Source organism: Arvicola amphibius, chromosome 7, assembly GCF_903992535.2.
Source record: "Arvicola amphibius chromosome 7, mArvAmp1.2, whole genome shotgun sequence".
In the NCBI taxonomy this organism is placed as follows: domain Eukaryota; kingdom Metazoa; phylum Chordata; class Mammalia; order Rodentia; family Cricetidae; genus Arvicola; species Arvicola amphibius.
In genome coordinates this window covers 94,113,069-94,183,908 of record NC_052053.1, presented here as the reverse complement: position 1 = coordinate 94,183,908, position 70,840 = coordinate 94,113,069, and the positions used below count along the sequence as shown (strand labels likewise).

Here is a 70,840-nt window from a genome sequence, read left to right as displayed (position 1 = left end):
AAAACTTCCCATAACTGATCGAACTTTCTAAGTCTGTAGAAGCAAAGCAACCCTTCCTTAAAAGCAAAAGCAACATTTATTTATTTATTTATTTATTATTTATTTATTTATTTATTTATTTGAGATAGGGTGTGTTCATCCCAAACTGGTCTCATATTCCCTGTTTGTAGTTTGAGGAGGGACTCTGATCAGATGATCTTGAGTTTCTGATCCTTCGAATCCTGGGATTATAGGTTTGTGCGGGCACATCCTGTTGTACGGTGCTGGGGGATAAAACCTGGGACTTTGTGCATTTCAGGCAAGCACTCTGCCATTCAAGCTATAGCCCTGTCCCACTGCTTTCTTTCTCTTCTTCTTTTTTGGGGGGGCGGGGGTGAGATAGGGGTGGGGAGTGTTTTCCGTGTAGCCATGGCTGTCTTGGAACTCACTCTGTAGATCAGGCTAGTCTCAAACTCACAGAGACCTGCCTAACTCGGCCTCCCAGGGGCTGGGACTAAAGGTGTTTTGCCACCACAAGTTGGCCCAAACAACAACTTTCTAAGCTCGTAGATACCCTGGTTAGGAGTCGGAGGCAGAGGATGGGTGAGATGAACTAAACCAGGCAAAAGCAGCTTGGACCATCTAGTCCTCACGCTGCCCCACCCCCAACACACACTTCAAGAGCCACAGACTAATTTCCCATAAGACAAATAGTAGCTGGAGATCCTGGAAGCTTCGCAAGTGGTACACAGATTAAAAAGAAAAGGCCATTTATCCTCCTCCCTTCTACCTACAAGCCTAACAGCCCCCTTGTCTCTGGGTAAACTCAAGTCTCTCATTATGCACGTGTGAGCACAGCTGGAATTACCGTGATGGGGGAAGGAATGCTTTCTTCTGAGTACACAGAATCAGACTGACTGGACAGCACCTGCTCTGCAAGACTCAGATGGCCTGAGCTCTCCTTAGGTATTCCTGCTAGGTGGTGTGGGCCCGTTTCATACCTGAGAGACTGAGGGTCAGAGAGGGAAAAGGAAGCTGGTACATGGCAGAAGCAGGAAGTGGAACCCTGATTAAACTGCCTTATGCTCCCCTTGCATTGCCTTTGGTCAGTAAGGGCACTGACTTGAACATGGGTTGGGGGATTGAGTCACTACTTAATCTTGGGCAGTCATTTTGCTCACAGTGACTTTTGAGTTGGTGACACTATAAAGTCATAACATTTTTACACTAAATGCAAGGGGGAGTGTGGCTTGGCATTTAGCATCCTTAATGTCCCAGTTAGCACTCCAGCATTAAAGAAACGAAACAGTGCCCATCTCAACAGCGGTTTCTATTATTTTGTATCCATTCATCTATACATGGTCATTGAGTACTCAGAGTACATAGAGTGCACAGAGCCAGACACTGTGCTGGGCGCTCCGCTGCATCATGAGGGACACTGACGAGAAACAGAGAAAAATGTGCTGAATTCGAACAATCCTACTAACAACGAAGATGTTGTTGGCAAGAGCTACTAAGAATGACAGCAAGGTGTCATCGAACCAGAACCTGCAGCAGAAGAGGTTCTGAGGCAGTTTCAGGTCACACATCAAGACTAAAAGGGGTGGGGAGGATGGCTCAGCAGATGAGGGCAGTCGGTATCAAGTCTGAGGACCTGAGTTCAATCCCTGGAACCCATATGGGGGAAGTAAGAACAGATTCCTTCTGCAAGTTTGTCCTCTGAGCTCCACTTGTGTACTAAGGCTTGTATGCACACTCACACACACACTCACATGCACACAGACCACAACACACACACACACACAACACACACAAAGATGAAAAGAATAAAGATGGCAAACCAAGAGTCTGGTGTGTGTCTTTAGTCTCAACACATGGAGACTGAGGCTGGAGGGCCCGAAGTTTAAGACAAGCTTATGTTCTATGTTCAGAATATGTCTTAACCACGAAACAAAAACAAGGAAGTGTGACGAGACCTAGCTAACTAAACCAGAAGTGCAAAAAGTCCCGTAGTGGAAAAGAAACCCAGTGGGCAGATAGAAAGAAAACCGAAGCAAGCAAGGAGTTGAGCGCTGGGAGGAGGGTAAACAGGAGCCAGGCCACATTTTGTTTTTTAATCTTAAAACCACTAGGAAGTCATGAAAGTTTAACAAGCAGAGATCTGGTGTGGTCCGATGCACCCTTAGATCTCCTAGCTGACAACAGGTTTGGGGTAGTAGTTGACTTGAGGCACATCAGCTAGGCCGCTACGGTAGCACAGATGAGGAACTGCGGCAGCCTAGGATGAGGCAGGAAAGGAGGCTGTCAGAGGGAAGCAGTTTCCAGGGCTATTTAGGGGAGAAAGGGGGAGAGGAGTTGGCAGTAGTTTGATAGACCAAGATGGGATAGTGGAGAGAGGCCTATCAGATAGGCTTGGTTCTGGTTGGGTCAGCATCAGTGAAGGAGGCCAGCACGCCCATGTCACCTGCAGCTGCCTGAGATCTTTCTAAGACCTCTGCTACAGGTGAAGTGAGGAGTCTTGATTCACTACAGAAAAGGATTCAGGATGAGGTAGTGTGAAGCAGATTTAGAGTTTACTGGAGGAAAGATTTGAGAGTTAGAAAGACAGCATGAGGCTAAAAGCACTGGCTGCCCTTCCAGAGGACCCAGGTTCATTTTGAGCACCAGACATGTGCGTGGTATACAAACAGACATGCAGGCAAAACACCAATATACATACAATAATAATTTTAAAAGATTTGGATTGGGGAAGATACTTCAACAGTAAAGCCCTTGCAACCACAAAGATCAGGGCCAGGATCCCTGGAATCCATGTAAAAGCTGGGTGGATGTGGCAGCCCCCCTGGCAACCCCAGCACAGGAGGTGAGACAGGATCCTTGGAGCAAGCTGGCCTGCCAGCCGGGCTGAAACAGAGTGGCTTCAGTTGAGAGCTCCTGTCTCAGTCTATAAGGTGGAGGAGGGAAGACACTGAATATCAGCCTAGAACCTCCACACAGATGTGCATACACATGCACCCATACCCACACTCGTGTGCACACACGTGCACACACCACAGGGAAAGAGAAAGGAAGGAAGGAAGAAAAGAAAAGTTTTGCTGGCCTGCACACCTGTCAACCTGTCACCCCAGCACTTGGGAGGTGAAGACAGAAGGACCAGGAATTCAGTGTCCTCCTTGGCTGCACAGAACCACAAGCCCTGTCTCAAAAGAAGTTGGGGGGGTTAGCATATATATATATATCTATATATCTATATCTATATATATATATATATATATATATATATGCACACACATTCCCCTGAGACAGCGTTTCTCTGTGTAACAGCTCTGGCTGTCCTAGAACTCTCTCTGTAGACCAGGCTGGCCTCGAACTCATAGAGATCCGCCTGCCTCTGCCTCCCTAGTGCTGGGATTAAAGGTATGGGCTACCACTGCCCAGTTGTTTTTTTAACATTTTTAAAGCAGTATGCTACTAGAAAGAGTCATTTAGGAAAGGAGTAATGCCCAAGTGTGGGCATGGGCTTCTGGAGAAAAATCACCTAATGCTGCTTAGAAGTAGCCATTTATACAGTTTTGGCAGCTTCTAAAGTTAAATGCAGATGGTTGCTAAGGAACTTTCCTTCCTTTGGGGGTAAATGCGATAACAGGGAGTTTCCCCAGGTGCCTTAGAACAACATTACAGTCTGGTGAGGTAAAGCATACATATCACAGGGGCACCAGGGGGCTAAGGCTTGCCTTTTACTGTAGCTAGTTTATAGTCTTCCTTACAAAGTTCCTAAAAAATTGCAGGTTTATAGCTGGCAAAAATAAAGAAAGGCCATTCTTGGTCTTATATGATTGAGACTTCAGCGTGGCTCATTGCTACTTTCACATATTTCTGCATTAAAGGAATATATAAAGGAATATATAAGGAATATGTAAGGTTTGCATATGGCAAACCTTACAGCAAAGTTTGTTGATTGTGCTGGGATGCTTAGCTGGTAAGAGATTCTACCCAGACTCAGGGCAAAGGTCTTGTCTTTCTCATGCCCGCTTGGTTCTCCTTGTCTTTCTAGCCCACCTCAGTCTGAGTAAATGGGTGGCAGATAGTGCCATTTGTGAGGCGGACTCCCAGGAAACCAGCAGGAATGGCGGGCATGAGCCAGAGTGACTTTGGGCCTGTTGGCACGTGGTGACTTTGAGCTGTACAAGTCGCTTGTGTAACAGGCAGCTGGGTCTTACATAGGAATACAACCCTGGGGGGAAATTAGCAGAGACAGGCTGCAAAGCTATGCATATGGATGCGAGGTCTGGGTGTAGGTCTAGTTAGAGAGGAGAGGTCCCAGCCTCAGGGACCCCAGCCTGCAACTGTTGGGTAAAAGATTGGAAAGGAAGTAGAGGCAAAACCAACCTAAGTTCAAATTGTGGGTGCAGACGGAAAGAGAAGAGAGATTCATGCAGAGGGAACGTTCAGATGTGGAAATGGGAGGCAAGGTTAAGGACTAAAAAGGACCAGGGGCGGAGAGATGGCTCAGAGGTTAAAGACACTTATTGATCTTGTGGATGATCTGCGTTCAGTCCTCGTGATTCTCTGCGCTCACGAGCACTCACGTGCGCACACACCCATACCCACACTACTAAAAGGTGCACATTGCATTTAACAACACAGAAACCCCTGGTGACCGAAGGGAGAGCGGCATCTGTGGAGTGATGGAAAGAGAGGAAGGTGCAGGGCTGTCCCTGCACGGGAGGCGAGGACCCGGCAGTCAGCAGAGAGAGCTATGCATGACAGGGTATATAGATGTAGATTGTGCAGGATAGGAGGGGAAGGACTTTAGCTTAGCGGCAGAGTGCTTGCTGAGCTTGAATGAGGCCTTGGATTTAATATCCAGTGCTGCAAACAAACAAACAAACAAAAAAAGCTTAGGGCAACATGTCTCCCAACAAACAAACAAAAAGCTTAGGACAACATGTCCCCCAGAATAAACTGAACTGAAGGTGTTTGCCAAAGACCCAGTTACTCACCCAGACCCCGTGCAAATAAGAACTTGCAAGCAAAAAGTTTTACTGCGCAGCTGGAGATGATTCTCTTTTTATTTGTCTCTGTAGGTAGTGTGTCTGTGGGAGTCAGAGGACAACCTGTGGGAATTGCTTCTCTGCTTGCACCACGTGAGCCCTGAGGGTTGAACTCAGGCTTGGCTGCCAGCGCCTTGACCCACTGAGCCACCTAGGTTGCCCAGGGTCCTTTTTCTCTAGAGTGAAAGAAACTGGATGCTCGGAGGGATTAGGTCGACCTCTATTTTTGGAAACATCAACGTCTGGTGTGAAAGTTGACAGAATCAACTCGGTGTCACTTGTGTCTAATCTGAAACAAAAACAAACAAACAAAAAAAGCCAAGCTTAGCCTGGGAGTTAAGGAGGCCCCGCGTGCACGTGCCTGTGAGAAGAACTATTAGAAAGACTCTCGGAAAGTCTCGGACCCGTTCGTCCGGAACAGGAACTTTCGTCAAGGACTTTCCAAATTGCAGTTTGCTGTGTGAGTCACGAGGATGGCTATCCGGAGGCAGGAGAACGCACGTGCCTGACACACTGTCTTCACTAATGAACTGATGTCAACTCCCGAGATAAGACCTTGTGACTAATTTTCTCCTTGTTGCTAAGGTTTTCTCTTTTGCCTCTATTTACTCTTTTTTTTTTTTTTTTTTTTTAATCACTGGCCTCATGTGCTCAGCACATGCTGGGCCACAGAGCAGTCAGCCTTCTGGGAGAATCTCTCTGTTATTTAGGCTGGAGCTAAAACATGGAGTAACCCTTCACTGTATTTTCATTGAGAGAGCTGGCTTAGGCATGGTGTTGCATGCCTGTGATCTCAGCATTTGGGAGGGTGAGGAGGGTTGCTATCCTGAGTTCAAGTCCAGACTGAGCTACAGAGTGAGTTTGAGATCACCCTGTCTCAAACACCCAAAACAAATAAACAAATAAATGAAAAAGGAAGAGAGAGAGAGACTTAGTCAATGAAAAACAGAACAGAAGAAAAGATGAGAGAGGGGCTGGAGAGATGGCCCCGTGGTTAAGGGTGAGTACTGCTTTTGCAGAGGACAGGAGTTTGATTCCCAGCACCCACACCAGTAGCTCCCAACCTGTCATTCCAGTTCCAAGGGCATCCAATGCCTCTGGGCTCATTGGGCACTGTCCTTGTGTGCGTAAAACCACACTCAGAAACATACATGCAGATCATTCTTAAAAAAAAAAAAAATTGAGCCGGGCAGTGGTGGGGCACACCACCCAGCACTCGGGAGGCAGAGACAGACGGATCTCTGTGAGTTTGAGGTCAGCCTGCTCTACAGGAGCTAGTTCCAGGACAGGAACCAAAAGCTACAGAGAAACCCTGTCTCAAATATCTTTAGAACAAAACAACAAATGGGATATGGAATGTGCCAGGCACAAGGCAGAAATGATTCCGTGTGCTATTGATTGCAATTATATTCAGTGTAACTAGATGACTACACTGAAAGATTCTCAAGTTACATTAAGGAAACAAGAAATGTAGTTCAGTTGGTAGAAGGCATACGTGAAGCCCCAGGGCTGTATAAACCAGGTGTGACAGTGCACACCTACAATCCCAGCACCCTAAAAAGGTGGAACCACAAAGTCAACCTTATCCTCAGACAGGAAGTTGGGGCCAGCCTGGACCAGAGAGCCTGTTTTAAAAAAAGAGAAAGAAAAAATGTCTAATTAAATAAGCAGCAAAGAAAAATTTACCAACTTCTTAATACCATAGCCTCAGAGTAACAATTATAAGATTAAAAGGGAAAACCCACACAAGTCCACTGTTGTAGTAGCAGATTTGAACATTTCCTTCAGCGACTGATAAAGTAGGCAAAAAAAAAAAAAAAAAAAAAAAAGGAAGAAAGAGAAAAAGTGGGAATGCATAGAAGATTGCATAGAAGATTTGGAAAACACAAGTCACAAGTCTGGTCTAAATTTAGATCGCTCCATCTAAAAGTAGTGCCCTGGTGAGTTCGTACTAACTTGGTCCAACCCAGAGTTCCCTGGGAAGAGAAAGCTCGACTGCAGAGCTGCCTGTATCTGACTGGCCTGTGGCCATGTCTGCGGGCGTTGTCTCCATCAATAATTGATGTGAGAGGGCTCAGCCCAGCCTAGCCCACTGGAGAGATGTTTCAGCAGTTGCTAGCACTCGATGTTCTTGTGGAGACCCTCGTTCAATTCCCAGCACCACAAGGTGGCTCAAGCCACCTGTAACTAGCTCCAGGGGATATGATACATTCTTTTTTTTTAAATTTATATTTACTTTACAAGCCTTGGTGTTTTTCCTGCATGTGTATCTGTGTGAGGGTGTCAGGTCCCCTAGAACTGGAGTTACAGACATCTTTGAGCTGCCATGTGGGTGCTGGGAATTGAATCCAGGTCCTTTGGAAGAACAGTCAGTGCTCTTAATTACGGAGCCATCTCTCCAGCCTCCTGACACCTTCTTCTGATTTCTGCAGGCACCAGGCATGAATGTGGTACACATTACAATTCTAATAAAAAAAAAATCCTACACCTAATCACATAATCATATTAAAGATAAATATTCTAAACGTTCCTAATAAAAACACAGATTATCAGATTAGATTTATAACAAAACAAAATCCATGACCCAAATATATACTGTGGACAAGAAATAAACTCTAACCGGTTAGTGGTGGCACACGCCTTTAATCCTAGTCCTCGGGTGGTAGAGGCAGGCAGATCTCTGAGTTCGAGGCCAGCCTGGTCTACAAAGTGAGTTCCAGGACAGTCAGGGCTATGCTGAGAGACCCTGTCTCAAAAATACCCTAAACCCAAACCAAACAAACCAAACAAACAAAACCAAACTAGCAAGCAAAAAAGAAATATACTAAATATACTCTGAGCTGGACCAGGTGACACAGACCTGTAATATCACAGATTCTCAGGAGTCTGAGGCAGGAGGATTGCAATTTAATGCCTGGTCTACATAGCAAGGCCCGGGTCAGCCGAGACCACATCATGAGACTCGGCTCTAAAAGGAGAGGACTGTTGCAGGAGCCTTTCTGGATAAGCGTTCTGTCACCAGACAGAGTGAAATGAAGGAGATATCCCTGGTGGGCTGAAGCCAGAACAGCTCCTGAAAGGCCTCAGTATCAGGTCCAGTTTGTATTCTCATTGTATATTCTAAAACCACAAGGTTGATGAGAAAGCAAGCAAGGTCAGTCAGGTTGTTAAGGGCAACGGCCTGTTGTTTCAGCTGTTTCTCTGGGTCATTCTGTTCCAGATAGCAAGTGAAGCCGTGCTTAGAAATAAGCACCACAGGCAGGGCTTTAAGTAAGTCACTAAATAAATTAACAAATTGGTTTCTAATAATTGGTCTAATTATTCTACTCGAAAGAAGAGCAGGAGGAAGAAGAAGAGATTGTCACCATCCAACATGAGCAATTTAGTGAGAACCTGTCTCAAAATAAGAATTAGGAAGAAGACTGGATCGTAAAGTACTTGTGTAGTACGTGTGAGATCCTAGGTGCAATTTCCAATCCTGCAAGAAAAGAAAGGAAGGAAGGGGGGAAAAGGGGGACACAGAATGTAAATGTGCCCGTAGGGTAAAATTAAAAGATGAACCTGGAGAGGCAGGAGGATCATGAGTTTGAGGGTAGCCTGGGCAACATTACAAGTTTAGGATTAGCCTCTGATGCACAGGGGAGACCCTGTCTCAGAATAACAACATTGTCAAGCATGGTACCTTAGGCTTGTAATCTCAGCTGAGGCATCTTGATAAGAAACTTTTTTAAAAATCTCATTTTATTTTTATCATGCTTATTTATCTGTGTGTTTATCATGTGTATCTCTGTGTGTAGATGCCTGTGGTTGCATGTGCTGTGGAGGACTTATGGGAGCCAGAGGACAATCTATGGGACATTCTCTCCTGCTACGTGGTTCCCGGGGACAGAACTTAAATCATCAGGTTTGGTGACACATGTTTTTACCCACTGAACCATCTTACTAGTGCCCCAAATTTTTAAAGTTTTATTTTGAAACAGGGTCTTGCTAAGTTGCCCAGGGTGACTTTGAACTCACTCTGTAGTCCAGGCAGGCCCTGAACTTTCCATCCTTCTGTACCATTCCCTTGAGTAGTAGTTGGGATCGCAGGCCCACTGCCTTACCCGGTTAGAGAGAATATATGTGTAAAAGTTTCAATCCAAGAGCTGGGAGTGATGCCTTTCCTTATTTGCTTGGTTCATAGTTCAAGGGAATGTAGCCCATCAGGGCCCGGCAAGAGGAACGGTCCATGAAGCCAAACAGAAACGAGAAAGATGGAATACCAATTCAAGATTTTTTTTCCTGTTTCTCTTTTTGTTCAGCCCAGGACTCCAGCCCGCATTCAGGAAGGGTCTTTCCATCCCAGTTAAATCTCACTGAAGAAATTCTCACAGATTCGCCCAAAGCCATGTTTTATCAATGGTCTAATCAAGCTGGCACATCTAATCATCACAATTGGGGAAACCGAGGCAGGAGGATTAAAGACTCGAAGGCTGGAGCTGTTTAGTGAGACTATTTCTTTTCTTTCTTTCTTTCTTTCTTTCTTTCTTTCTTTCTTTCTTTTTTCCTTTCTTTTTGTCTTTTTTCTTTTTCTTTTTTTTTGTTTTGTTTTTGTTTTGTTTTTCGAGACAGGGTTTCTCTGATGCCTGTCCTGGAACTAGCTCTTTTTTTTTTTTTTTTTTTTTTTTTTTTTTTTTTTTTTTTTTTTGAGACAGGGTTTCTCTGCAGCTTTTTTTTTTTTTTTTTTTTTTTTTTAGAGCCTGGCCTGGAACTAGCTCTTGTAGACCAGGCTGGCCTCGAACTCACAGAGATCCGCCTGCCTCTGCCTCCCGAGTGCTGGGATTAAAGGCGTGCGCCACCACCACCCGGCTGAGAATCTTTCTTAATGAAAGATTCTTTCTTTCTTAAAAGAAGCCAATAAGCAAACTAGCAAACAAAATTAATTAATTGTGGAAAGTGATTTAACATAATTTAAAGTGCTCAAGCTATCTGAATACAGTGGTCAAAGCATGGTCAAGCTGGTGTACTGGCTGGTTTTGTGCTAGAGTGGTCAGAGAGGAAGTGGCTCAGCTGAGGAAATGCCTCCATGAAATCCAGCTGCAAGGTGTTTTCTCATTTAGTGATCAATGGGGGAGGGCCCAGCCCATGGTGGGTGGTGCCATCCCTGGGCTGCTGGTCCTAGGTTCTATAAGAAGAAGGTGGGTTGAGCAAGCTCCCCTCCATGGCCTCTGCATCAGCTCCTGTTTCTGGGACCCTGCCTTGTTTGAGTTCCTGTCCTGACTTCTTTCAGTGATGAACGGCAATGCTGAAGTGTACGCCAAATAAACCCTTTTCTCCACAACTTGCTTTTGGTCATGGTGCTTCGTCACAGCAATTGAAACTCTAATTAAGACGGTTGGGTTTCACGTTTTCTTCAAGATAAAAAGATAATTCACTTTCAATCCATACCTTGTAACTAATAGAAAAATCCCCTCAAAATGGGTAGGTAACATAAGGGTTTGGAGAGATGGCTCGGCAGTTAAAAACATGTATGTGCTGCTCTTGAAAAGGAGCCAAGTTTTGGTTTCTAGCACCATGTAAGGTGTCACCGATCATCAGTCTGTAACTGCAGCTCCAAGGGGACCCAGCACCCTCTTCTGGCCTCTGAGGGCACTCTGCATGGAAGTGGTGCACACGCATGTACGCAGGCAGTGGTGCACACGCATGGACACAGGCAGTGGTGCACACGCATGTACGCAGGCAAAACACATATGAATGAAATAGAAATGAATAAATCTAAAAATAAAAAATAAAACAAAAAATAGAAAGAATGGCTAGAAATTTATAAAGGTTGAGCTTACAAAGACTGACCATGAATGGATTGGCTGGGACGCCACACACCGCAGAGCAGAAAGCAGCACACTCACTGTGGCCGGGAATGCAGCTTGGTTGGTGGAATGCTCCCCTGGCAGGTATGAAGTCCTGAGTTTGATCACTGGCATCAGCTGACCATGGTGGTGCACATTTGTAATTCCTGCACTGGGGGCTAGAGAGGGGTGGGCGTAGCTCAAGATCAACCTTCTGTACACAGGGAGTTCAGTGCTAGGCTGGGCTCCAGGAGACCTTGTCTCAAACAAAAACAACAAATCCAGGAAAATTGCCTTTTCTTTTTTTTCTTTTTTTCTCTCTCTCTCTCTCTCTCTCTCTCTCTCTCTCTCTCTCTCTCTCTCTCTCTCTCTCTCCTCTCTTTTGTTTTTGGTTTTTTCAAGACAGGGTTTCCCTGTAGTTTCTAGAGCCTGTCCTGGAACTAGCTCTTGTAGACCAGGCTGGCCTCGAACTCAGAGATCCGCCTGCCTCTGCCTCCTGAGTGCTGGGATTAAAGGCGTGCGCCACCACCGCCCGGCCTTTTTTTCTCTTTTGTATGTATGTATCTCTGTATCTATATATTTATTTATATAATTTATTTATTTATATAATATAAATAAGGTTTCACTATGTAGCTAAGGGTGTCCTGGAACTGACTATATGGTACAGGCTGGCCTCAAACTCGCAGAGCTCCACCTGTTTCTGCCTCCTGGCGGCTGGGATTAAAGCCGTGAGCCACAGTTACAATGACTATTTCTTCAAAGTTCAATACGTACCTGCAAATAACCTAGGCTTACACTTTTATATATTTGCTTCAGAGAGAGAGAGAGAGAGAGAGAGAGAGAATTAAAAACATGCAGAAGTCGGTCCAAAGGCTAGCTCTCACCTAGACACACCCTAGACGTCTATCAGCCCATGAGTAGGTGGAGAAGTCATGGTTCATCCACAGGAGGAACTACCAGCTAACATTAAAGTGGAATGAAGAACTAGTTATATAACATGGGTGAATTTAAAAATTCACAAGTGGAAGAGACAGAAACCCTCCCCCAAACGACCATACATACCATTACTCCATATTCAAAATGCTAGAAACTGCCAGCTCATCTACAGTGACAGAAAGCAGATCCGTCATCTGGGTAGACACTGGCATGGGAGAGGAACAGGAAGGGGATATGACAAAGGAACATGAACTCAGTTTTGAGAGTGACGGGTATGTTCATTGCCGAGATGAGGTTTTCATGATTGTGCAGATTGACATACGCCAGATCACTCAATTTATATGCACGAAACATATGGGGTGGCAGCTGGGGCAGAATAAAGTCATTTTAGAGAAAAGTTAGGGCCTGGGAGATATATCAGTAGGTAAAGTGTTTGCCATACAAGGGTAAAGACTGGGGTTTGGGTCCCTGGAAGCCATGTGGAAGCTGGGTGGATACAGCAGCCCACCTGTAAACTCCACTCAAGGAGAGTGGAAACGGGATCCCCAGAGCAGGCTGGAGAGCCAGACTAGATGAACCTGAGATCACTGGATTCAGTGAGAGGTCCCACTTCAGACAGTGATGGAAGAAACACCCAGTGCACATGCGTGTGCACTCACACACATGCAAACACACATGGACCCAATGTACATACATGTGTGCTCAAACACATACAAACAGGCATATACTTACATGCATACACATTCAACACCAAGAAGAAGAAAAGTCAAAAGAATAACTGAATAGAAACACAAAGAAAGAAAGAAAAGTAAGCTGCAGAAGTAATAAAGTAAGTAAAGACTGTCCAGGGTCACAGTTACTGAATAGCAGAGCTGGCCCACACCCTACGCTGTCTGACTCCCAGTACCTGTGAGTCACACCTTAAAGTGAAACACCGTAACTTTCTCAGTTCTAGGAATAAGGTACAACCTTCATGATTTTTGTATGGCCTACTACTGCTTGTTTATTTTGGGTTTCTTTTGTGTTTGTTTGTTTTTTGGCTTTATTTTTTCAGGGAAGGGGGATAGGTTCTTGCGATGCATGTAGTACTACTGACCAGGCAGGCTTCAAACTTGCAGTAATCCCCTACCTCGGCCTCCTGAGTGCTGGAATTACAGGCGTGAGCTACTAGGCCTGCCTTTGATAGTTAATTTTATATATCAGTTTGGTCAGGTTACAGTACTCAGTCATTCACTGGGGTGTTAGCATGATGCTATTTTAAAGAGGAGATTAACATCTATACTCCCTTGAGTTGAAGTAAAAGATTGGCCTTGGCAGTATGGGTGGGTTTCATCCAGCAAACTGGAAAATCTCAGAGAAACAAATCCTGCCTCAAGACTGCAACATGGGTTCCTGCCTGAGGGATCCCAGCCTGCTGGGTATGTTCTACAGACTGCCAGTTCCTGCAGCTGTGTGAGCCAACTCCATGGAGCCAATCTTTTAACATGTTCGTATTTTATGGCTCTGCTCCTTGGGCGAACCCTGACTGGCATGCCTACGCGGTGTCGACTTCTTCCGTTCTTTTTGAAGTAGGGTAAGAAGGAGTGTATCTCTGTAATTGAGTACTTAGAGCACTGCCCTAGCATGGGGGAGGCCCTGGAGTCCATCTTCAGCAGCACCACACACACACACATACACACATACACACATACACACACACACACACACACACATACACACTCTCAGTGGAAACTAACAGGAGGTAAGAGGAGGCTCAAAGGCCCCTCCCTCTCTGACATCAGCAATGGAAATCAAGAAGCAGCAAAGCAGGCCTCTCCCCTCTGAAATGAGCCCATCAGCTTGGAGGTGGAAACAAGAGAGAGGAGCAAAGCAGTCCCCAGAAGGTAGATAGTCCCGGCACCACAATCCAAGAGCCAATGGCTTGAGATCACATCCCAGGACACCACCTCCTTACAAAGAGGAACCCTCAGTGGAAAAACACTCACCTCAGAACCCACAAGCAAGCAGGGGGCAGAGCTGAGTCAGGGAGTCTCCCATGGTGGTGGTGCATCCTAGGGATGCACATAGACTCTGCAGGATGGAACCGGATTCACTATTATCTATCTATCTATCTATCTATCTATCTATCTATCTATCTATCTATCTATCTATCTATCTATCTATCTATGATGTGTGTGTGTGTGGGGGGGTCAGAAGACAACCTGAAGGACTTAATTCTGTCCGTCCACCTCGTGGATCCTGGGGAGAGAAAACTCAGGTCATCAAACTCGGCAGAGGGTGCCTTTCCTCTGTGAGCGATCTCACAGGCCCAAGGGTCAGTACCTTTGCGACTCTTCTCAAGTGGCTTTCCCTTGTGGTTGTCAGGGTGACAGAGTGGCCTGGGGTTGTCTTCACACCCCTCACTCTTATACAACTCTTCATTTTCTTTCTTCCCAGCCTGTGCCTCAGCAGGGTGGAAAAGACCAGCAAGAAGGCAGCCTGGTTAAGAACACTTATCTCCCTCCACTGCCCAGGAATCTGGTGCCTCACCATCCCCATTAGGGATACTTCCCAGTGGGATGCCAAAATGCCAGGACCTGGGCCTAGAGAGATAGCTCAATTGATAAAATGCTTGCCAGGCAAGCATGAGCCTCTGAGTCCATCCCTAGATCCCACATAAAAATCCAGGTGTGGTGGCAAGTGCTTATAATCCCAGCACTGGGAAGGCAGAGACAGGATAATCCCTAGACCTCAACAGGTGAGGCCCAGGTCCCAGGGAGAGACATTGTCTTAAAACTCAAGGTGAATGGCACTCGAGAAACAACAGCTGAGGTGGACCTCTGTCCTCTACACTCATGGGCACACACACACACACACACACACACACACACACACAGATCCAAGGACCCCTCTCCCTTCTCAACCTAGCCAGATTCTCTCCCTTCTTTTTCCCCCCTCAGGTCTTTAGTGGAAGCTCTGAGCTCCCTCCCAGATAGCCTTTCCTCTGGCTCTACTAATTTCCCTCCTGTCTGTGGCTAAATGGAGCCCTCTGTGGACCTGTTCTCTCTGAAAAATATTATGACAATGGGACTCCGCTCAGCAGAGCCTCAGGGACAGCTCCCTAGGAGTGCATCTCCTGCTGGGGCTCTGTCCATCATGTAGTGCCACGACCTCCAGACTGTAACCCGGGGACAGCCTCATGCCCTACAGTATAGGTGATGCTCCCTTCTTTCCCCTCTGCACTGTGAGAAAATCCCTCATGAGTGGACTGCAGCAACAACCATGCGGACAGAGAATTGCTCAGCGATGTTTCCTAGTACTTTGGAATTTCCTATTAAAAGGCTCACCATGTGCCTGCAGAGTAGCTGAGATGGGAAGACAAAGATGGAGTGAGGGAAAATCCCCCTCATATTGCTAGCACCACTGTGTGCCAGGTCAAGATGCCATCTCCCCAAAGATGATTTGAGATGAAGATCAAACTCCACGTGAAAAGTACTATTCCCCACCCACCGTTATGCAGATGAAAATGAGACAAACAAGGTTTAATCACTTGCTGAAGATCCCACAATGGAGGAGTGAGAAACCCAGGACTTGCCGGGAAGTGGTGGTGAGCGCCTTTAATCCCAGAAGTTGGGAGGCAGAGGCAGGAGGATGGATCTCTCTGAGTTTGATGCCAGCCTGGTCTACAGAGTGAGTTCCAGGACAGCTAGGGTAGTTACACAGAGAAACCCTGTCTCCAAAAAAAAAAAGAAAAAAGGAAAGAAATATAGAAGGAAGGAAGGAAGGAAGGAAAGAAGGAAGGAAGGAAGGAAGGAAAGAAAGAAAGAGAGAGAGGAGGAGGGAGGGAGGGAGGAAGGGAGGGAGGAAGAGAGGAAGGGAGGAAGGAAGGAAGGAAGGAAGGAAGGAAGGAAGGAAGGAAGGAAGGAAGGAAGGGAGGGAGGAAGAAAGGGAGAAACAAACCAACCAGGACTTGAGGCCAGGTTGTCTTAGGCTTTCTATTGCTACTATAAAACACAGAACCAAAAGCAAGTTGGGGAGGAAAGAGTTTATTAGGCTTTTACTTCAGCATTGCTGTTCATTACTGAAGGAAGTCAGGACAGGATCTCAAACAGGACAGGATCCTGGAGGCAGGGGCTGATGCAGAGGCCCTGGGCAGGGGGTGCAGCTTACTGGCTTGCTCCTCAAGGCTTGCTCAGCCTGCTTTCTTATAGAACCCAGGACCACCAGCCCAGGGATGGCACCAACCCTCCCCTATTGTTCACTAAATGAGAACAAGGAGGCATTTCCTCAGCTGAGGCTGCTTGCTTCCTTTGGTGACTCTAACCTGTGTCAAGATGACACACAAAACCACCCAGTACACAGGTCTTCGGTTTCTTTATAATTCCAGTTTCTTCACAGGAGTCTGATATGCCATCTCATCTAGCTCAGGCTGGTCTTGAACTCACTACATAGTGGAGGACAGCCTTGGACTCTTAATCCTCCTGCCTCCAATACCCCAAGTTCTAGGATTTCTGTGCAGCACATACCTAGAACAATTTTTAAAAACTCCATTTTCCCCATCAGTTATACATTCCCCCCCCCCCCCCCCCGCCAATCTTATAAGAAGGGCCCCGGAGCTTAGAGGAGGCGGTCATAAAGGTCATTTCCTGCCAAGTGGAAGCTGGAGGGTACAGTCCTGCAGCCTGGCACATTGTGGCTCCTGGCACATCAGTCAGGGCTGACGGAGAGTAATGGGTTTCTGTGGGTCTGGACAATAGGATTCCGGGAAGCAGAGCTGTGCTCCTGCAGGCGGCCCTTGAGAGAAGCCACTCAGTCTGTGCCATGAGAGACAGACTGAAGGAGAGGACAGCACAGAACCACTCACCGTGAAGCCTCCCGCAGTGGTTAGCAGTTGTGAAAATGGCCCTGAGAGAGATGCTATCTGGAGGCGTATTTAATGGGTTTGGAAATTGCCTAATTTTGTCGCAACTGTCTGAGTGTTGTCCAATGCATGTTAAGTATCTAGGGCTTGAGTAGTCTTGTGAGTAAGGCCAGGATGCCCAGGGCCTTTCAGACATTAGGAGGGCAGGACAGAGTGCCAAAGAGACTCTCGGTACCCTCAGGCAGGTAGGTCAGGGGCTGGGTCAGTGTCCTGACCTGTTTTTCAAAGAGCCACCCCTCACTATCTTTCCACCTGCTTCCTTAGCATTCATCCTGCCTTGACTATGTGGGTCCTTCTACCCACTCTGACCCACAGCCCTTCCTCCAGCTCTCAGCTGAGGTCCCTGTGCCAAGTTCCCATGTCTCAGGTCAATAAAGCACCAATATCCTGCCCTGAGAAGCCACTGAGGCTCCTTGCATGCCTGACTCCCCAAGAGCTGCTCTCCCACCCTCCCTGGGCCGCCTGTGAGCTCTCCATTCCCCCAGCCGCCTTTCCTCCTCCAGAGACACCCGCCATCCATCAGCTCTCTGCCTCGCTGCTCACATCCGCTCTCCCTGGCTGTCTTCTTCGCCTTGTTGTTTATTTTCTCCCTGCTTCCTATTGCCTTCCTCCACTTGCTCTGGGACTCGAGTTCTTGCAGACTGTTTACCAAGGCTGTCCTGCAGAAGAAGGCAGGAAAGAGCCCCCAAGCAGAATAACCCCCACCCCTACCATAGTCTCTCAGGGGCAGCTGAGGTCATTTCAAGGGTCCATGGTGTTGTAATTGATTCTGTGGGAACCTTGAAAACGCCCGTTAATCTCTCTATGTCACACGTTTCTCAGTTATAAGATTGAGCTGTGGCTGGGTGGTGGCGGTGCATGCCTTTAGTACCAGCACTCGGGAGGCAGAGACAGGCGGATCTCTGTGAGTTTGAGGCCAGCCTCGTCTACAGAGTGAGTTTCAGGACAGACTCCATTGCTACAGAGAAACCCTGTCTTGAAAAACCAAAATAAAATAAATAAAATAAAATGGAGCTGGGAAGGCTGAGGGAGGAAGGACCGGCCACTGTCTACTGAGGGTAGGCTGTATATCGGGGTCCTTCCCTAGCGCTTTCAGATATGATTCCATTTAAGCAAGTTAACATGCTCTGTGCTAGGCAAATGCTAGCGGTACAGATAAGCCCAGACAGCTACAACTACATCTCCTTGGCTCTCCTCCGAGCTCAGAAAATAATTAAAAATGGGCACTTTTGAACTGTTTTGTCAACAAACGTTTTCCACATATGTTTTTGCTTGTCTTTTGAGGCAGGGTCCTCTTATTGAGAAGCTCCAGCTGGCCAGCACCCTCAATTCTCCTGCCTCAGCTTCTTGAGTGCCGAGATTATGGGTGTGCATCATACATGGGTGCATTTTATTGTTTTTAAAGATTTTATTTTAGATCATGTGTACACGTGTGTGTCTGTGTATGTAGAGACCAGCAGGGGGTGCCAGGTCTCCTGGAGCTACAGCTATGGGTGGGTTCATTCACCAGTTATACTGCTGGGTACCAAACACTCAGGTCCTCCGCCAAAACCGTAAGCACACTTGCTGCTGAGCCGTCTTTCCAGCCCACTGGCTGATCTGCTGTTGTTGCAGACAGGATCCAATATGTAACTCAGGTCAGCCTTGAACTTGTTATGTGGCCCACACTGACCTTAGCATCACAATCCTCCTGTCTATGCCTCCAGAATGCTAGGATTACAGTATCACCCACCAAGCCCAACTTCATCTCATGCATCTACACGGTTTTCTAGGAAGCAAGCCAGGCTCTGGGGAGCTCTGCCTACTTTGTCCACCCTTCAGTCTTCTGCCATGGACTGGACAGCGTGCCTGTCTTGATGGTCATCAGGGCGTGGACAGCGTGTGTGATTGCTGTTGGATAGCATGCGTGGTCCGTGTCTTGAGGACAGGATGGAGTCAGGTGGAGAAGTTACCTGCAGCTTCTGGGTAGTTCTTGGGTGGCCCTTGGAATGGTAGAATTAGTCCTTCCTAGAGGGAAGAGGACTTGGTAGCAACAGCTCCCAGGCTCTCTGCTTGCCAAATCAAAGTCATCCTGCGTGAGCTAGGTGTGGTGGTACAAGCCTGTGATCTCGGCACTGGAGAAGTGGATCCACTGGGATCACAGGTGTGTGTATGTCGCCACTGCCAGCTACACTGAGCTTCTAAATACGAGGCTCTGAGCTAAAAGACTCATGACTGGCCACTGACCTCAGACCCAATAAATTACCTGTCAAGCCACGTTTCACACTTCATTCGGGACATAGTGTCGCACTGCAGTCCAGGAACCTGAGCAGGCTCCTTCAACCTCTTCCGGGAGCAACGGTTTAGGCCTCAGGTAACTAACTCTTCATGCTGTCTCTTCTTGGAAAAGAATATTCTTGGTGTTACTCAAAGAAACAACCAAAGTAAAAGAACCCGGCAAGGCAATTTCTTTTGGTAAAAGGAGTATGTCCTGACTCAAACCCGGATAGTGAGTACGCCCGGGAAGGAAGTTCACTTGGTTTTTATTCTTGAGCAGGTGGTGACTGTGTCTCCCATTGGCTGCAATTTTATCTCATAATCTGACGTCATTGGCTAATTCATAACCAGCACCATGAAGAAAGGAAGGGAGAGGTCTTCGGGTTCCAGGGAATACAGCAGAATTTTCCATATACAAACTTTATACCAGGTGGGGGAGATTAAAAGATTTGCATCAGAGTTTTACAAGGTTGTGCAGCTTTATAGCACATCTTTCCTAGCTACCATTGACAGAAAAAAAAAATCAAAGTGTTTCCCAGGCTCTTCTCTCCCCTGCTCTGGTTCCGCCAACCCCACGGCATTTGCCTTGTCCCTGTTGCCATGAACTAAAGTCAGCCCTTGAGGCTCTTTTTCTGACTTTGTGTCCCTCAACTAAAGATGGGGGAGGCTGATCATGGAGGTACATCCTTGGTAATCATAGCTCTTGGGAGGCTGAGGCAGGAGGATGGCAGAGAGTTCAAAGTCTGCTTGGGTTTCATAGTGAGTTTCAGGCTGGCATGGATTATAGTGTGAGACCATGTCTCAAAAAACCCAGCCAAATAACACAGAGGAGAAAGGGAAAGGCCCTAAGAGGAAGAGGGCTGAGGTGGTGTGGTGAGTTAATTGGGGAAACTTATCAGCCTCAGATAGAGAAGCTGAGGGTTTTCGGATCCCACATTTCAAGTCTAGGAAACCGCTTGTTTGGAAAACTATGACCAAAAGACCAATTCCTCCAAAGACCAAGAAGAGGTTTCAATTTAGCAGTGACAGATCCAGGTTAAACAGAGAAGCGTTAAATGCCAGGAATTAGCTACAGCACCATGAACTCTGATCAGCAGACTTTAAAAGTAGGATAGCTTAGTGCACACAGGAGAAGGTTCCTGGGTGAAAGGGGTAACCCGTGATGCTCTAGGGTCTCCATAGGCCATTGCTTGTTAGGGCAAATCCATGGTGATCTGGACTCAGAACCTCGCCTCTTATACAAACCCAGCAGTGGGATCTGACTCTGGCGGCCCCTGGAATGCGTTCGTTATGGCTACTGCTCCCTAATTGCTCCAGACCCGATAGAAACCAGAGCGGGGTGATGTTAGAAGAGACGCATGGAAGGGCACAGGTGGGTGCTGGAAAGAGGCACAGAGTCAGGGAGAACCATCTTGGTAAAGGTCCTTCCCGTGCACTGCCTCCTTCGGGAAGTCCCCTCTGCTGTCAGCGCTTCACTCTGTGTTTCCATGACAGCCTGTGCTATCTTACTCCCTAAGCGAATTTAAGATGATCTAAGGGTTTCCCATCTGTCTTCACTGTGAGTCCTCTGATGGTGGGAAATGTTCTACTGCACATCTTTGGTCTTAGCTACTGCTCAGGGGCTGAGGCAGAGGGACCGTTTGAGCACTAGGGTTTGAGGTCAGCCTGAGCAACAGTCCCCTCCCCTCCCCTCCCCTTCTCTCCTCTCCTCTCCCCTCCCCTCCCCTCCTCCCCTCTCCCCTCCCTTCCTCTTCCATTCCCTCCCTTCCCCTCCCCTCCTCCTCTGCTTTCCTCTCCTCCTCTTCTTTCCTCTATTCCTCCTCTCCTTCCCATGTTCCCTGCTCCCCCATGAGTCTATGTGTGTGTTTGAAAGCTAGAGATTGAACCCAAGGCACTCTGCCACTGAGTTACATCCCCAGTCACTGTTTTTCTGAGGCATGTAGTTCAAGCTGCCCTAGAATTTGCTTAACCCTCCTGCTTCTGCTTCCTGTGTGCTGGTCTTATTGACACATACCACCATGCCATCTCTGCTAGTGGCCACCTATGGGCCCTGATATAGGATGTGTATATGGGATAGTGCTGTACAAATAGGCCTTTGCCAGCTTATCTAGTGGACAAATGCACTTCTTTGGGGGACTTTGTGCTTCCATCATCCCCAGAAGTGACTTCAGAATAGCCTAACAAAGCCTTGGCTTTTTTGGACCCACTTTTCAGCAAGACAGCTGGAGTGATGACCCAAGGAAGCCTCAGCCATGGATTAGCAGTGTGATTGGCACTGATAGTGCCTAAGAACCCTCTCCCCGTGCCTCAGTTTCCACATCTACCAAATGGGGGTGATGATCCTAGAGATGCACAGGGTTGTCTTGGAAAAATCAATTGAGCTCTTGGGTGTGCGGGCGGTGAAAACATCTTGAGAAAGGTCTCTAAGACTTATACAGAGGTAAGACGTTATTAATAGCCTCATTATTATTCCTACCCAGAATGCCCAAGGAAAAGCAGCATGTGGCAGCCCCGGCCCCCGCACCCCACCCTATCATACTATTTCTGTACCTGGAAAGCAGGTTCTTGGAGTGTTCTTCCATGTTGAGCCAGTGTGGGAGCAAGAGTGAGTTCTGGGTAGACTGACCTTCTCTGGCTCTCCAGCCCTCGGCTCTTTGGGGGCTCTCACCAAACCCTTTGATTAGAAAGCTTATCTGGCAGGGGAACTTCAGCTATCTGCAGGGTTGTAGGTGGCGTCCTGTCAGCCACACCATTTGGTGCTGGCGAGGTACTGAGGTGGCCTCTCCCTCAGGAAGGCCTGCACAAGCATGTGTTACTCATGTAAACCCCAGGGGGAACCTGAGCTGACCTCCCTGGGAATCTCTAACCTACCGTAACCTTCTTTAGATCAGCCGGATTCAGATTCCTATCCTACCCAGGGATACAAGGAAGCTGCTTTTTAAGTCCTCTGCATTTCTGAGGTTAAGTGAGCAGCTTGAGGCAGCTCATCTCCTTCCTCCCATTTTGCCAAAGCCAGGCAGCTCCATGATCACCTGAAGCCCCACACACCTGGAGCTGGAGAGCCACAGCCCTAAGGGAGGGGAGCACAGCTAGCAGGAACCCTCACACCACTCACATCCTTGCCCTTAAACTCTGAACATGCTGGTATCAGCTGGCCCATCCAAGGGGCAGGGAAGAGAAGCAGGTAGCCCAGAGATGGGCAAGGAATCCAGATGGGTACTGTCTGATGGTGACCCCACACTGCCTCAAGGGCTACAGGCAACATCCGGGTTCTATTAACCACCCTCCCTCCCAGCCCCTCTCCCAAATCAGAGAGCATTCATAGCAGGCTGCCAGCCAAGAGCCTGAGTCCTCCAGCTCTGGGTCTCAGCTTCCAGCCTTCCCTGGCCCAGGGGGAGCCCGTGAACACGCCTGAGGGCACAGCAAAGCTGAAGACTTGGGCTTTTCATTGTCTGTGGGAAGAACCAAAGTCTCGGGTCAGGGAAGCTGTGGCACAGAGGATTCAAAGCCAGAAGAAAAATTTCTGCGGTCAGGGAAGACTAGAATGTGGAATGAGATGTCACAGTGAGGTGCTACCAGGCCCACGCAAGTCTCCCCCCACCTGCGCCCCCTCAGGAGGAAAAGCAGCCGTGGCTCTTGCCTGTCTCCGGGGAATGGCCTGTTACAGAGAAACCCGGTGGCTGCTCTGAGGAGGTCCCCAGCCCCATGCTCTGCCGCTTTGGCTCAGCTCCCCATCCCGACTTGGCCAGACAGGTCTGCTGCTGCTGCTGACTTAAAACGCTGCCCTCAATTCTATCTTTAGCGCTGGCTGCTGGGAGCCTGAGTGACAGGAAGGGTGGGGGCTTGTGCTGGGGTGGGGAAATTTTGCGGTTCCCAGGTTTGTTGAGAGGGTTCAAGGCCTATGTAATATTCGTTGATGAGTCTGTGGTCCATACAATGGCCAGCCCAGTTCTCCATGGATGCTGGTGAACAGGGATGAAGGCAAGGCCAACTGATCCAGAGACCAAGCTATGAATCCTGAGGAACACTGCGCGATCTTGGGCGAGTGATGCCCCTCTCAGCCTCAGTTTCTTTGTTTGTAAAGAGGAGACCGATGAAGTGTCTGTGTGTCTTCCTCCACTGACTGCACCGATACGTCCACTCTCGCCTCGTGTCCTTACACACTACCCCCACAAACAGGCAATGCTGCTTGGTTTGAAGTGGGGAGAAAGAAAAGTATTGGCCTTGCGGGGATCACCTACCCCTTCCTTCATTGCTGAGCTGTAACCCACTCTGGATTTTTAATTTAATTTATTGATTTTTGAGACAGAATCTCTAGCCCAGACTGGTTTCAGACTTACATATAGCTATCGCTGGCCTTGAACTTGTGATGTTCAGATTCAGCCACCACACCCAAGTCCAATCCTGAATGTTGAACTTCTCACAGAGAATTCCACTAGACAAGGGTCTTGTGGTGACAGAGGGGGAAGCTACTGGACTAAACATCTATAAAGAGTTCCTTGCCATCTGTGAAGTCATGTGGCTTTCTCTGGGGGCAACTACAGAATCACTGTAAGTTTTAATGGAAGACAGGAGTAGCAGAGATCTCTGGATTATCTCTTTCTCTTTCCAGAAGTCTCCTCAAAGCAGAGAGAATGCTTTGAACCATGTAGTCAGAAGAACACTTCCAATGATCAGCTTTGGGCATAGAGGCCCTTTACAGTTATCTTTTCTTATGAATGCTATCTCCTTTTGGAGACTTGAGTGTCTCCCACTCTGTGTCCTCCAGTCTAAGAGTCTTGGCTTTCAGGGGGATGGATTCAGGTCCTATAACAAGGGCTGAGCAGGCCTGGTGCCCATGTTGACCATTTTCCCCTCTAGCTTATCACAGAAGCCCAGGATTTGGGGGTTGGAGGGGTGGCTCAGTGAGTCAGGACATTTTCCCAGTACTTGTGTTGGGGGCTCGCAACCTCCTGTAACCCCAACTCCAGGGGATCTGACATTCTCTTCTGGATTCTATGGGCACCTTCATTCACGCTTACAAGTAGCCACCTCCAGCTCCCCATATACACATAATTAAAAATAAAATAAATCTTAAAACAGACAAATAAAAATCTGCTGAACAACTAAAGAATCCAGGACCTTCTCCTTCCTGCATGAGGGACAGACAGCTCAGTCCACAAAGCTGTTACCCTTTGGTCTCTAGGGAAATGCATTTCCCCGAGTGTATTCAGACTAGGCAGACAAAATTGCCTCTCACAGCAGGTGTCAAGAACAGCCATCAGCTGCCTTCACTAGGACTGATAGGAAAATCCTTCCTCCGAACAATGGGACCCAGTAAGCTCCCATCCAGCCAATTGCTTTTTTTCAATTAAGAGAACATCTCCCAAGAAGGGTTGAGAAAGGGCTGAGGGGGTTTCACTGCCGGGTGGGGCAGTTGGGAGGGAGACACACAGGGGCTGACTCTGGCTAACAGAAACTCCAGCCAGACCTACTGAGGCACCTGTGTGGAACCAAGAGACTTGAGGCAAGACTTGAGGTTCTGAGAAAGAATCAAGAGAAGGAAGGAAGTCAGGGCCCATGCCTCTCCTGCCAGCTTTGAGGTGGGAGGATTGGAGCCTGTGTCTGAGGTTCCGAGGGGGGAGGACCTCATGGGTGAACCTGCTGCGAAGCTGTAGGCCACGTTGGTGGATGTCCAAGGAATAAGGTCACTGGCAAGTCAGGAAGGCTGTGTCAGGAAACCTGGCCCACCAAGCCATCCTCCTCCCTCAGTGCTATCCAGGGAGAGGATGACTTGTACTGGGAGCTTGGACCAGTTACTTAATCTCCTCTTTACCTCTGTTTCCTGTCTCCCTTCTCCCTGCTCTCTTCGCTAGGGTGTTCTGATCAGACTAGAGGCAGATGGAAAGGTATCTCTTTTTCTTTTTTTAGAGGAAATTTAATTACATTGGCATAATGGTTTGGGTTTGTTGTTGTTGTTTTTAGCATATAAAACATTTAATTATTTATTTATTGAACTTCGGTTTGAGTCAGGGTCTCATGGAGTACAGGCTGGCCTGGAACTCAGAGTACAGCTGACCCTGATCGCCTGCTTCAACCTCTCAAGTGCTAGGGTTTTGGAGCTGTACATCTATGCCTGGCATCTATTTGCTTGCTTGCTGGTTTGTTTATAGACAGAACTTCAGGTAGCCAAGACTGGCCTTGAACTCCTGTTGTTCCTTGCCTCCTGCTTGCTGGGGTTACAGGCATGTGCTACCACATCTAGTAAGGTATTTTCAACACTGAATCATCTTCCTGAGACAGGAGTGCTGATAGTCACCTGTAAATCCCATTACCAGGGGTCTCCATGGGGAGGGTCAGGAGTCCCAGGACAGCCTAGGCTATATAGCATGATCCTGTGACCAAACAAAGTAAAGCTACAGGCGTATTCAACAAACGGAGCGCTACACGGCAGCCATCTGCTTCTTCCGGGCTCCTCTCCTTTCCGTGTGGTCCTCCCTGCTTCCTCCTGGGGAAAGCAAGGACATGGTCACCTTATCCTCCTTTTCTGTGTTTTGCAGCCTGCACTTTGTTTGATGCTGGGCTCCCTGTGAGGTAGCAGTTCCTGTTTGTCCCCTGTGTTCCAGCTCCATCTCTAAGTTGTCTGGGATGATTACCAGTGTGTGGAAAGTGTTGGATGTTTAGGTGGACATCCCACATTAGGCCTGACTTACTCATCCAGCACTTGGCCAGCGCTCACTCTGCTCGTCACGCCCCCCTCTGTAGACAACAGCGCTCTGCTTCCTCCTGCCTGCAATCCATCCCAGGTAGACAACAGCGCTCTGCTTCCTCCTGCCTGCAATCCATCCCAGGTAGACAACAGCGCTCTGCTTCCTCCTGCCTGCAATCCATCCCAGGTAGACAACAGCGCTCTGCTTCCTCCTGCCTGCAATCCATCCCAGGTAGACAACAGCGCTCTGCTTCCTCCTGCCTGCAATCCATCCCAGGCCCAACACCTGCAATGCCCTCCCTTTCTCTTTGCTAAATCAAGTAAATGCCCTTTGAACAATGTGTTAACTGTCTCCCCTACTCCGGGAAACCTTCCCCAAATAATCTGTCAGCCGTTTTCTCCCTTCATTCTCAACACCTTGCAGACTATAACAGGACTGGCCTCTCTGTGGCACGTGCACGTGTGAGTTATATGTCTGTGGGTTTAAATAATAATAAAAGCAGTGTGTGTGTGTGTGTGTGTGTGTGTATGTGTGTGTTTGCCAGACAGCACACACAGAGGTCAGAGGTCAGTTTATGGGAGTCCTCTCCTTCCACTCTGTGCAACTCAGGTCATCAGACATGGCAGCAAGCGTCTTTACCTGCTGAACCACCCTGCCCGTCAGACTACGGCTGTTAAAGATCATCCCTTCCAGTGGGACCATGACACGGTGAGTTTGGCACAGGCTGCTGACCAACTGGCAGTCCTATTGTGAGGAAGATGACCAGATCAGGCTTGGCATATAGGAAGCGGGGACAGCGACAGCGTCAGGTGTGGCGGCTGCTGTGACCTTATGCAGGGTGACTGGAAGCGTGACCTTTCTATGGAAGCAGGGCCCCTCTGACCCTATTCCACAGAACTCACCCTCACAAGCAGGGCTTGTAGATGAGCTGCAGACCTGGTCACTGTCATCCCCAGGAAGCTTGGAGGGCCCAGGCTCTCTGTACTGCGGAAGGATGGGGCTGGGTTATTTCAGTGTCCACGTTTGGCTCAGCACATAGTCCTGGACTGTTACGTGGTTTTACATTCGGAGACGCCAAGCTCGAAGCACACTAGCTGCTCAGTCCAGCATCAGGCCCGGAGTAACCTTTAGGCACCTCCTGGCCCAGCAATTGCTTTGTTTATGGTTCTGGTTGGAAAAATGAAGATCCCTCCCTGCCAGCAACTAATCTACCAAAATAAACAAGATTTCTGCTTTCTCGTGACAAAGACAGTCCCTGCATGCCAATCTTAGGGCTGCCAGATTGCCGTTTCAAGTGGGTGCAGCCAGAGTACTTGTAACTCGCAGGTGACTGCACAGGAATGAAGAAAACTCAGTCAAGAGGGAGCGGAGGAAAGCGTTTCTCGGGAGTTCCTGATTCATCCTTGGCTTCTCCGCCAACGAGTCTTCATGCCCTTGGCTCGATGTTTCCTTTTAGCCACAGCAAGCAATCCTTGTTTTCCCCCTGGTCTATTTGGTTTGTTTTCAGCTCTCTCCTGAAGCGGCTCAGCCTGGCTCTGCTTCCAAACCACACCAGTGCCCTGTGGTTTGTTTACTATTTTTTATTTAATGTATTCTAATTTTTGTTTGTTTTTTTAAACATCTTTAAAAATAATTATTTATTTATTTATTTATTTATTTATTTATTTATTTATTATACAATATTCTGTCTGTGTGTATGCCTGCACAGCAGAAGAGGGCACCAGACCCCATTACAGATGGTTGTGAGCCACCATGTGGTTGCTGGGAATTGAACTCAGGACCTCTGGAAGAACAGTCAGTGCTCTTAACCTCTGAGCCATCTCTCAGCCCCTTGTTTGTTTATTATTACCTTTAAATTCTTATTTAATGTGTATGGCTGTGCAAGCTGTGTGTGCAGTACCCACAGAGACCAGGAGAGGGTGTCAGACTCCCTAGGACAGGAGTCACAGATGGCTGTGAGGCGTTGTGTGAGTGTGCTGGGAATAGAACTTGGTTTCTTTAAAGAGTTCTCTTTAACCCCCAAGCCATTTCCCCAGCCCCCTCATCATTTATTTTTTGAGACAAGGTTTCACTGCATAGTTCAAACTGGACTAGAGCTCACTTTGTCGTCCAGGCTGGTCTCCAACTCATGGCAATCCTCCTGACTAAGATCTTGAGTGTTAGGATTGCAAGCATGAGCCACCAAACCTGCCTTAACAAAACACGGACTAGCATATTGCCTGCCTGCTTGCCTTCCTCTTTTTGTCTCTCCCTCCCTTCTATTCTTTTCTTTTTCTTTTTTTTTAACTTTATTAAAAATACAACAACAACAACAACAAAACAGCCAGGTGGTGGTGGCTCCCAACACTTGGGGGGCAGAGGCAGATGGATCTCTGTGTGTTCGAGGCCAGCCTGAACTGCAGAGTGAGTTCTAGGACAGCCAGGGCTACACAGTGAAACTCCAAAATAAAGAGTTATTTTGTGTGTGTGGGTGTTTTGCCCGCGTGTGTCTGTGTAGCACCTGAGGATCTGATGCCCATGGAGGCCTGAAGAGCGCATCAGATCCGCTGGAACTAAAGCTATAGAGGATTGTGAGCCACCATGTGGGTGCTGCGAACAGAACCCAAGCCATCTGCAAAAGCAGAAAGTACTCTTAAAGACCGAGCCATCATTGCAGCCCTCCCTTTTTCCCGAGTGTATTAATTTACTTATTTTAATTTTTGCGATTATAATGCAATTAGAACATTTCTTTCATCCCTTTTCTCCCTCCAAGCTCTTCCACCTACTTCTCCTTGCTCTCTTTTAAATTCATGATGTCGTTTCTTATCAATGCATGCATATATGAATATAGCCTGTTCGGTCTGTATGTTACTCATATGTAGGTTTTCAGGACTGACCATCTGGTCTGCTCTTCCCCGGGGAAGACTATTTCTCCCATTCTCAGCATCCCTTAGTTGCTGCCCTTGTGGGTTTCCCTCCGCCCCCTTCCACTTTGGCAAGCCTCTTGGTGTCGCCCTTGGTCAGCGCACATTTGGGTGTCGTGTTGGTGTGACTTTATGGGTGTCGTTTCTGATATTACTAGGAGACAGTCTCAGGGCAAGCTCCCTGATCTCTTGTTCTTAGAATCTTTCTGCCTCCTCTTCCGCAATGCTCCCCGAGTCTTAGGTGTGGGAGCATTTTGCAGATGTATCCATTAGGACTGGGCTCCACAACTCTACATTTTGATTGGCTGTGGTTTTCTGGAATGGCCTCCATCTATTGCAAAGAGAAGTTTCCTTGGTGGGGGATGAAGCCTACACTTATCATTTCAGAGGGTAAGTCCGTGATCATCACGGCTGGGAGCATGACAGCAGGCAGAGGCATGGTGCTGGAGCAACGGCTGAGTGCTTACATTTGATCACAAGAAGGCAGAGAGCCCTTTTTTATTATTTTAAAATAGGACTTTACTGCTATTTGTATGCGTATGCATTTGTGTGAGTGTATGCCAGGTGTCCTGGTTAGGGTTTTCATTGCTGTGAAGAGACACCATGACCATGGCAACTCTTATAAAGGAAAACATTTAATTGGTGTGACTTGCTTACAGTTTCAGACATTCCGTTCATTGTCATCATGGTGGGAGCATAGCAGTATGTGGCAAGATGGTAGCCGAAGAAGACTCCTACATCTTTTTTTTTTTTTTTTAAAGATTTATTTATTTATTATGTATACAACGTTCTGCCTCCATGTATGCCCGCCCGCCAGATCTCATTACAGATGGTTGTGAGCCACCATGTGGTTGCTGGGAATTGAACTCAGGACCTTTGGAAGAGCAGGCGGTGCTCTTAACCACTGAGCCATCTCTCCAGCCCAAGACTCCTACATCTTGCAGGCAACAGGAAATCAGCTGAGACACTGGGCAGAGGAAACCTCAAGGCCTGCCCCCACAGTGATACACTTCCTCTATCATGGCCACACCCACTCCAATAAAGCCACACCTCCTAATAGTGCCACTCCCTGTGAGATTATGCGGGCCAATTACATTCAAACCACCACACTAAGCACGTATGGATGCTTGAGGAGACCAGTAGAGAGTAGAGGAGTTACAGGCAGTGGTATGGGCATGATGTGGTTGCTGGACACAGAACTCAAGTCCTCTATAAAAGTGACAAATAATCTTAGCTTTTAGGGCCATCTCTCCAGCCTTTTGTTTTTTGAGACTGAGTCTCATGTAGCCCAAGCTGGTTCCAAACCTGCTATGTAGCCAAGGATGACTTCAAATTCCTGACCCTCCTGATTTTACCTCCCAAGTACTGGTGTTACAGGCATATCCCACCACACCCAGATCTTTCTTTTAAATTTTTTTTTATTTGTTTGTTTTGCCTATTGGCATTTTGCAGGCCTTTGTCATCCAGGATTCTTGGCTTGCCACATTTTTCTGATGGGTCTGGTACTTTCACCTAAGACACAAGCTAGAAATGGCACCTAGGTTGAGGGGTCACTCTCTCTCTCTCTTTCCCAGGACACTGGGAAGGAACGGAGACCACTCTTTGGAACAGGAGGCAGAGCTGAGGATTTGCCATGCAGAATTGCTGAAATTCTGTTTGTGCTCAGGTAGACAGTGCACAAAGTGCAGGACCAGGAGGGAGGGCGAGGGTGGGGTGGGGTGGCACCAGCCAGGGACCATGGAAAACGATGTGGGGGAGTTAAGAGCAGAGGACACTGTCCCTTTCCTCCCAGTCCTTGCTGCGAGCCTGACTCTGTGATCACACTCCTGCCTCTGAGAGCCTCTTGGGCTTAGGTCCCTAGATGGTCAGTGGATTAAGAGAGGACAAGAGGGCCTCTCCCCCAGTCCTCACACACCTCTCCAACTCCTTGCCTTCTCTGCCTGTTCCCGACGGCTTTGGCGTTTGAGTGTCTCTGGCAGGATTTTATCTACAGGTATTTTATCTCTGTAGATCCCAGGAATTCCCTGGACCAGCCAGCCAGCCAGGCAGCCAGCCTTGTGTATGTTTTTAAGGTGCCTAGTGTTAACATGGAGTGAGGGCTTCAAGGGGCTCATGGTTGCTCCTGGGGTAAGGAAAACACAGATAACATTGGAAACACGAAGAGAATAATTTCCTTATAGACGGCTCAGGAAATTTCATTCTCCGTCTTCTGCTTTCTTCTCACGCCTATCATTTCTATTCTTCCCTCCCCCCACACTCCCCCCTTCTGTTTATCCTGGAATAGTTTGGACACAACACCTCATGGTGCCTCTTTATCTAGATCATTCCCAGAGAGACAAAGAAGTGGCCTCAAGTGTCTCTGGAGTGTCTAGGGGGAGAGAGGAATCTAGATGAGATCTAATTAACAATTTACAGGCTAGACTGATTGTGCTGTTTGCTGTGGGCTCTGTTGTGAACGCACAACCACCAGGCACACCAGACTCTGTGCTGGGTTTTGGTGGGAGCAGCGAGCGGCACAAAATGAGCAAGGACAGCTCTGCCTCCAAAGGACCGCTCTCTATGCGATTCTGGCATTGCTTGAGCTCCGAAACTTCAGGTTGCTCGGAGTCCTCTGGAGGATAGTGCTTCGAGGTGCTAATAGGTATCAGATGGGTGGTGATGACTGATGTGCACACCTGCTCACACACGCACTAGCACACACAGATGCCTGCGTGCACATGCCACACGCGTGCACCATACACACACCCAGAAGATGGGTGCAACCCGAAATTACCTGCTGGAGTCATGGCATTAATGTCTGTGAAAAGCTCACCTGAAAGACGGAAGCTGGTGGCGCACGCCTTTAATCCCAGCACTCGGGAGGCAGAGGCAGGTGGATCTCTGTGAGTTCGAGACCAGCCTGGTATACAAGAGCTAGCTCCAGGACAGGCTCTAAAGCCGCAGAGAAATCCTGTCTCGAAAAAACCAAAAAAAACAAAACAAAACAAAACAAAACAAAAAAAACTCACCTGAGCTTTCTGGGTTGGGATTTCCTGTAACCCAGGATGGCCCTGAACTAGATATGTAGATCAAGCTAGACTTGAACTCTTGATCCCGTCTCATTGGAGTTTTATCTATCTATCTATCTATCTATCTATCTATCTATCTATCTATCTATCTATCTATCTTAGCTATTTAGTTATTATTTATATTTATTAGGTATACAGTGTTCTGCCTGCATATGCCCCTGCAGGCCAGAAGAGGGCACCAGATCTCATCACAGGTAGTTATGAGCCACCATGTGGTTGCTGAGAATTGAACTCAGGACCTCTGGAAGAGCAGTCAGTGCTCTTAACCACTGAGCCATCTCTCCAGGCCCCCATCTGAGTTTTGATCATCATAAGAAATTTATATTCTATTCTAAAGAAATATAAGTTTTCTTTAATTAATTAAACATATTCATTTATTTTACAACCCAACTTCAGTTTCCCTTCCCTATTCCTCCCCCTGCCCTCTCCCCACACCCACCCCCCTCCCTGCCCCCATCCACTCCTCCTCTGCCTCCTTTCAGAAAGGACAGTCCTCCTGTGAGTGTCAGCAAAGTATCAAGTTGAGGTGGGACCAAGTTCCTCCTCTGTGCTAAGGCTGGTCAAGGCAACCCAGTATGAGGAACAGGTTCCTGGAAGCCAGCCAAAGCGGTAGGAACAGGTCCCGCCACTAGGAGTCCCACAAGTAGACTGAGCTAGACACCTGTCACACACATGTAGAGGGAACTATAGGTTTTAATGTAAATGAGCCTCCCCTTCACTACCCCCCCCAAAATGCAGCTATAACACGGAAAAGCGGGAAAGTGGGTTCATGCTTTCTTTCTCTCTCTCTCTCTCTCTCTCTCTCTCTTTCTTTCTTTCTTTGTTTCTTCCTCCCTCCCTCCCTCCCTCCCTCTCCCCTTTCTTTCTTTCTTCTTTTGGTGTTTCCAAGACAGGGTTTCTCTGTGTAGCCCTGGAACTCACTCTGTAGACCAGGCTGGCCTAGAACTCAGAGATCCACCTGCCTCTGCCTCCTGAGTGCCTGAGGTCCTCGTCCTCCTCTCTCCTCAGGCACCTGCTAGTCCTAACCTTTCCTGGCAGTTCTAACCTTTTTCCACCAGGACCTCCCGTCCTCTCAAGCCTCCTCGTCTGGGAACCCCTCCCTCAACTTCCCTTCTTTCTGGGCCTTCCTTAGACAGGCTCCCTGTTTGGTTCTGGCTCTTGTTTGTGTGTTTGGTATGTTCTGGGGCTGGGGACACAGAACCATTGAGACCAAGGCAAACAGTGGTAGAACAAGAAGGCACTAGTGATCTCATTTACACTTCTGGAAATTACCTTTTGGGTGTGTGTTTGATACACGTGTGTGGCACATGCATGCAAGCATCTGTGTGTTCGAGTGTGCGTGAGTGGATGTGGGCGCCACTCTTCGACTCCCACCTTGTTTCTAAGGTTTTTATTAGTCACCTGCTCCTTAGATTCCGAGCTGTGCTGGACACTGGGAGCAATGTGAAGGCAAAATGGAAATGTTTCCCTTATTTTGCCAAGCATGGTGCTGCATGCACTTCTTCTCTGCACTTGGGAAGCAGAAACTGGAGAATCAGGAGTTCAAGGCCATCCTCAGCTACATAGTCAGTCTGTATCTCTCCTCATCTCTCTCTCTTCTCTCTCTCTCATCTCTCCTCTCTCTCTCTCTCTCTCTCTCTCTCTCTCTCTCTCTCTCTCACACACACACACACACACAACCAACAGAAACAAACCATTTTGTATCCCAGTGATGTTTGTGAGTTGCTGGGGAAGATACTCACAGCACTGTGTAGTTCTGAACTATACTATGAAGCCAAGAGGATACATCGTTCTGAGAATTACAGCCAGCGCTTGGCCTGGTCAGGGGAGATGACCAGGAAAGGCTTTCCCTGAGGAAGAAACATTTCAGCAAAACACAGCAGGGGTTAGCAAAAAGAGAAGGGGCAGGACTGAGGGCAGGAACTCTCTGGCACAGCAGATACCTGTGTGCGAGCCGAGCCAACATGAGGAACTGAAAGGAGACCAGTGTGGTTGGAGCCCAGACAGATGAAGGAGAAGCAGTGTAAGAACTAGATCGTAACTGTGTGTATCAGCTTAGATGCCAAGCCAGCAGAGGACCAAACAGGCCGACTTGTTCCAGAGTAAATTAAGTAGGAGCGACTTTAAGTAAAAATAAATTAGCCAAGACTAGAGCTCAGTAGGAGGTAAACTCATTCTTATAAATACTCTACCAGGAGTGACGACAAATGCCCGTAATACCGGTGCTCAAGGGGCTGAGACAGGAGGATTGCCAAAAGTTTGAGACTAGACTGGGATACCTAGTTAGACTTTGTCTCAACAAACAGAGCAGCTGGGGCTGGGGAAACGCCCACCATGCAAGTGTGAGGCCAGAATCTGGATCCCCAGCATCTACATAAAGAGTATGTGTGTTGAACAGTGGTGGCACGCACCTTAAGTTCAGCATTTGGGAGTCTGAGGCAGGCAGATCTCAGCATTTCAGACCAATCTGGTGTACAGAACAAGTTCTAGGACAGCCAGGGCTGCACAGAGAAACCCCATCTCCAAAAGCCTAACATAAATAAATAAAACAAAAACAAACAACAACAACAAAGTATCTTTAACCCCAGGGCTGGGGATCAGGGAGACAGATGGATCCCTGAAGCTCACTGGCCAAGATTTTAAGTTTGGTGAGAGATCTTATCGCCATAAAAAAAAAGGTGGTAAGGTGGTACAGGAAGGTCAGGAAGGTGTTATGCCCAAATTCGTGAAGTCCCCACAACAAGCCAACAAGGAAACCAAGAGTCCCATATGGAAAAGCAAAGAGCCTTTATTTTAATCACGTTTGCAAACTCAGTCTCTCTGCGTGTCCAACGTATTGGAATAACTGGAGAGCCCCGAGCTCAATTAGAATTGGGTTTTTATAGTAGTAAAGGTGGGGGTGAGGGGTTTCTGAGGTTCAGGGCCCCTGATTGGCTGACATTTGTCTAGGGGTGTCCTGGTGAAGTGCTGGCAGGTGATCCTATCTACAGTGCTTAGAATGTCAGGCATTTCCTTTGAAAGGTCTGCTCTTGGGTGGGGATTGGGCAATCTAGGCCTGTGGTTCCTCCTGCAGCCAGGCATTGCCTCAGGGTAAACTACTGATACTCAGACCTCTTATTAAATTTATCGAGGGCTGAGTCCTACTCTGGCAGGTGATAATGGTTGGAAATAAAGAACTTCCTTTGGGTCACCTGTCCATACTTAGCTTATCATGGCTGGCCCCACATAGGCATCCAATGTTGACTTCTGACTTCCACATGTATGTACACACATGTGCATCTTTATGCACATGTGTTATACCCCCCCACATACACACCACAAAAAAAAAATCTTAGAGGACAGGAAGTAGGAACATGAACTGGAGAGATGGATCAGAGGTTAAGAGCATTGGCTGCTCTTCCAGAGAACCTGGCCTCAATTCCCAGCACCCACATGGTGGTTTACAACCATCTGTAATGAGATCTGGTGTTCTCTTCTGCCATGCAGGCATACATGCAGGCATACATGCAGGCAGAACATTGCACACATGATTAATTAATTAATTAATCTTTTTTGGTTTGTTTTTCGAAACAAGGTTTTCCTGTGTAGCTTTGGAGCCTGTCATGGAACTCGCTGAGCCTCAAACTCACAGAGATCTGCCTGCCTCTGCCTCCCAAGTGCTGGGATTAAAGGCGTGCGCCACCACTGCTCAGCTAAAATAAGTAAATCTTAAAAAAAAAAAGTGAGGAACAGATTTATTGAGTGAAGGAGAGGCTAGATGATAAAAAGATGAAGATTAGGTTCAGTATTCCGTGTCCTATTTCCCAGCCGCGCTGCAAGCAGAGGCCCAGCCTGGCTTCTTTCTCGGAGCAAATCACCCACAGTGCTCTTCTTTCTCGTTGCCATGGCGTTCTGTCCACTTGGCTGTCAAGCCACTGTCCCATTGTATTAGCGATGGCTTGCTGCTGACCTTTCTTCCCTGGACTCTGATCACCTTGAAGACAGGGGCTTCTTTAAGATTTTGTAAAAATCTCCAATACTTAACACAGTTCACGGCGCGTCAAAGGTGTCCAGTAAAAATTGGTTTGAAAAACCTCACTCTGACCTGCCGTCCAAATTTAACTAGACTGCATGACGATCACAGTGGGCGAAGGATACAATTGCCTATGACTTCTATATCCTAGAAGAAATTATTTCAAGAGGGTTGGCTACCTCACAGGTCTGCTTTACAACAAAGTGTCTAGCCAGGCTTGGTGGACCAAGATTGTAATTCCCACTGGGCAGGCAGAGGTAGAAGATCATACGCTCACAGCCTGGTTGCATAGCAGTTCTAGGGCAGCCTGGGCAACTCGGCAAGACCCTGGCCCTGGCCCTAGCTAAAAGAGGATGTAACTCACTGATAGAATACTTGTCCAGTATATCCAAGGTCCTGGGTTCAGTCCTCAGCACTGCCGAATAAAAATCGTTTTAAACTTTACTTTTCGTGATGTGTGTGTGTGTGTGTGTCTGTGTGTGTGTGTGTCTGTGTGTGTGTGTCTGTGTGTGTGTGTCTGTGTGTGTGTGTGTCTGTGTGTGTATGTATGTGTGTGTGTGTGTCTGTGTGTGTATGTATGTGTGTGTGTGTCTCTGTGTGTGTGTCTGTATGTGTGTGTGTCTGTGTGTGTGTCTGTGTGTGTGTGTCTGTGTGTATGTATGTGTGTGTGTCTCTGTGTGTGTCTCTGTGTGTGTGTCTGTGTGTGTGTCTCTGTGTGTGTGTGTCTGTGTGTGTGTCTGTGTGTGTCTGTGTGTGTGTGTCTGTGTGTGTGTGTGTGTCTGTGTGTGTGTGTCTGTGTGTGTCTGTGTGTGTGTGTCTGTGTGTGTGTGTCTGTGTGTGTGTGTCTGTGTGTGTCTGTGTGTAGGGTGTGCATGTGAAAGCTGGCGCTCTCAGAGCGGGGAGGTGCGGGATCAGCTCTGGTGTGAGCTGCACTCAGGTCCTCTATGAGAGCAGTACACACTCCTAGCCACCAAGTCCTCAGCCCTCCAACATCTGTATCTGTGAGGTGATCGAATCCGGGTCATTGTTTTTCTAGCATGTTTTTTCAGATTTCTGTGGGTGTGCTCAGCTGGCTCCTCTAACCAACAAGACCCAAGTCGGAAAAGCCAAGGGACTGAGTCCTCAGGACTCTTGTTTCCAAGCTGTGCGTACACAAGTATCCTTTGTTTTGTCTATACCAAACTTCTGGGAGGAGCTGGGTGGTGGCGGCACACACCTTTAATCCCAGCAGGTGGATCTCTGTGAGTTCAAGGCTAGCCTGGTCTGGTTTACAGAGTGAGTTCCGGGACACCCAAGGCTATGCAGAGAAACCTTGTCTCAAAAAACTAAACCAAACAAATGATACTTCTGTTAGGCGTTTAGCTAAAAGGTTAAATGATTTGCGCAAGATCACGCAGGAAATGGGTCAGACCCAGAGCCTTTCCTTTTGTCCTCCTCCGCTGTATTCCTAACCCCAGGCTTTCCCCATCAGCCACCTAGGAAGGGCACAGTTCTGAGCTTCGACAGTCCAGGCCAGCAGTTCTCAACCTGGAGTTCCAACGATCTTTTCACATGGTTACATATCAGATACTTAAAATTGCAATCCATAACAGTAGCAACAATTACAGTTACAACATAGCAATGAAAATAATTTTATGGTTGGGGGTCGCCACAACACGAGGAGCTGTATTAAAGGGCCACGGAGTTAGGAAGGTGGAGAAGCACTGGTCTAGCAGATGCTCCAGGGCTCTTTGGGCTTTGTTCCCACTAAACCACGCATTGGCAATGGTGGGAAGTTGCAGGGGCCCGTCAGAGGCTGCAGACATCCAATATACCACAGGGGAGACAGCTGCATGAGCCAGATGTGCTTTCTCTCGCCCTCTCAGAGACAAAGTATGACTTACAGCTACAGAGCTGGAGACATCACAGCATCCTATCTGGAAGCCAAAGGGAGGGGAGGCTTTGTGTACTGAAGATGGTAGCCAGAGGGGAGGGAAGCTGGAGCCAGGGAACCGTTAAGCCAGCTGGAGATGAGGCTGTGCTGGCAGGTGAGTCATAGATGCTGATGACAGTTGGCTTCCAGAGGATGTGACCCCCGAATTTGCCTACCTGGGACAGGGTACTTCAGTGTCCTTCACAAGAATGAAACCAAGCTAGCTGCTACTCTTTCCCTCACTCTTGGAGACCAGGCTGCCATAGAGTTAAATGGTCCCATCCAAACCCCAGAGAAAATGGCCCTTGTCTCCCATAGAGACAATTATACAAATAATTCTGAGTGCCGGGCATGGTGGTGCATACCTGTAATCCCAGAACCTGGCAGGCGGAGACAGGAAGATTAGAAGTTCTGGGTCAACCTCAATGACAGAGTCCAAGGACAGCCAGAATTATATAAGACACAGTCTCAAAAAATAAATAGAACAAAAAATTGCTGAGCTCTGAGTTCTAGCCATTTAGTCAAAGACTAAAGGGCAGGCCCCGTTCTCAAACTGTTCATAATCTAATAGGAAGGTTAGCGCTCACACAAACATTGTACCTCAAAAAGGATGTTACAGCCTGGTTTAGTGGAGGCAAAACAGAGTAGGCGCCTGGGAGGACATGGGCTTGGAAGGGGCCTGGAGTTAATCTGGGAGCCAAATGCAAGACACATACCCATGATTCCAGGCCTCTGAACAGCTTTTGTGGCTGCAACCTTTCTCATCAAGGACAGTAATGATACTAACATCAGTAGAACTCCTGAGAAAGGTGGTGGGGATTGAGAATGTTATGGCTGAGGAAACTGAGGCCCTAGGAGGTACCCAAAGTCAATCAACTGGAAAGAGTTGGCAGGGAGATGCAAACCCAGCTAAATTCGATCTGTAAGCAACGGCTGCCTCCCAAAGTGAAGTCCTTTCCCAGAGATTCTGGTGGCATCTCTCTCTCTGGTGCCAAGCTTCTAGGCTGTAAAGCCCCTTGGGAGGGCCAGGTTAGGAGAAAGGACACCACACATCTCAGAGTCCTGAAGAATGAGACGAAAGATCCCTAAACCAAGCATCAGGGAGGCGGCCTGCCAGTCAAATGCCTTCTAGGCCTTAGTCTCAGTCCCAAGCCTCTCTGGATTCCTAAGGTTTTCCTCACCCTCACGGGTAAATGAGCTGTTGGTCTGTCCACCACACTCAGATGTTACCTTAGGATCTCAGTGAACCAAGGAGGTTCGTGCTGAGGCCTGGAGGTGACCTAGCTGAATTCCTTCAGTCTCTACATTTATAGCCACGGTGGCTAATGGCACAGCCACTGAGACGCTTCCTCTTTGCTCTCCCTGGTCACAAAACAGTGACTTACGAGTCACTTCCCTTGATTGTGCAACACAAGACTCTTGTGACCATCACTCCGACACACTGAGCAGCCCTGCCACATTGTGGATTTTTACACTTTGATCCATCTGGCAGAGGCACGCGGGTGTACGGGGTGTGGGGAACAGTGAGGCATCTCTCTCACGCTGAGAGCAGGCTGCTGCCGCTGGCCCGCCCTTCTGCTTTGGATCTGGCACACCCAGTGTCTGCCACGTTCAAGGCCAGCAGCCATCCATTTTGCCTGCCGAGTTCCTCCGTGGCCTCACCTGCTGACAGCCAAGAGTTAAGCGGATCCCTTCACCTGCTGGCTGTTTATCTGGGACATAACGGTTTGTGGAGAGGGACCCACCAGAGAGAGCGAGATTTACCTTCTCAGAGCTCCTGGAGGGGAGACTGCCCCGGAAGCTGTGCCCTTACTGTCCACAGGGACAGGCACCTGTGCTCTGTGGCACAGTGTGGGACTCTGGAGGAGCTGGCCAGGCTCTCACACATATCACTCATCCTCTGGTGGGACCCTCAGTCACACAACTCAGAGCCTTGGTTCCTCGGGGTCTTTTCAGCAAACAAACCCCTGGTCTAGAGAGCATGGTAGGTTCCTATGGCAATGGGCCGCTTAGCTGTTTCCATGGCAACCAACACTCAGCCCATCTAGTTGCTAGTCAACTGACAGCTGTAAGTGAATCGGACTGAATTTACACAAGCTGAGGGCTAGGCCCTGGGATCCTCTGGAGAGGAAAAGCTACAGCCACCCTAAATTAACTCAACTCCTCAAGACTTTTAGACAACGTTTAGGGAGAACACAGCCACTTTCTACCCTGGATCGCATCTGTCCACATTTCCAGCGCACAGCCGAGCATCTTGGGCCTTTCACCACAGCACACGCTAGTCTATTCCTGGCTCCATCTCCACTCAGAGAGCTACTGGGGGCAGCGTAGCATGAATTTCAAATGATGCTCATCCTACTGACTTTTCGACCCTCTGCTCCATGTCAGTGTTGTTCCTGGGTACCACACCTTTGTCGCCAAGCCAACCCCCTGTAGGAGCACTGCTCTTGGATCCTCTAAGCACAGGTGCTTGTCCCTACGGACAGTAAGAGAATGGTAATCCAAGATCATCTTGTCTCAGTTGACTTCACCCACTTCAAGTCCTTTCCTATGCCCGGGGCATTCCCAGAGATCACTCCTCTTATCAATCTCTGTGAATCATATATTTTCTCCTTCTTTCCTTCCTGAGACAGGATCTCATGTTGCCCAGGCTGGCCTTGAACTTGCTATGTAGCCAAGGATGACCTTAAACTTAACCTCTAGCCTCTACTACCTAATGCTAGGACTCTGAGCATGTGCCATGCTTAGATTATTTCTTATTATTGTTTGTATTTGGTAAGGACATCAGCTTCCTGTTGTCCTTGTACACAGGTGACAACCTCGGATGTCAGACAGACGTTGTTTGCCACTACATACAACAGGCTAGCTGGTATAGGCATGCTGGGATTATAGCCAGCATTTTTGCAAAGTTTTTCTCCCCAATTTTATTTTAGGGGTACGTGTGTTCTGCCTATATGTTAAGCACTATGTGTGCAAAGCCCGAAGAGGGTGTTGGATCCCCTGGAACTGGAGTTTCAGAGAGCTGTGAGGGGCCATGTGGGTCCTGGAAAGTGACCCCCAGTCCTCTAGAAGAACAGCCATTGCATTAGCCACTGGGCCATCTCTCCAGCCCCACATCTAGCTTTTTAAGTGGGGTCTGGGGATGGAAGGTGAGGTCCTCATACTTGTTTGGCATCCCCAGTCCTCACCTCACTGTGTCTTAAAACACAAACACACACACACACACGATTTCAAAATCAAGCACACAGGACTTCAAATTGTTCTACTTTTGTTGTTTATTTTATCAGCATGAAGATCAGACTATAACAACTGGAGTCTTGAGATCTACTTGCCTTGAATTCATGTGAGGTAGTGGTTCTCAACCTATGGGTCCCAAACCCTTTGGGGGGCGGGGGTCACATATCAGTATTCCGCATATCAGATTTACATTACAATTCGTAACAGTGGCAACAAAAATGATTTTATGGTTGGGGTCACCACAACTTGACTGTACTAAAGGGTCACAGCATTCGGAAGGTTGAGAACCACTGACATAAAAAGAATTGTTCAGAAAGCCGGAGGCTGGCATTGGAAAGTGTAGAACCCTTTGTATACCTAGGAGTCAATGCCTCTGTGTTAATGACTGTGAACTTTCTGTAGAGCTGACCTTTCAAACTAATCCTCCCATGGGAGCCCTACCTATCTCATAACTGCAGGCTCCACTGAGCCTCCCGATGGCTGGTAGGCAAACACTAATAAGCTGCTGGGTCCCCTCCCACTCTGATTATAAGGACACAAGGACATAGGCTAATGGAGCCTTTTGTTTTTCTAATTTTATTCACACGAGGGCAGAGGAGTATGAAATTCGGGGTTGAGAGCTGTTAGCGTCTATGGAGCTGAAAAGGTAAGAAGAATTATGGGAACAGGGAGTCAGAGAACTGAGTTTTCTATTTCTCCTGGCCCCTCGGCAAGTTTCCATACAAAGATGATAGCTTTATTTTTCTGAGGAGACACATCAGCACACATCAGACCGAACCTCCTGATTTTCCTATTTCTAGACAGAAGCAGCCTAGCCCAGAGGCTCCCATTGACAAGAGTGTACACCACATGGCCCGACTCACGTAAGTCTTCCACATGGCCCCATTTCACTGCACTGTCATTGTTCCTGGCCAGTGCATTAGGAAAATCAAACTGAACACGGAGGAATGAAATCATTTAAAGCTCACATTCACAGCTGATTGACTGGCGGAGCCAAAATGTACCCACAGGCAGTTGGAAGCAATGACCTCAGCAGGTAGCTCTTTTGGAGTTCCCGTGACTCTGACTCACAGAGCATCATCCACCTAGGAAAACCAGGGTGGGCTAAGAACACACAACAGATACCATGCAGTGGGTGAGCCGCGCGCTGTTAGTAACTTCATTACTGACCCGCTGCTGTCCCCTGGTGGTTGGCCTGGGAAACTCACAGGTGGGGAAAGCCAAGGATCTAGGCTATGTATGGGGCACACACCTGCATTCCCACATTTAGGAGGCAGAAGCAGGAAGATCAGGAAGTCAAGGTTCTCAGATACATTATAAGTTCAAGACCACCCTGAGCTACACCAGACCTTGTTACAAAAATTTAAAAAAGGACACGACTTCATACAGCAAACTGAGACCCACGACTATACTTCTCACTTCAAGATTTAACCAAGGAACGATTCTGTTATGATGTCTCTCCCCTCTCCCCCAAGACTAGGTCTCATTCAGCCCAGGGTCGCCTTGAACTCATTATGTAGATGGGGTTGGTCTCAAAACATTGCAGCAATCCTCCTGCCTCTGCCTTTCAGTGCTGAGATTATGCGTGTGGCCACCAAGCCTGGTCTGTGTGTGGGGGTGGAGGCAGGGGTGGGAAGATGAGTTCAGGCACGCCTGGAGCTCAGGACCCTCCTGCCTCTTGTGGGCAGGGCCTATTTACTTATTTGAACAGGGTCTCAGTATGCTGCTCAGACTGGCATGAAACTTACAACCCTCCTGCCTCCTCAGAGCCGCTAATCTTTTACTTTTCTGTTTCTAGGCTTCCGGATTAGGGCAGGTGATGTCCCAGTCACCACGCTCCTTCACTCCTCTTCAGGTGTTGCTATTCCTTGTATAGTGTTTGCTGCTCCAACCATGCTTGGCGGTGCAGTGAAGCAAAACAACCGCTCTCTCTCGCTCTCTCGCTCTCTCTCTCTCTCTCTCTCTCTCGCTCTCTCTCTCTCTCAAGACAGGGTTTTTCTGTAGCTTTGGCGCTTGTTATGGAACTCCCTCTGTAGACCAGGCTGGCCTCAAACTCACAGAGATCTGCCTGCCTCCCAAGTACTGGGATTAAAGGCGTGCGCCACACCCACCTTGACAATGTCACTTTCTATGGATAAGGTCCAGTTCATGAAAAAGAAAATGAGGAAAAGAGCAGTTTCCCCTGGGTGCCTGCTTGTGCCAGCCCTGAACACAAGTGCAAGAAAGGCAAGCTATTATTTACCAGAAGGTTCAGTCTCCAGTGCAGAGGGAGGATACAGGTTAATACTGTTTAAAAAAACAAAACAAAACAAGCACCTGCAACCAAGTATCATCTTTAATAAAAGCCTCTGAAGAACAAGAAACAAGAGCTGACCACAAAGAAGAGCGGAAAGTATTCAGAGCCAACTTTCTGCTGCACCTCTCAAACAGTCTCTGGATGCTGGCTGAAGAGCTGCTCACTATTGTTGAAGCATTGGGGCTGAGGGGACTATCAAGACTCAGTAGACTGATTAGCCAGGAGCACGGCACTCAGGAAGGGCTTAAGAGACGAGGAACCTGTAGAGGTAATACCCTCAGCTAGAGAGGAGTCTCTTGGAAGCCATCCTTCACAGCGGATTGATAGCCCTGGGTCAAATGATCTGACATCCCTAAGTAACCTCCTCCCATCCTGCCAACCTTAATCCAAAAGCAAACAGCCATGGAGACAACTCAGCTCCAGTATCCCTCTCCCACTCTGCGGCCTCAACAAAGGCTATTGAGGGGGCTAGAGTTCTGAGTTCTCAAGAGTAAGGTCGCAGATACTTTTATGGAGGTTGAGAGGCATAAGATAGCAGCCTTGAAATTCTGTTCATCTTACGGCACTGGCTTAATTTCAGGTCGGATCTCTCTTCTGTTTCTTCCCTTCCCTCCAGCCATGACCTCTCACCCCACACAGACACAGGGCGCCAAAGAGTTTAGCCTTTGATCTCTACTGGAATCTCCCAGCAGAAGAGGTTTTGCTTTTTGTCATCTTGAAGTTCCCATTTCACCACCAGCTTTATCTGGAAAAAGAAAAGGAATTGGGAAAAATGAAGTCAGAACCTGATTTTTGATCTATAACTGGCTTCAGTATGTACCTTCAATCCTTATTCTTTCTAAATCATATCACCTTGTAGCCCGATTAGGATATGACCTTAATCCAAAGAGTGAGCCAAGTTATACCAATGATGTCATCCAACCTAGTCCAATTTATCAATGTAATTTTTCAAGTGTAATATTTCTTTCCTCTCTCTTCCTCTTCTTTTCTGTTTTTTTTTTCTAAATTTTATTTTATGCGAATAAAGTTTGTCTGAATATATGCACCACGTGTATCCCTGGTACTGGAGTTACAAATGGTTGTGAGCTGCTTCTTGGTGCTGGGAACTGAACCTGGGTCCTCTGCAGAGCAGCCAATGCTTTGACCACTGAGCATCTCTCTAGCTCCTCTTTTCTGCTTTCTTTTTCTTATAAATAATTTATTTGTAATGCATATGTTTGTGTGAGGGTGTTGGATCCCCTGGAACTGGAGTTACAGACAGCGGTGAGCCACCATGTGGGTGCTGGGAATTGAACGGGGATCCTCTGGAAGGGCGGTCAGTGCTCTTCACCGCTGAGCCATCTCTCCAGCCCCTTTCTTTTTCTTTTTTAAAGATGCAGTCTTCATAGCTAATCCAGATTAGCTTTAAATTTACTATGTAGTACGGCCTTAAATTTGTGGCAATCTTTCTACAATTCTGGAATTGTAGGTGGACGAGCACACCTATCAAACGTAATTCTAAAATCCTTCACTTCTCTTTCCTTTCTTCTTCCCTCCCTCCATTTGTTACACAGCTTTACCTGACCCGGAACTTGCTATTGTAACTCAGGCTGGCCTCGAACTTCTGGTCCTCCTATTTCTGCCTCCCGAGCACTAAGATCACAGGTGTGCATTACTGAATTTCACTCTTAGATCAGAGGCATGTAAACAGAGCCTTACAAATATAATAACTTTAAATTTAAATAGCTTCTCACTTATTTCGCAAACTTCTATAGCCCTTTCACTTGAACTGTGAGAACAGAAAATAAAAGCTTAGATCCTTCAGTGTAAAGAAAGTTTCTTCTTAGCTAGGAATGGAAATGCCAAAGCACAAAGGATGGGCCAGAGCAGTTTTCTCAGCCTGAGGGTCGTGACCCCTTTGGGTGGAGGGGTCAAGTGACCCTTTCACAGGCTCACCTATGACCACCAGAAAACTGATATTTACATTATGGTAGCAAAATTACAGTCACAAAATAGCAATGAAAATAATTTTATGGTGTGGTCACCACAACAAGAGGAATTATGTTAAAGGGCTGAAGCACTGGTAAAGTTGAGAACCACTGGTCCACAGACACTTGGAACAGATAATTTCCAGGACAACTACCCTGTGTAACAGAGTTTAAGTTAACTTCCCCCACCCCATTGGCCACTCCTCTCCCAGACTGGCCTGGAATCACTGTACAGCCAGTCCAGGCTGTTTGAATGCACATCAACGTGGCCTCAGCTTTCCAAGTGCTAGGATTATACATGAGCACACACTGCTTATCTTAAGCTGATTTCTGTTCATTTTCTCATTTGATAATCTCAACGATCTCAACTTTGACTTGGTACAGTCAAACTATGAGCTGTGTGGTCACTGTTGTTTGTTTCTGGAGACATAGTCTCACTTCTGCATCGCAGGCAGCCTGGGACTCTGGAGTTCCCTAGATCGTCTAGTGTTGGAGAACATTATTTTAACCATGTAAAGGTGTGTTGCATTTTTTTCTGCTGCTTTTGTTAACAATGAAAAGATGTGTTATATTTGTTTGATTAAATAAAATTAACCTGGGATCGAGGAGCAAGAAAAGAAAAAGGAGAGGGGCTGGAGAAATGGCTCAGTGGTTAAGAGCATTGCCTGCTCTTCCAAAGGTCCTGAGTTCAATTCCCAGCAACCACATGGCGGCTCACAACCATCTGTAATCAGGTCTGGTGCCCTGTTCTGGTCTTCAGGCAGAGAGAATATTGTATACATAATAAATAAATAAATATATTTAAAAAAAAAAAAAGAAAAAGGAGAGAGGACACTAAGGACTAGCTACCAGCCACACAGCCAGCCATGGAGTAGGAAGGAAAGAAAAGTTATACAGGTATAGAAAAAGGTCAGACTGGAGAGATGGCTCAGTGGTTAAGAAATAGAAAAAGATAAAAAAGCCCAGAGACAAAAGGTAGATATGATAACTTAAGAAAAGCTGGCTAGAAATAAGCCTAGCGAAGGTCAGGCTTATTCATAAGCAAGAATAAGCCTCCATATGATTTGGGAGTTGGGTGGCAGGTCCCCTAAAAGAGAGAAGAAAAAAAAAAACAAAACCTAAAAACAGTCTAGGCTGGCTTTCAACCTATAGCAATCCTCCTGCCTAAGCCTTCTAAGTGTTGGAAGTATGAGCTATTGTCCCATCTAATTTTGTAATTTTTTTAGGTAGGTCTCACTACGTAGCCCCGGCTAGCCTTGAACTCAGAGATCCTCCTGTCTCTGCCTGCTGAGTGCTGGGGTTAAAGATGTGCACTAACATGCCTTTTCTTTTTTTAAAAGATTTAATGAGCCACCAGGACTGGTAGCCACCACCGCCTGGCTGGCTAAAATCTTTTAACCCTGTACAGGCTTTGGACTTAGAGACCTGTCTCTAAATCTAAGCACCACTGCATAGGGAGGCCCTGAGTGAGGAACTGGTCTATAAAAATGGCATCCTCGGGTTCCTCAAACTTATCTCCTTCCGCACAGGCCTTTCCCGCTTCACCAGAAATGAGAAGCCCTTTGCCCCAGTCCGGGCTTCTTACTCCCAGCCTCAGCATCTGACCCAGCCCCAGGGCATCACTTACAGAGGGGTATTCACTCTTCACCGGGAGTTTATTCAGGTAGCTGTAGGTCTTGTCTTTCTGGATGGGGCAGTTGATTCCAGATTTACAACCGTCGGGCTCAGGAATGGGGAAGAAGACGGGGAGTCCTGCCAGGATGCCGTACACTGTGGCGGAGCTGTTCTCCGACTGAGTGCCTAGGAAGACAGAGAGTCAGGTGGTGAAGGCGACTGTATTTGCAAATTCTAAGGTAAGTCATCAAATTCACTCTCAAATGCTAGAAGGGCTATAGCAGCAGACTAGAGGCCTCTTCCTTCCAGCATCTCTGTCTTCATGGGTCACCGTTAGCAGCCAGCCCTGGTCCACGTGATAAAGGAGCTGGTTTCTTTCCTTGCTCCCCATCAAGGGAATTAGGCTACTCAGACAAATAACCTTATCTACCACTATAAGGACCACTGGCTCTGCCAGAGTGTACCGTGGGTTTTAAATGCCGGCAGTGACAGGCAATCCTTTAGATACTTTGTACGATTAAAAGAGCTCTTAATCTCTTGGTCCCCTCCAGCCTCTACACTGAAGATAGACAGGAGGGGTAAAGTATTTTCAGATTAGAACAATTAGTCACTGCAGTTCTCAGGCAGGACTGAAGAGATTCTCAAGAGACCGCTCGGCTCCTCCCTCTGACCATCAGGCTATCCAGACAATGTGCCCCAAGGAACTAGAATCACACCCCCTCCAGCCCTGGAAGAGAAAAAATGGAGCCCAAGGTGTCAGCAAAGAAGGAACTTGCCCTTGCGATGCAGGAGATGCAGGAAGGGTAATGGCAACTCGGAGACAGGCCAGGAGCTGAGCATATCGAGGATGAGGCTGGGCCTCCCGTCAGGCTGCCAGGGCCCAGACGTGTACCCCCAAACCTCTAGTAACGTTACGCGCTGTTACGATATTTTGGAGATCCAGGGTACTTGCTGTATTTCAGTCTTTTAATTTTTAATAATAAATGTAAAAGCCTAAAATCAATTTAGTTATTAGGGGAGGGGTGTGAACATGGCACAGCAGATGCGTAGGTCAGAGGACAACATTCAGGAGTCTGCTTTCTCCTTCCACCACGCAGATTCTGGGGTTCAGCTTCAGTCTGTGAGGCTCGGCAACAGTCACCTTTAGCTGTAAGTCATCTCACAAGCTCCTCGTTTTATTTTTTAAAATTTATTTTTACTTCATGTGCATTGGTGTTTTGCCTGCGTTAATATCTGAATGAAGATGTCAGATCCTCTGGGAGTGGAGTTATAGACAGCTGTGAGCTGCCATGTGATGGTGGGATTTGAACCTGGGTCCTCTGCAAGAACAGCCAGTGCTCTTAACCACTGAGTATCATTAATTTTATTTTTATAAAAACACGTTTAGTCAGCATCATAATCAGACTGTTTCTTTTCACGCTCAACAGAACAGCTGAAGAAAGGTATCCATTAAAACCTTTCCCTAGGGGAGAGGGCGCTGGAGAGTACTAGCTGCTCTTCTGGAGGACCCAGGTTTGATTCTTTTTTTTTTTTTTGGTTTTTCGAGACAGGGTTTCCCTGTAGTTTCTAGAGCCTGTCCTGGAACTAGCTCTTGTAGACCAGGCTGGCCTCGAACTCAGAGATCCGCCTGCCTCTGCCTCCCGAGTGCTGGGATTAAAGGCGTGCGCCACCACCGCCCGGCCCAGGTTTGATTCTTAACACCCACATAGTGGCTCCTCGCACCCATAACTCCAGCTCCAGGGGATCCATCACACTCTCCTGGCCTCTGTGAGCACCAGGCACACACGTGCGTACATACATACACGCTGGCAGAAACCTTATACACATAAACCTAAACAAAAACTAAACACCAAAGACAAAACAACAATTATAAAACAGAACAAAACACAAACCCCACCGCTGGGATGCTATCCACCTTTCACAGGACAGAAATTAAAATAACCTGCTCTACAGTTAGTCACAGGCACAGCCCAGACAAACGAGAGATGTCTAAACATGTCTTCTTCGGAGTGGGCCCCGCTTTGCTGAGGTCACAGCTGTTGGAATCCGTGGCTTCCTGGTCACTTGCATGGCTCGCCTCTCCTGCTACGTTTCGTTTCCTGGGAGCGGCTAGACCCTTCTGCCACAGACAGCTGCTGCGGAGCCACATCGTCAGCTTGGTTCTGTGGTTTAGCTAACTACACTTACACCACAGGGGCCAGAGGTTCTGCCTCGAAGTCTCCTCTAGTCAGAGGGCCAATATTTGCAGACAAATTGTTATAGCTTCCAAAATCACCACAGCGTCCACCGTCTCCAAATGGCTTCCATCATTACCAAATCCATTATAGCTGTCCCCCCGCCCCCGCCATCGTATATACTGCCACCACCGAAGCCACCATGACCACTAAAGTTCCCTCCACACCTAAAACCACCACGAGTTTCCAGAACCGCTCTTGACTTTTTGGCTGGATGAAGGACTACCTATTTCTTGCTTCCACAGGGTGTGTCTTACTTCACTGTGTGTATACGCAGGATGGTGCTTTTGAATGGCAGTCTTATCCAAAGGGTCTTGGTTGTTAAAGGTAACAAAAACTAAGTTCCTCTTTTCCTCCATGCCTGTCACTCATGATTTTAATCACTCTGGTCTCAGAGGCGAAGCATGCTCTTCGGTGTCCTCTTCAATACTGACAAAGATCTTTCTCACGGCGAGTGGGACCTGGTCTTTGAGGATCTTCTCCTACCGCAGCTCTTGGACTCCACGAGTCCTCCAGACACCTTATGTGTGTAGTCATGGCTGTGCCCACCTCCTCCACAGCGGTGTAGTGATAAACACAAAGACCTAGAGTGCTGGTGTTTGGGTGAGTGTTCTCTATTGCTCAAATGGCTCCTCACACTCTCGTCAACCGTACTGAAACTCAGAACTAGAAAACAGCTTCTGCAGCTGTTGGAGCGCCTCAGGAGACTTTGTATATTTTTATTATTACTTTTGAGATAGGGTTTCTTTACTCTGGCTGTCCTGGAACTCAGAGGCCCGGCTGGCCTCTGGAGGTTCTCTTGTCTCTGCCTCCCAAGTGTTGGGATTAGGGCTGCGCAGCATTCTGGCTGACTTAGGAGGCCCTTTCTAAGACCTGCTGTCAGGGAGGTGACAACCTCCAGCGATATTTCCTCAGGCTTGTTGACAGACAGAAAGGGGCCCTTATATATTATATATTTTGTATAAGAACTGTGTGAATGTTTGTGGGTGAACCTGGGGTCAGCCTCAAGAAGCCATGCACCTTGTTTTTTGAGAGTCTTCTTACTGGCCCAGGACTTACAGACTCAGCCAGGCTGCCTGCCAGTGAGCCTTGGGAGCTGCCTGTTTCCACCTCCCCAGTGCTGGGGCCACAAGCCTATTTCCAGGATGACCATTCTTGGCATTTTACATGAATTTTGAAAATCGAACTGAGGTCCTCATGTTTTTGGTTTTGTGTTGGGTTTTCGAGACAGCATTTCTCTGGAACTCGCTCCGTAGACCAGGCTGGCCTTGAACTCACTGAGATCTGCCTATTTCTGCTTCCTAAAAGTGCTGGGATTAAAGGTGTGTGCTACTACTGCCTGGCAAGACCCTATTTTTTTAAAGATTTATTTATTTATTATATATGTATACAGTTCTGCCTGCATGTATGCCTGCAGGCCAGAGAGGGCACCAGATCTCATTATAGATGGTTGTGAGCCACCATGTGGTTGCTGGGAAGTGAACTCAGGGACTTTGAAGAGGAGGCAGTGCTCTTAATTGCTGAGCCATCTCTTCAGTCCCTACCTCCATCTTTTAAAATAAAAAAACAAAACAAAACAAAACAAAAAAAAACAGGGTTTCTTTGTGTAGCCCTGGCTGTCTTGGAACTCACTTTGCTGACCAGGCTGGCCTCGAACTCACAGAAGGATATGGCTATTTAGTCCAGGCTACCTTTGAATTCCTCTACCTTCACCCTCCACAGTGCTGTGATTACAGGCATCACCTACATGTGGCTTTTCATTCTTTCTGTGTTGGGCGGCATGGCTTCCACCTAGAATGCTGTGTGTGCGTTCACAGGTGCATATGCAGAGGCCAGAGGAAGGCATCCTGAGCTCTGCCCCACTGCTCTGAGTCTCCAAGGAATACTCTGAGATAGAGGCTCTCACGTCCAGGCTAGTCTTAAAGTCAACTTGACACACAAACTAGAGTCATCTGAAAGGAGGGAACCTCCATAACATCGGGCTGTAAGGCATTTTCTTATTTAGTGATTGATGTGAGAGGGCTCAGCCCATTGTAGGTGGTGCCATCCCCGGGCTGGCGGTGGGTTCTGTAAGAAAGCAGGCTGAGAAAGGAAGCCAGTGAGCAGTGCCCCTCCATCATCTCTGCATCAGCTCCTGCCTCTGTAGACCAGGTTGGCCTCCAGGTTCCTGCTCTGCTTCTTTCAGTAATGAACAGAGATATGGAAGTGTAAGCTGAATAAACCCTTTCTCTCCAACTTGCTTTTTGGTCATGGTGTTTCGCTTCAGCAAAAGAAGCCCTAACTAAGACACTAAACTGGAGCTAGGCTGGTGACCAGCAGGTCCCTATCCTCCAGCCTTTGCACTCACAGTTCTGGACTTACAGGCATGTATGTGGCACACCTACCTTTTTATGTCAGGGCTGGGATCTGAACTCATGTCCTCATGTTTGGGCAATAAGTGATTTTTTCCAACTGAGTCATCTCCCAGCCTTTAGTTTGTTTTTTGTTTTGTTTTGTTTTTTTAAACTAACAAGCTAAGGGGATGGGTGGATCAAGAAAGAAAGTAGGGTGCTCATTCTCCGAGCAGAGAAGTGGGCAGCGCTGAGAACTCTGAGTTCTAGATAGTTCATGGGAGAGCAAACGAGGGAAGGAGTCCAGATAGCTGCTCTGTCCAGAAATAAGCATTTGTACTTGTCTAGATTCTTTACATTTTTTTAAAAAATTAATTTCATTTATGTCTATGTGTGTGTGCACACATTAAGTACGGGTGCCTGTGCAAGCCAGAGGAGGGGCACTGAACGCCCTGGAGCTGGAGTTACGGGTGGGTGGGGGTTGCCTGTGGGTGCTGGGAATCCAACTCAGGTCGTCTTGTTTGTTTGTTTTTTCAGGACAGGGTTTCTCTGTGTAGCTCTGGAGTCTCTCCTGGAACTCACTCTGTAGACCAGGTTGGCCTTGAACTCAGAGATCCACCTGCCTCTGCCTCCCAAGTGCTGGGATTAAAGGCGTGTACCACCACAGCCCAACCTTTCTTCTTCAAAAACAGCAAGCTCTCTTAACTACTGAGTCATCTTCCTCTGGTGCAAATCTGCTGTCTTTAAAGTGTGTGTGTGTGTGTGTGTGTGTGTGCGTGCGCGCGCGCGCGCGCGCGCACAACACAATGCACTTGTAGGAATCAGTTCTCTCCTTTGACTGTGGCTTCTAGGGACTGAACTTAAGTCACCCAGCCTGGTGACAAGTGCCTTTACCCACAGAGTCACTTTACACATACCCTTTCCCCTTTGAGATAAGCCATCAGTTCTCAACCTGTGGGTCTTGACCCATTTTGGGGGTCAAACAACCTTTTCACAGGGGTTGCATATCAGATATCCTGAATATCAGATATTTACATTAAAATTCATAATAGCAAAATTATAGTTATGAAGTAGCAACGAAAATAATTTTATAGTTGTAGGTCATCACAACATGAGGAACTGTATTAAAGGGTCGCAGTGTTAGGAAGGCTGAGAACCACTGAGATAAGATCTCTCTCTGTGGCTGTGGCTAGCCTGGAATTTTCTATAAGAGGCTCCTTTTGGGCTCATGGTTCTTCCACTGCGGCCTGGCTTGAAGGAACATTATGCAGAATGTTAAAGATTTGTTTCTCTCCTCTCTTCACCCCCTTGCTGTCTCAGTCAGGTTTCCAGCACCAGGCTGCATTGGACACAGCAGGAACCCAGCATGAGGACACAGTTGTGGCCCTGAGAGTTTCCTGCTGAGAGACATCACACAGCGAGCCTGGCAGCAGAGAGCTCTCACACAGCTGACTCACAGCGCAGTCTGCACGGCTCCTGGGTTTTGCGTCATCCTCTTATACGTTGTGAAACTACTACAGGATTCTCCCCTCCCCACTTCTAGTCAGAGCTGTAACTTAAAAGCGCTCCTTTCATCAGTCCAGCTCTCCAGGTTTCCTTTGAGAACGTGAAAAGTAATAGCTATGGAGTCAGATTCGGTCCTGTCCAGCAACAAAGTGAATTCTAGTTTTGTGCAGGTCAGAAAGGACGCTGACAAATCCAGCCAACTAAGCCACGGTCCCATCCGCTATATCACAGTTCAGCGTGAACTGAAGGGAAGAGTCACATTTACTCACCACTAGTGAAGGTGACATTGACACTGTAAGACTGGCCTTTGTGCAGCTCACAGGGCTGGGTGGGGCATGGGCTCACATTCACCTCCTTTATAACTCCGACCTTAGAACCTAAAAAAAAAAAAAAAAAAAAAAAAAAAAGATCTGAATAGGAGGAAAAGACTGTGCTGAGGCTGCAGGTGCCTCATGGCCAGGTGAGTTTCTTCTGACTGCTTTCCTGAAACGAAGTCCTTAGGACAAAGTACAGTTAGATTTGGGGCTGGGTAGATGGCTCGAAAGGTAAACAAAGCACTTGCTGCACAGTATGAGGACCCAAGTTTGAATCCCCAGAACCTACCTAAAGCTGGCTGCAGCAGGGGGCATTTGCAATCCCGGCGTTCTTACAGAGAGATGAAGGTAGAGAAAGGGGAATCCTGAAAGCGTGCCAGCCAGCCAGCCTGTAGGATGCTGCCAGCATAGCTGCAAAGAGACCCTTTTCAAACAAGGCAGAAGGCAAGGACCTGCATCTGAGACTTCCTCTGGTCCCTACATGTCCCTAGATGGGCACCTACATCATACCCCGACATCTCCCTCCTCCCTCCCTCATTTCCTCCTTCTCTCTCTCCCTCTCTCTCTCTCTCTCTCTCTCACACACACAAACACAAAAGTCGAGAATCTTGGCACTACTAAAAATCAAACCTATAAACTGAATAAAAAGCAAATTGATTTCTTAGCAAGCAGAATACTAATATTTATCAAATTAAGAAATATAGTGAGACCATGTTTAGACAATACTATATGAAAAGGACTCTATTTTTAAAAAAAAAAAAAAAAAAAAAAGCCAGGCATGGTGGCACATACCTTTAATCCCAGCACTTGGGAGGCAGAGGCTGGTGGATCTCTCTGAATTCCAGGCCAGCCTGGTCTATCAGGACAACCAGAGATACATAATAAAACCCTGTCTCAAAAAAACCAAAAATAAAAAATAAAAACAAAAAACCCTAAATGCTTCCAGATTCTTGTCTTGCTTTTTCTCATTCTCTCCCCCTTTCTTGTGAGGGTACTTAGGGATGAACTTGGGAATCTTTATATTTTGAATTCCTTTTTTTAAAAATTAATTTATTGTGGGTGTACATGCCTATGTTCCACAATGCATGTGTGAAGGTCAGAGGACAATTTTAAGAGCTGTTTCTCAGCCAGGTGGTGGTGGTGTACACCTTTAACTCTAGCACTTGGGAGGCAGGCAGGCAGATCTCGGAGTTTAAGGCCAGCCTGGTCTACAGAGCGAGTTCTAGGACAGCCAGGGTTACAAAAAGAAGCCATGTCTTAAAAAAAAAAAAAAAAGAAAAAGAAAGAAAGAAAAGACAAGAGAAAGAAAAAAAAAGGAAATATAGAGTAACATTAGTGGTCTGGGTTAGTTAGTCAAACTTGATTTTTTAAACCAGTGGCACCTGAACCCCACTGTTTTGAGAGAGAGTGGTGTGTGGAACTAAAGAGGAACCACCATCTCAATCCTGAAAAGAAGCAACAGTTCCCTCCTTAAAGCTGAAGTTCCCCACAGTACTTCTGCTTTCCGGCCAGTCACGTTCTCCAGGCAGCTGCTAAGAGGCTCGCTCAGGGAGTCATGAGTACTCTGGCTCTCACAGGAAGGATCTCAAATCTTGACTAAGCCATTAAACTTTGACTTTTCCCAGAACCAAACAGAGGACGACAGAGGTCAAGATCTTTATAGTTCCAAAAAACACTCAGGGCCCGAGCTGGACGAGGTTGGTCAGTACCTGCAGCTCTTGGACAGCTGAGGCAGGAGCAGCACAGTTTGAGGCCAGCCCTGTTTCAAACAAACAAATGAAAAACAAACTTAGGGCCCAAGCAGGGCTGATTCACTCAGTCAAGATGGTAGCAAGACCAGCTCCACTAACTGGCACAGTAACTGTTCTAGCAGAAGAGAAGGATTTGGAAGAGATACTGGGGGGCTGGAGAGATGGCTCAGAGGTTAAGAGCAATGACTGCTCTTCTGGACATCCTAAGTTCAATTCCCAGCTCACAATCATCTGTAAGCCCTCTTCAGGCATGCAAGTATACATGCAGACAGAACATAGCAAATAAATAAAATCTTAAGAGCTGACTACTTTATTATTCATATCTCTTACCCTCAATTTAAATACGAACCTCTTAGTACACCCCAAAACTGACTGGTGGTTCCTTTGTTATGTTCTTCTTTCCAATACTGCCACACTGAAAAAGTTCCTTTCTCGGCTTTTCAATATTACTTACTCTTTTCAAAAAAAATTTAAGGTCTATTTATTTATTTATTTTTTATTTTTTTTTTTTTTCGAGACAGGGTTTATCTGTGTAGCTCTGGTTGTCTTGGAACTTACTCTGTAGATCAGGCTAGCCTCGATTCATAGAGATCCACCAGCCTCTGCTTCCTGAGGGCTGGGATTAATTGTGCTAGGTTTATTTATTTTCTTGGGTGAGAATATGTTGCCTACACATATGTATATATGCATGGTATCCATGGAGGTCAGAAGAGGGCATTGGATTCCCTAGAACTGGAGTTATGGATGGTTGTGAGCCACCACGAGGGTACTGGGAACCGAACCTGAATCCTCTGAAAGAATGGCAAGTACCCTAAACCACCGAGCCATTCCTCAGGCCTCCTTTACTTGTCTCTTTAACTGGCATTTGAGATGAACGGCCAGGGCCCAGGCTTTCAGCCTACACACTCCAGTACAGTACCAGTTACGAGTACTCCATACTAGATTTCTTTTCCTCGCCAGTAAAATTACCAGGCTAAGGGCTGCACAGTTGCTGGAAATAATATACTTGTAACTACTACTTGTGTTTAAAAAACAATGGTCAGAAACACAAAGGTAATTCAAGCCCGACACTGGCCAGCAGAAAGGGAAAGAATGAGCGAACAGCCTGGCAGTAGTGCCTGTGACAGGGGAGGTTAGCAATGCTTTTCGGAGATACTCCTCAGCTACTGTAACTGAGGGGGCGTAAGGCCTGTCACCTGGGTCTGCTGTCTTCGTGGCCCAGCTTCCTACTGTGCTGCTGCCTGCAGACAAGACACTCAACTTCTGGGGCTGCCCTGAGGGCAGCGAGTCAACAGAGCGACAGATCCGGAACACAGTGGCACCACTGAAGTTGCTGGCTGTGATCACCATTACTTCTGATTCGGTCCAGGAACTAGAACAGCTGCTCTGGCAGGAACGCTAAGCTTCTCGCCTTAAATACACTTCATGGGCCAGCTATGTAGTTACCACGCTAGCTTAGAGCTGTTCAGGCAGACCATGAAACAACAGCGCGTGCACTTGACCCTCTCTCCCTGGGCTCACCCTCAGGCTGGAAGGGTCTCCTCAAAGTCCCTCTTTTATCACACCGATCCATTATTACAGACCCTGAGGATCCGTAAATGACACTCCGCAGTCCCTATCTCCTAGCTTGCTCCCACACCGCACCCTCTGCAGTGTGAGAAGCACCCTCCCACTCCATCCCATGACAGGTGGCCAGGAAAGCTGAAAATTGGTGCTTGTGTCCAGGCTTCAGTGGCCAGCTCTACCTGCTTCTTCAAAGTTGGGTCACATGATCTCATGGGATCAAAGGAAAGGGTACTTACAGTCCTTTTGTGTGGGTTTTTTTTTCTTCCTGCCCCCTGACAAGAGGTTCCCGGACTTCAAATGTCAATAGAACAAACCCCTCAGTTCCCACTGCAAATATTGCACAAGTAGTTCACTGGTTTCCACGTTTCCCGTGAGGAAATTCCACCCCAGGAGAAGGCGGTCACAGAATGGAATACAAAAATTTCTCATCTGGGCCCTGAAATTTTCACTTTGTATTTCCTAATTCAAAATCTGTCACAGGAACCCCCCTTTCTTTTTAAGCTCTCTAGGGCCGAGAGACGGCTCAGCAGGTAAAAGTATTGCTACCAAGGCTGACAACCTGAGTTTCAATTCCTGGGACCCACACAGAGGGAGGAGGAGATCCCTGCAAGCTGTCCTCTGACCTTTACATATATGCTGTGCATGAGTGGGCCCTCCTACATATATATACACAAATAAACAAATAAACAAAATAAATAAAACAGGAAAGACAAGTTCTTCCAAGAGGTATATACCTGCCTTTAAAAAAAATGTAGGCATGATGGCACATGACTTTGAACCCAGCACTTCTTAATGTAGAGGCAGGTAGATCTTTGTGAGTTCAGGCTGGTCCACAAAGCTGTCTCAAACAAACACAAACCACTAACCACAACAAAAGTACTGGAGTCCAAAGTGGTTTGCAGAGACTTATCAGCCTCCTGCTCCCCAGCTGCAGGATTTTAGACAAGTTAGTCCATGTGCTTAGATTGCCTTCCTGTGAAACAGACGGTAAAGAATGAGTTAGTAAAATTAATTTGGTGCCTTCATCCAAGTGCTGGTCCTAAGCTCACAAAGGAGGGGAGGGAGGGAATAGCTCTGTGGATAGAGTGCTTGTCTTGCAAGCAGAAGACCAGAGTTCAATTCCCAGAACCCACATAAAAATTTCAGGTAACAGTGACGCATGCCTTTAATCCCAGCACTCAGGGAGGCAGAGGAAGCCTGGTGTACAGAGCGAGTCCAGGACAGCTGGAGCTACACAGAGAAACCCTCTCTCAAACAAAAAAAAAACCCACTCATGGTGGCACACACATGTAATCCTGACCCTAGAACAGGTGGACAGGAGGATCCCAGGGATCCCTGGTTCCCTGGTTAGCCAATCTAGACTAATGGTGAGCCCTGGCCAGTGAGAGACCATGTCTCAAAAGAAGTGGATGACCACGTCTCAAAAGAAGTGGGTGGTGTTCTTGAGGATGACACCTGAGGGATTGATTGTACTCTGGCTGACACATGCTTGGGTACACATGAACACACACACATCAAAAATAGAATAAAAATTTAAGCAGCTTTTTTTGGTTTTGTTTTTTTCGAGACAGGGTTTCTCTGTGTGGCTTTGGAGCCTGTCTTGGAACTAGCACTGTAGACCAGGCTGGCCTCGAACTCACAGAGATCCTGCCTGCCTCTGCCTCCCAAGTGTTGGGATTAAAGGCATGCACCTCCACTTGGCAAAATTTAAGCAGTTTAACAGAGGGAAAAGCAGCACTTTAAAGGAACAGCCTCTTTTTGCTAGTCTTCTAGTTTAGCATCAGTGAAGGCAGTGGTCCTTAGGGATCCGTCTAAATATGCCCACTTTTGCTTTTGCCTTAACAGAAGTTTTGATAACACATTAGAAACAGTATTAATTCCCTCATCTACCTTTTCGGTAAATATTTATTGAGTAGTTAATATTACCTAGATACTGGCTACAAAGAAGCATACTTAACTTGGTTCCCCATTCACTTGTGTGACTTTAGGAAAGCTTACTTAAGCCACCCCACGCCCACCTCCTCAATAAGAGTTCTCTGTGTGCATGAGGTGGCTGCGGGGAACTGAACTCTCTAGTCTTCTGGAACAGCGGGCACTCTGAACCACTGAGCCATCTCTCCAACCCACCTAATAACTCTTTAGTTCAATGATTCACTGTGGTCTCCAGGTTTTCCTCCTGCTCACATATTTTACAAAATCAGTTTTTGTCTTTCGTTTATCACTGCGCCTTTCCACCTCTAACCCCCGCCCCCCACTGCTCCAGCTTTGCCCCAGCAATTACTTGTATAGCCTGACTGGATGAACTCGGGGTTTCTACCCTCTTTTATATTTTCCAATAGATGGGGTCCAGCGGCAGCGGGAGGGAGTTCGGTGTCACAAGGCATCACTAGAAGTAGGAGTTTTACAGGAGACACGATCATGAAATTCGTTAGCCCAAAGGAAACCCTACTTGGTCGAAGAATTAATTGCGAGAAGGACTGGCTTTTGTCTTGTCAGCAAGAGAAAAGGGGGGCGGGGAAGCTCTGAAAGCCAAACTGGGCTACAAAGTGAGACTGCCTCCTACCCACCCACTCCCACCCCAACCAAGGAGAAAACTTCACATGAACAAAGGAGAAAGGCTAGTGAAGGTGCAAGGAATAAATCAAAAGAAATTCTCCGCCCACCCCCTCAATTCGTGTTGGATGCAGGCTCGCTGTCTACCCTATTGTTTTATTTTTGCTTTTATTTATTTATTTTTTCAGGCAGGTCTCGCTACATAGTCCAGGCCAGCCTTGAATTAGCAACCCTCCTGTCTCCACTCCGTCGAGAGCTGAGACTACGTGCCGGCTTGAATGATGTCCACCCAACAAACTTTAGAGAACTTCAGCCTTGAAAGTGTAGAAATTACCCCAAAACACGCGTGGCAAGGAGAGTCTAAGTTGTACGGAGGGTTAAGTTTCAATCAAGGCTGGTGGTACCTTCGGACCCAACCCAGCCCGTTCCACCCTGGGTCTGCGGCTGAGCCCCCACGTTCTAGTAACCCGCCCAATCCAGCCCGCGGGTCTCCTCGAGTGGGCTCAGTGCTCACCGCAGTCCTTGAAGCGCAGGGGCTCGGCCCGGGTGGCGGCGGCGAGCGCCAGCAGCAGGATCGTGCAGGCCAGGAAACGCATGGTGGATGAGAACGCTCCGCAATCTAGGAAGGAAAATGCAGCTGCGGCAGTCACAAGATAAACTTGTCACGGCGGACCGAGGGAGGAGCCGGGTCAGGCCACTTGTGACCAGTCACCAGCGAAGGTCCGCCCGAGCCCCGCCCGGGGCTCCAGGGCGCCTGGCGTACAGCTTGCCCTTTATCTCCGCCCATCCCTTCCCCTCCCAGGCACGGCCTGCGGAGATCCCGCTCTTCTTTGCGGTCGTCCCACCCTATTGGTACCGCCCCGAGTCGGCAATTGGAAGTATTTTCAGCCAATCAAAATCCTCTTATCTCGTTATCCAATAGGCACATTTGGGGGCGGGGACTCCGTGAAACCCCGCCCCTGCCCTATCTCCCCCGCCTCCCGCAGCCCTGGCCAAGGCGGGGATTTGGACCAATGCTAGGGGAGGAGCTTGCGGAGCAAGATGGCGGCCACCAGGTCCTTGTCCCTAACGGCCACGGCGTTCAGGGCGGTCATTCCCTGGCGCCGGGGCAGGTACCAAGAGTGGACAGTCACTTAGGAAGGGTGTTGGGTTCTGTGCCTCCAGGATAGATGTGAGACTAAAGCTCCCGGGGGAGGTGAAAGTTTGGCAGTTCAGATAAAGGTGTCACCAGGTTTGGGTGCGAGGCGGCCGTAGAGGGCATCAGGTGCCACTTCGGTCCCCGGACTTATCCTCCTTCTCATCGCAGGCTCCTCGCGCCCTCTCCCGGGCTCTTGACCCGGTGGGAAGCGACGTCCTCCATTCCAGAGGCTGGCGAGGGACAGATCCGCCTCACGGACAGCTGCGTCCAGGTAGGAGGCCGGGCGCGGGGCGGCGGTGCCCTGGAGCGCTCTAGAAGAGCTCCCTTTCATCCACCCCTTTATCACCGCTTGCTTGGCCTTCTTGATCCTCTTTCCTCCATTTCAGAGGCTTCTGGAAATCACCGAAGGGTCAGAATTCCTCAGGCTGCAAGTGGAGGGAGGTGGATGCTCCGGATTCCAATACAAATTTTCACTGGATACAGTTATTAACCCCGACGACAGGCAAGGAGGACGAATGGGTCGCTAGAGGCTGTATCAGAGGGATACAAGTGACCCAGTTTAAGACACACCCTTATTCTAAACTTAAAAGCGTTTAAGTATGCTCAACGCCACCACTCTCCCCATACTGTGAAGATCAGCAAAGATTTGTCCAATTATTTCAAAATAAGGAAGGACGTTGGCTTACTTGGGTCATTTGAGAGAGGCTGAACTAGATTCAGGCCAAGTCCCTAAATGTTTCTCCTGTTCATTGCGTTGAATTTTTTTTTTTTTTTTTTTTTTGCTTCAGATAAAGTCAGCACCCGATAGAAGCCCTAAGCAGTATTCCATGTGTTGGAGAACAGGATGTGCACCCATGGCCCCAGGGTGTTGGGTTCTTGGCATTGGTTATATTCATCATTAATGTTTTCCTCTTGTCTTTTCAGGGTATTTGAACAGGGTGGGGCAAGAGTGGTAGTTGACAGTGAGAGCTTGGCCTTCGTGAAAGGGGCTCAGGTGGACTTCAGCCAAGAACTGATCCGAAGCTCATTCCAAGTGCTGAATAATCCTCAGGCCCAGCAAGGCTGCTCCTGTGGGTCATCCTTCTCTATCAAAATCTGACACCGGGACAGGTGACCTTGGGACTGCCATCAGATTGTACCAGTGTGAAAAACTTGGGAATAGTAGAGCTCTAGAAGTTTCTTTCTTATCACGTCCCACTGTCATTTTATTTAATTTAGCCTAGGAGTGTTTTATTTTACCACTATTAATTATGGAACATGAAGCTTTTACTCTTGGCCGCAATACTCTCCCCTCCCCCAGCACAATGTTAAGGCCACGTCCAAGTGTTTTTACCTCAACTTTAAGCACTGATTGGAACCCAGTATAATCTGTAGAACCCCCAAGACTCCAGCATTTGGAGTTAACGTCTCTACCTTCAGAATTGTTTGTATATATGTGTATAGATGTATATAAAGCATCTTCTTAAACTATTCCTTATGTTTTTATCAGGGTCACTGTTTGGGCAGCTTGAACACCAGTAACCAGAATCAATCAGAAAGGCAAACAAAATATTCTCTTTTTTCCTTCCTTCCTTCCTTCCTTCCTTCCTTCCTTCCTTCCTTCTTTCAACAGTCTTATAGGTAACCCTGGTTCTGAGCTCTCAATTTTCCTGTCTCAGCCATGTTACTACTGGAACTGGTTCATTCCTTTTTCTTTTCTTTCTTCCTTCCTTTTTAAAAATTTTTTCTGAAAATTTTTTTGGTATGTGTGTGGTCACCCCCTCTCCCCCCATTGGACCCAGGGTACTTACCTGCCTGGCAAACCCTCTAGCACAGTGTTCTCCTATCAGTCCCATTGGGTGTCACATATCAGATATCCTGATCATCAAATATGTACATTATGATTCATAATAGTAGCAAAATTATAGTTATGAAATAGCAAAGAAAATAATTTTATTGTTGGTGTGCCACCACAGCCTGAGGAGCTGTGTTGAAGAATTGCAGCCTCAGGAAGGGTGAGAAGCCCTGCTCCAGCACTTGAATTATGAGCCTAGACTGCTTCATTTTTTATCTGAAGATAGGTCTCTCAGAATTTCCCTGGCTGGCCATGAATTCCCTCTAGTTCTGGCAGGCCATGAATTTTCAGTGCCCCAGTCTTCGTGTCCCAATTAGCTGGGGTGTCAGGCCTGTGCCGCCAGCCCAGCTGTATTGCAGTCTTGAACGTGTTAGGCATTTCTGGTGTCCTATGAAGCCCATTCTCCACTTATATTATAGGGAAAATAATTCAGTTGTCACACTCATGAATCTGCTAGGTTTTAAGAAACCAAGAGATTCCCCCCAGCCCATTGAAAAACAAATTTGGCCAGACCTCTGTTAATATCTCAATTACCTGAAAAACAGCCTTTCGATTCCATGCCCATAGAGATGCTTCAAGATTCTGTGACCACTTAGTAATTGAATTCATGTAGAGTATTTTGCTTCACCTACCTTATTATATATAATATCTTTGGTTTTATGATTAGGGGAAGTGGTTCCTTCATTATTTGTAGATAATAGAAAGGACTTTTTCAAGAGTGCATTAAATATAAGATGAATAGTAAAATTTGGATTTCAGATGTATAAGTAATTTTGTTTTATTTAATCCTTAATACGTATCATACTTATATAGGTCTATTAGACATATATTTGCTAAACCTTCTATTGCAAGCCATTGATCATTAGAATGAAAGCTGGTTTTGTTTTTGTTTTTTCTGTCAGGGTTTCTCTATATAGTCCTTGCCATCCTGGAACTCACCGTGTAGACCAGACTGGCCTTGAATTCACAGAGATCCTGCTGCCTCTGCCTCCTAAGTGCTAGGATTAAAGGTATGCACCACCACCTCCAGTCATCAAAAAGTAACCATATGGGGGCTGGAGAGATGGCTCAGCAGTTAAGAGCACTTGCTGCTCTTCCAGAGGATCTGGGTTTGAGTTCCAGAACCCACATGGCAGCCCACAACCATCTGTAACTCCAGTCCCAGGGATCGGTTTGATAACCTTCTTCTGGTCTCTGGCACAGGCACACACTTGGCACATACATGCAGGCAAAACATCCATATACACAAAATAGAAATAAAACTTTAAAACCCAAAAGTGCCACTAGAAAAGGGACATGTCACCTTCATCACATGGGGTTCAGGAGCAGCGTGTTTCCACAACTGCGCTTCTTTACGAGTCGGCATTAGCGTAGCAGTAACTATGGAAACCGTCAGGATGAGTTCCAGTTATATTATGCTCCAAATTATGCTGTGCTCCTGGGCACTCCCGGGTTATTTTAAGTCTTCCATTTTAATCTTGGGGCTCTAAGAACATCTTTGCTTTAATTGGTTTTCTGTTTCCGTTTTCATCTTCATAATTGGCACAGTCCATCCTGGCAAGCTTCCAGTTATTCCCAGCAAAGTCTTGTATTTTCTAGACATTTCTTCATCTGTTTCTTCATTTTCAAGTTCCACTGTGGCATCTTGATAATCTTCTGCTTCGTTTGTAAGACTCATCTGAAACGTTAACTTCTTAGTCTCAGGATTAAATCCCTAAATGCGTTTGTCCAAGAAAAGGAGTTCTGCTCTATAATGAAGCACACGCTCGCTTCCAGTTCTGGCAGACCGAGCACCAGTGCTCTTCCCTAGTGATGTTTCTTGTTTCCTGGGTTCAAGCCCAGTGCCCTCTGCGTGAGCTTCATGCACTGTAGACTTTTGAATAACTCAGTCTTGTACTCAGATACCATGAGCCCCACTCCACCTAAGAAAAGCTTTGTAAAACACAAATTCTAATACTTTTTAAGGTACTTAAGTGTGGCACTTAAGTGGACTACAGAACTTGAAACAACTGTCTTGAATGCTGTGGAGCCCAGAACTGTTTAGACGGGTATTAGAAAAAGATTCCATACCATGTCACAACAGATAACTATTAACACTGTGGGAAACCATAGACCTCTGGACTCGGGAAGAGCTACTGGTCAAATGCGTCTTTTCTCCATATCCTAAGAGTTTGTTGTAGAGAAGAGAGGACCTAAAGTTTGTTCTTAGCACTGTGTGAGGAGACTCATAACCTCCTTTACCTCCACCTTCAGGGGACAGACACCTTTCTGGACTCCAAGGTCACATTGCACTCATGTGCATATCCTCTCCCCCCCCCCCCCAATAATTAAAAGCAATTTAGCTGGGCAGGTATGGTGGCACACATCTTTAATACAAACACTCAGCAGGCAGAGGCAGTGGATCTCTACTAGTTCAAGGCCAGCCTGGTCTACACAACAAATTCCAGACCAGCCAAAGGTTATACAGTAAGACGCTGGAAAACCAAACAAAAAAGCTTGTTACAACGAAACGTTTACTTATGTACTAGATAGGAATTGACGTCATCTAGTAAGACAATTTGCCAAAGAAAATGGAAATCAAGTTTGGAATCAGAAACTGACATTTTCAGTGTGTGAAAATCTTGGAAGTAGTAAGCAGATCAGAGGCATAGAGGGCAGAAGGGAATTCTGGGAAGTGAACATATTCCTTACCTGCTTAGGAGCAGCTCACTGTGTGGAAGCACTTGTGTGTATGTGTTACTAAGACTGAAAGTCGGTGACAATAGCTGGACTTAAGATTTTCAGTTCAGACTGCTAACAGCTTTTTTCATTATTAAAAGAGATTTTACTACATTTTAAAGATTACAACCTATTATTGTTGCCAGGTGGTGATGGGGCATACCTTTAGTTCCAGCACTCAGAAGACAGAGGCAAGGGAGTCTCTGTAAGTTTGAGGCCAGCCTGGTCTACAGAGTGAGTTCCAGGATGTCGAGGACAGGCCTTGACAAAAATACTTTTTACCAGGGTAGGGGTGTGGGAATTTAGAAACATAAGTAAAGAATATGAAGCCATTAAAAAAAAAAAAGGGACAGAACCCATAGAAAGTATCGGGAGGGCATTCCAGGGACTGAAATCACCTGTGTTTATTTTTTCACAGTTTTTATACCCAATGTAGATGGGGGGGAGTAACAAAAGATTTTATCAACATGATACAAAGGACAACTCAAATGGTCAATTGCTTTAACTCTCTGAGACATCAAATAATTAGCATTCTGTTGTCTAGGTAGCGAAGCTGCTCTAGATCACATATCCTGAAGGCTGCTCTTCTCCAGGTGACCTCATAGTTAAAAAAGAAGGAGCAGACGTACATTTGCCTATCCTTACCACCTGTCAGGATGGCATGGATCTACTTAAATGAACTATTTTAATGTTAAAAAAACAAGCAATCACATCCAGGGTTGGGACGTGCAACTATGCTTGTCTATCATTTGAGCAACCTCCAAACTCTCTAACCATCAGACAAGGTGGAAATGGGCCCACATTTTTGGGCCTCCACACCAGGACAGACAGGGCTACACAGAAAAACCCTGTTCCAAAAAACCAAATAATTTTTAAAAACTATGTTTATGGGTTTTTGTATATGTCTGTTCCACATGTGTGTAGTGCCAGTGAACCAGAAGAGGATATCATGCCCTGAGACTGAAGTTAAAAACAGTTGTATGCCACCATGGGACCACTGGGAATCAAATCCCCATCCTATGGAAGAGCAACGAACAGTGCTCTTAACCATTGTGCATCTCTCCAGCCCCCAGCATCTCTCCAGCCCCCAAGCATCTCTGCAGTCCCCAGCATCTTTCCAGTCCCCAACCATCTCTCCAGCCCACAGCATCTCTTCAGCCCCTGAGCTCCTTTACAGCCCCTAAGAGCCTACTCTTAAGAGTCTCATAAGAGTGACTTCCACCCATGGCATGATAGGAACAAGGGACACTGGGCTATTTGCCTGCACTAACAAGCGGTGTTAGAGTTCTCTACAATGTTTTTATAGGTTATTGATATAGTAGTTTTAAAATTCCCAAGCACAAGCAGAATTGCTCTTGTTGCTAAATATTCTCCACAAAATTGCGTTGGCCAAGCAGGCAGAAACAAGGTCCCCTAGAATGTCAGAGCCTATGTCACTTGCCTTCTGGTAATGGAAGAATTGAATTCTGTATTTAGAAAAAGGCAGGTTGGGGAAGTGCAAAAGTAGTCATTCTTATTTATGGAAGCATGTTTTTCAGAGGACTTAATCCTGGCGGTGGGGACACTTCATGAGGCAGCTAAACTGTCAGAAGTCTCATAAGGGTGACTTCCACCCATGGCATGATAGGAACAAGGGACACTGGGCTATTTGCCTGCACTAACAAGCGGTGTTAGAGTTCTCTACAAGCCCTTTCTGACCAATGCCCTCTTCCTGACAAGCCATAAAGGCTGGCAGACAAACATTATTGCAAGTTTTACTCACTGCTAATACGTATCAATGGAAAGATTTTTCATTCGCCTTCTGCCCCTGGGCCCATTTTTTTCCTTTAATTTCTTGAGACAGGGTCTGATTAGTCACTGGGGCTGGTCTTGAACTCATTCTATAGTTCCAGCAAGCCTTGATTTTGCACTCCTTTTAAGAGCAGGTGGGATTACAGCTGTGTACCACCAAGCCCAATTTACCAGAACTTTTATAAAAAGACTTTTATTATTTGTGTGTATGAATGTGTATCTGTGTCGACGTATGTCGTGTATATAAGGGTGCCTGTAGAGGCCAGCATAGTACGTTAGATCTCTTGGAGCTGGAGCTATAGGCATTTGTAGAAGTAACCAACGTGGGTGCTGGGAACCAAACCCCAGTTCTCTGGGAGAGCAGGAACACATCTTAACTACTGAGCCAGCATTCCAGTCCCACTAGAGCCCTCATTATTCCCTTTGGTCTTTTTGAGGCAAGAGTTTTAATATGTGGCCCAGGCTGATCTTGTTACACCATGCCAGTTCACACTGGCCTCAAACTCTTGCTCCTCCTACCACAGCCTCCTGGGTGCTGAGAATTACAGGCATGCATTCCCATATCCTGCTCTCCCTGTTATTTTGAAGAGCATTTCTCAAGGCCCTAGTTGTTGCAGAGTTGGTTTCTATGCTAATCTGTGTCTAAGCCCCCTCTCCTTTTTCTTTTTCTCTGTTGGGGAGGGAGTATTGAGCAAGGGACTCATAAAGGCTAGACAGTATGGCTTAGGCTTTCTATTGCTGTGATGAAACACTATGACCAAAAAGCAAGTTAGGAGGAGAGGGTTTATTTGGCTTATACTTCCAGATCACAGTCCATCATTAAAGGAAGTCAAACTGGGCAGGAACCTGGAGATAGGAGCTGATGCAGAGACCATGGAGGGATGCTACTTACTGGCTTACTCCCCATGACTTGTTCAGTCTGCTTTCTTTTTTGTTTGTTTGTTCTGTTCCGTTCTGGTTTTTTGTTTGTTTGTTTTTGGTTTTGGTTTTGGTTTTTGGTTTTTCAGGACAGGGTTTCTCTGTGTAGCTTTGGAGCCTGTCCTGGAACTCACTCTGTAGACCAGGCTGGCCTCAAACTCAGAGATCCGTCTGCCTCTGCCTCTTGAGTGCTGCGATTCAAGGTGTGTGCCACCACCGCCCTGCTTTAGTCTGCTTTCTTATAGAGCCCAGAACCACCAACTCGGGAATGGCACCACCCACAATAGGTGGGGCCCTCCTCCATCAATCACCAATTAAAAAATACCCTACAGGCTTGGCTATGGCCCATCTTGTGGAGGCATTTTCTTAATTGAGGTTCCCTTGTCTCAGATGACATAAAACTATCCAGGACAGGCCGTAGTACATTTCATCTTTAGTCAAATCATATTAATGCAATGAACAAAGAAGACAAAGGATCTTTGAGCCACTTTAGGTTGATATTTTGAAGAGGGGGCCTCCTGGCCAATCTTATTGTGCATTATACTTTACAGTTATATGATGATAGTGACAGGCATGTGTAAACTGTATGTATTCACCTATCTGTGTGATGGGGCCACTGATTTTAAGAGATTAGGAGGGGGGCTGGAGAGGTGGCTCAGTGGTTAAGAGCACTGCCTGCTCTTCCAAAGGTCCTGAGTTCAGTTCCCAGCAACCACATGGTGGCTCATAACCATCTGTAATGAGATCTGGTGCCCTCTTCTGGCCTGCAGGCAGACACAATACTGTATACATAATAAATAAATCTTAAAAAAAAAAGAGATTAGGAGGAAGAGATGAACAAGGACTGCCCATGCTTGATAGTTTGTTTGGGGACGATTGCTGTGTGGTGTCATCTTCCACTTGCTATTTGGAACCCTTATACAGAATTCTCTGCCTTTGTGTATGACAAGAGTAAAAGATTTGATGACCACAGCTGACTGCCAACAGCCGAGCCTTGGAAATCAATGACTTGAAGATGTGGCCATGTACTGCACTAAGCATGAGTGATCAGAAGGCCCTGTGCAGGAATGTGATGCAGAAAAGCTTTGGCTTTTCTCAGGTATATGTCAAGACTAAGAAAACACGCCCAACTAGCTGAAAGGATTATATGTGAGGAAAGCAAACATCCCTCTAAGCCAGCTGTGCTGGGAAGACAGGAAGGTCTATTTCTTACATAAGTATCTGTTTGCAAGGGACCAAGATTGGACAGTCATGTTAGGTGATGACAAGTACAGTTTTCTTTGGTAATCATATGTATTTCCATATATGAGCTTTGTAGCTTTGGGGAAAAAGGGTGAAAAAGATGTTTGGGTGATGTTTGCTGTTAACTCTGAGAACTGAGTTCTGTTCTTTGGTCTTTTGTTGCAGCGCCTCAGAGGAGAGCTGACACTTAGCAGGCACAACCAGAGAGAAGGAGTAGGCTAGGCCTCCCTGTGTCTCCTCCGAGCTGATGTTACAGATCTGGCCTTCAGGAGGGCCTAATATCGCTCAGTGAGTCACACAGTTTGCGTGTTTGCTGAAAGGCAGAGATTTCCTTTGCTTTTTTTTTTTCCCTTTAGGATTGCAGTCTGTAGTTGCTCTCTTGGAGTTCTTCCCCTGATGTCAGGGTCTAGCCTCAATGGGTTTGCACATTCCAGGGAAGGGTTGTGTGGATTAGAAACATTAGATAGAAGGAACGGAGATACAGAAGAAAAGGAACAGAGACGCAGAATAGAACCCAAGGGCAATCCAGTAAATACTGAATTCACCTGCATTTATTTTCCATATGCTTGTGTACCCCAATCCAAAAGCAGGGGCAAGAAGGCAAAAGATGGCTTTAACATGATACAAAGAACAAACAGAGAAATTACCTGCTTCAATGTAGTGAGGAGCAGACGGGCTGCGTTCCTGCAGCCCTGGCTCCTGCACGGCTAGCTTAAAACCCGAAATAACAACACACAAACTGTATTCTTTTAAATACTGCCTGGCCCATTATTTTCAGCCTCTTACTCACATCTTGATTAACCCATATCTAATAATCTGTGTAGCACCACAAAGTGGTGCCTTACCAGGTAGATTCTAGCATACGTCCATCTTGGGCTGGAGCTTCATCTCGTCTGGCTTCTCTCTCTGAGGAGAGGCACAGCAGTCTGTCTAACTTAGGAGAGGCGTAGCATCTGACTGATCCTTCTACCTCACTTCCTCTTCCTGTTCTGTCTACTCCACCCACCTAAGGGGCGGTCTATCAAATGGGCCAGGCAGTTTCTTTATTAGCCAATGAAATCAACTCAAACAGAAGACTCTCCCACATCATTTCCCCTTTTTCTGTTTAAACAATAAAAAGAAGGCTTTAACTTTAACATAGCAAAATTACATATAACAAAACAGTTATCAAGCAAGAATTATAGTTACAATATTTATATCTACTTTATCTTTTATCATAACTAAGGAAAACTATAACTATCTATCCATTCTTCAACTCCATCAAAGACTCCAGAAGGATATAATATTGCCTAGGTGAACAAGAGGTAAGCTACTTCCAAAACTCTAGAAATCACAGAGACATCTCGCTGCTTGGACAGTCACCCAAAGTTCCTCTGTACCGTTGGGGCATCCATCTTCGGCCTACAGGCCCATAGTTTCCAGCAGACGTTTCCATGAAACAGGAAATTTCAAAGGCAGTTCAGTCAGTATCTGCTGTGTCCTGCAGAATGTCTCGCAGACTCTTTCATGAGTCAGGAACCCCAAAGAATCATCTCACCTTTAGGCAAGTTCAACAGTCCTCTCTCTGTGGGTTCTTTGTGTCCAGTTTCTGCAACAGTCCAGGCAAGAGCAGTTTCTTGCCCAAATTGCTACCAAACTCCATAAGGATCCTCTTCGATGCCCATCATCTTCTTGAAGTAGATTGGTGCTGCCAGGAGCAGACGTGTCTCATTGTCATGAAAAGCCTTAAGTTATTAAAACATTTAAGTGGAATATTCTGTAGTCTTTGAAAGATATGAAGAATGTCTATCTAACTGAAATATATCTCTATATATCTAGAAAATCTAACTAACATGACTATAAGCTTTACTATTATCGATGATTATCCATTAACAACCTATATTTCTTAACTATACATTACATTTTTAAAATGAACTACACAATCACAATACCTTAATCAGTATCAAAAATACATATACATATAACAAAATTGACCTTAAAATCCATACCAATGCAAATTATTCATATATATATCATATCCCCCTTTAAATGTAAAAGAACATTTATAAACAATATTTGGGAACATGGGCGCAGTTATTTCTCTCCAAACTGCTTCCTGCTGAATGGGGACGCTGTTAATCAAATCTTTCATGGTATAACCTGTGTGCCAGGTTCATCTCAGTCATCAGTTGGGTGAAGTAATTTTCTGAAGGTGTTCACAGCAACCTTTCAGGAGGCCGTGGTCTATCATACCATATTGGGATAGAAGCAATCCACACGGTCTCATTTTCTGTAAAAACAAAAGAAACTCCTTTCCA

General features: G+C 46.9%; 2 protein-coding genes across 3 annotated transcripts; one reads left to right on the top strand and one right to left on the bottom strand.

Moving 5' to 3' along the window:
- Positions 1-43,088: 43,088 nt before the first annotated feature.
- Positions 43,089-59,583, bottom strand: Npc2 (NPC intracellular cholesterol transporter 2). Its single transcript, XM_038337935.1, has 4 exons — positions 59,417-59,583; positions 52,988-53,095; positions 46,662-46,834; positions 43,089-43,812 (listed from the first exon to the last, which is right to left on the bottom strand). Exons 1-4 carry the CDS (start codon positions 59,496-59,498, stop codon positions 43,726-43,728), a joined length of 450 nt encoding a protein of 149 aa, XP_038193863.1. The 5' UTR covers positions 59,499-59,583; the 3' UTR covers positions 43,089-43,725.
- A 322-nt stretch (positions 59,584-59,905) lies between these two features.
- On the top strand, positions 59,906-61,510 carry Isca2 (iron-sulfur cluster assembly 2). 2 transcript variants are annotated; one of them, XM_038337083.2, is made up of 4 exons: positions 59,906-59,957; positions 60,209-60,311; positions 60,427-60,542; positions 60,965-61,510. In XM_038337083.2, exons 1-4 carry the CDS (start codon positions 59,944-59,946, stop codon positions 61,137-61,139), a joined length of 408 nt encoding a protein of 135 aa, XP_038193011.1. In that variant the 5' UTR covers positions 59,906-59,943; the 3' UTR covers positions 61,140-61,510. The 2 variants fall into 2 exon arrangements, with proteins under 2 accessions (XP_038193011.1, XP_038193010.1); XM_038337082.2 differs by having other exon boundaries at positions 59,912-60,014.
- Positions 61,511-70,840: the final 9,330 nt, after the last annotated feature.

Coding starts and splice junctions, on each gene's coding strand:
- Isca2 (XM_038337082.2), top strand. CDS start 59,944: ATGGCGGCCACCAGGTCCTTGTCCCTAACGGCCACGGCGTTCAGGGCG. Junction 60,015..60,208: donor ATTCCCTGGCGCCGGGGCAG/GTACCAAGAGTG, acceptor TTCTCATCGCAG/GCTCCTCGCGCCCTCTCCCG. Junction 60,543..60,964: donor GTTATTAACCCCGACGACAG/GCAAGGAGGACG, acceptor TTGTCTTTTCAG/GGTATTTGAACAGGGTGGGG.
- Npc2 (XM_038337935.1), bottom strand. CDS start 59,498: ATGCGTTTCCTGGCCTGCACGATCCTGCTGCTGGCGCTCGCCGCCGCC. Junction 53,096..59,416: donor CCTGCGCTTCAAGGACTGCG/GTGAGCACTGAG, acceptor TTTTTTTTTTAG/GTTCTAAGGTCGGAGTTATA. Junction 43,813..46,661: donor TGAAGAGTGAATACCCCTCT/GTAAGTGATGCC, acceptor TTCTTTTTCCAG/ATAAAGCTGGTGGTGAAATG.